At 36.8% G+C, this 57,410-nt stretch overlaps 5 protein-coding genes across 9 annotated transcripts; 2 read left to right on the forward strand and 3 right to left on the reverse strand.

The window, feature by feature from the left end:
• Positions 1-16,362: 16,362 nt before the first annotated feature.
• LOC131021637 (uncharacterized) lies at positions 16,363-21,777 on the reverse strand. Of its 3 annotated transcripts, none has more exons than XM_057950906.1 (3): positions 21,314-21,777; positions 21,150-21,234; positions 16,363-20,813 (listed from the first exon to the last, which is right to left on the reverse strand). In XM_057950906.1, exon 3 carries the CDS (start codon positions 18,094-18,096, stop codon positions 16,846-16,848), a length of 1,251 nt encoding a protein of 416 aa, XP_057806889.1. In that variant the 5' UTR covers positions 18,097-20,813; positions 21,150-21,234; positions 21,314-21,777; the 3' UTR covers positions 16,363-16,845. The 3 variants fall into 3 exon arrangements, with proteins under 3 accessions (XP_057806889.1, XP_057806885.1, XP_057806878.1); XM_057950902.1 differs by having other exon boundaries at positions 16,363-18,961; positions 19,079-21,234; XM_057950895.1 differs by having other exon boundaries at positions 16,363-21,234.
• On the reverse strand, positions 20,730-21,417 carry LOC131006785 (uncharacterized). The gene is made up of 2 exons (XM_057933923.1): positions 21,314-21,417; positions 20,730-21,234 (listed from the first exon to the last, which is right to left on the reverse strand). Exons 1-2 carry the CDS (start codon positions 21,415-21,417, stop codon positions 20,730-20,732), a joined length of 609 nt encoding a protein of 202 aa, XP_057789906.1.
• A 3,500-nt stretch (positions 21,778-25,277) lies between the features above and the next one.
• Positions 25,278-25,601, forward strand: LOC131006793 (glycine-rich cell wall structural protein 1.8-like). Its single transcript, XM_057933934.1, has one exon. It carries the CDS (start codon positions 25,278-25,280, stop codon positions 25,599-25,601), a length of 324 nt encoding a protein of 107 aa, XP_057789917.1.
• A 4,074-nt stretch (positions 25,602-29,675) lies between these two features.
• Positions 29,676-30,143, forward strand: LOC131006800 (secreted RxLR effector protein 161-like). Its single transcript, XM_057933944.1, has one exon. The coding sequence runs from the start codon at positions 29,676-29,678 to the stop codon at positions 30,141-30,143; it is 468 nt and encodes a 155-aa protein (XP_057789927.1).
• Positions 30,144-37,965: 7,822 nt separating this feature from the next.
• Positions 37,966-43,363, reverse strand: LOC131021662 (proline--tRNA ligase, cytoplasmic-like). 3 transcript variants are annotated; one of them, XM_057950914.1, is made up of 13 exons: positions 43,166-43,363; positions 42,817-42,925; positions 42,655-42,740; positions 42,232-42,324; positions 41,985-42,101; positions 41,532-41,719; positions 41,170-41,236; positions 40,408-40,530; positions 40,146-40,298; positions 38,936-39,220; positions 38,547-38,765; positions 38,375-38,468; positions 37,966-38,273 (listed from the first exon to the last, which is right to left on the reverse strand). In XM_057950914.1, exons 2-13 carry the CDS (start codon positions 42,902-42,904, stop codon positions 38,209-38,211), a joined length of 1,578 nt encoding a protein of 525 aa, XP_057806897.1. In that variant the 5' UTR covers positions 42,905-42,925; positions 43,166-43,363; the 3' UTR covers positions 37,966-38,208. The 3 variants fall into 3 exon arrangements, with proteins under 3 accessions (XP_057806897.1, XP_057806905.1, XP_057806913.1); XM_057950922.1 differs by having other exon boundaries at positions 42,847-42,925; positions 43,166-43,323; XM_057950930.1 differs by lacking the exon at positions 43,166-43,363 and having other exon boundaries at positions 42,830-42,891.
• Positions 43,364-57,410: the final 14,047 nt, after the last annotated feature.

Genomic DNA, 57,410 nt, shown 5'->3' on the forward strand with positions numbered 1-57,410 from the left:
CCCGTACCCATGCATGCTCTACGTGTGTGGCCAGGCGAGCCACATAGACCACAGGTTTTTGGTGCTCGTTTTCCCAAACTACTTGATGCATCCGCTGTAGTAGTCCTCTGAGTCGGCCACTCACCAGCTGAAGGAATTCTAGATTCTCTTGGTCGACCAGCTTGTCGCCGAGAAAGGTTTGGCAAAACAATATCAGTTGCAACTTCAAACGGAATTTCCCAATGCTCTAAGGGAGGCAAGTGATTTACTGAACCGGAGTATGTTTGAACCAGTGAACTCCGCAGGTAGTAAGCTTCCACGTAATCTTCCACTGGCTCTTTCGCCTCACTGCGAAAAGAATGATTATATTTAGTAGGCATCTAATTACTGTAATTTTATAATAAAATAGATTTAGCATACGTAATGGCTGCGATCGCATGAGAACACGGCATGCCGTCCAGGTCGAATTCATTGCATTCACAGCTCTTCGCTTGAAGGTCAACCATGAAGCGACGATCACCAGCACGAACCCTGTATTTTCTCTCGGAGGTCCTCTTCGCAGTGTAACGACGACTCTTTGAGATCTCCGCACTTATCTTCTGTGTTGCCTCTGGAGTAAGAAGATCATCGCTCTCTTCCGCAGACGCAAGTCTGTCATTGAACCACTGCTCCAGAACCATCCTGATTGCCTCCAGCATGGAGCATATAGGAAGGCGTCTGGCCCACAACAAACGGGCATTCAAAGCCTCGACAGCATTAGATGTAAGAAAACTATAACGGGTCACCGAACTTTGTGATCGTGCCCACTTCTCAGGGCCTACGCGCATCAACTTTCCGTACGCCGCCGGCTTCAATTGAGCCATAGCCGACATTGCACGTGAAAATTCTGAGTCCTCGTAGGCGTATGCAGCCTGGAGGAAATGCTCAACAACAGCTTGCCCGTAGCCCTTAATTTTGTTCTGCAAGTGGTAGTAGCAAAGACCGTGAGTAGCATTTGGTAACTCGCTCTTCACAGCATTAGCAATGGAGACATGCGCATCAGAGACAACTAGTAAGTTGTCGGGCTGACCAAAAGTTTGTCTCACATTTAACAAGAACCACTTCTATGACTCATCATTCTCGATCGGCCCGACACCAAATGCCAACGGAAAAACTTGCATGTTTGCGTCTTTTGTCACGGCGACGAACAAAATACCATTGTTCTTCCCCTTCAAGTGTGTGTCGTCGACCACAATCACTGGTCGAAGTGAAAAGTAGAAAGGTGAGATGGAAGCCGCAAGAGCAAGAAACAGATGTTTGAACCGGTTGTTTTCGTCTACTTCCAAATCCATCACGGTGCCTGGATTCGCTTGACTTAGGGCATACAAATATTTGGGCAGAAGAAGGAACGAATCATCAATTCGACCGTATATCTTCTCTAAGCTGAGATTTCTTGCACGCAACGCGACATCATATTTGATTCTGACGTCAAATTCACGTAACAACTCCGCCATAATAGATTTCGGCTTAATGACCTCTCCGTCATCGCGTATTCTTTTTTCCAAATAAGCTGCAACCAGATTCGAATGTGCCTTTATTCGTTTCAAACTGCCCAATTCCCCTTGGCAAGAGTGCTCTTTAAACTTATGCACTCCCCACATCCCTCCGCCATGACAAGATGCACACACATCGAACTTGCACTTATCAGAGTGCTTGCACTTGTAATAGAGGCGTCCCTGATCTGAGCGTTCAACTTTTGTCTCAGCCCCTTGCTTCATATTCCAGAAGCCAACAGCAAGGACCAATTCTTCTTTACTATTGTAAAAAGAGTTCTTCCCCAAATCAGCAACTCTGGACAGGTCACTCTCGCGAGCAACGAGCGAAGTCGTGGCGTCCACTGGAATCAACGGAACTATCCAATTAGATAGATCACCGGTCGAGTCCGTCGGATTTCTGTGACGGGTTCTACTTTGTCGGATCCAACCTGCTCGCTCGGTCGCCGTGAACTCTATCAGATCATCGTCTAATAAATCCTCAGAGGCGGCAGAATCTGTGCCCGACTCGTTCGTTGGATCGTATTCTTCGTCTTCTTCATCAGAATCGTCATTAAGTTTTTCGGCTTCGTCTTCAGGTTGTACGGCTTCATCCGTCCGCACCTGGTTGAATCTCCCGCATATTTCATTCAGATTCCATGCGGATTCGTCCAACGGTTGCCCATCCCATGAAAAGTATTGTGTTGGAGGCGCGCTTTCGCGACCATGATACGACGTCTCATACTGACTAGATTGTGCTTCATCATCTCCGTATCCCGAAGCCTGGGCAAAATTAAAAGTAGGGATGTACGCTTCTTCGATCGGGTCGTTGTTGTGCTCAACGTACACCATGGGATATTCGGCAGTTTCCAACAAGCCTTGCACATCATCGTCGTCAGTCAAGCCACATTTCGTCTCCCTTCCAAATCGATTGGTCGCCAAATAATACAATTGATAGTTCGGGCTCAACGAATGCGTTGTCATTACATTGTTGATGCTGTATATCAGGCTCGCAACTGTTTCATTTAAGAGGGGAAGGACCTCCGTAGCCCCGCCAACATAGTATATACCATCGACGACTCTGTTGTATCTCACATATATGTATCTCACGAATTCCATCTATAAAACCACATAAAATATAGTATTAAAATACGCTTAAAAAGTTCAAAACATCACAATAAGCACGAAAAATGAAGTATCCGCCAGAATATTGTTATCCGTCACCAGTAGCCGCTGACCTTGTGGGGTCGGCGGCTATTGTCGTCGTCTAATGAAATTCTGGCGGATACTTCATTTTTTTTGTTCAAAACATTCAATTATATTAGAAACAGGTTTAATATTTCCTTAACATGCTTTTAAATTTCAGATAATAAATAAATTCATTAAAATAACGTAAAACATGCTCTCAACGTTAAAACCAACATACGATTAAACATGCAAACTATAATTTATACAAACAATACAGGAGAATCACCTTTTCGGGCTGAAATTCAATACAAATTGCCTGCTCTCGCACAAAACCACTCAAATCTTTAGGGTATATATTCTTAAATTTCTTTTCTGAAATTCAGGGTGAGTATTTCAATTTGTGTTTTGGTCATTCACAAATGCAGCCTTATAAGGACTAAACTTGATTCCTTAGAACAAGTTCACGTGAAGTGTAGTGTTCATTCAATACGGCTTCAATCTATTATTGCATGCCACCTCACGCATGCATAAAATTAGCATTAATGCCCCACTACAACCAAAATTTTTGCAGAGTCACCTTCTCAGTATGTACTTTAAATTTTTTACTAAAAAATTAACAAAAAAAAACAACAAATACAAAAGAGGAATGCGTATGTTATATTGAAACATTCATAACAAGCCGAAAAATTAAAAATTATACATATTTTGACACAAAACAATATTTTCTGCCTAACAGACTCAATACCCGCCAGAAAATCGTTCAACGGAGCCAGTAGCCGCCATATCTTTTTGTACGCGGCTACTGATGGCGAAAAACAATTTTATGGCGGGTACTTTACTTTTTGGCTATACAATATTATTTCATTTCCGAATATATGAATTTCCAAATAATTGGTATATAATTTCTTATTATTTTATGTGCAAGTCTATTATTTTATGTGCAATCAAATCATGCATAAAGTGAGTGTTATTACCCCCACTATAATCCAAATTTTGGCAGATTCACTATCTCTCATATTTCTCATCCATGTGTACTTCTTGTACTGTAAATATTTCACTATCTCTCATATTTCCCCTTGTAAAATTAAATAAAAATCTAAAAATAACGGTGCATATGTAACAATAAAAATTCAAGAAGGATAAAAATTCACAATCATGTTAATTATGAACTATTTTTTTTTGAAGCGAATAACACAAGTACCCGCCAGTAATTCGTAGCCGCCGGTCACAAAAGTGAGCGGCTACTGCGGCCGGATACGAATTACTGACGGGTACGTGGTTCATTGGTTTCAAAAAAAAAATTGGCTTAAGAATTGACATAATCGTGATTTTTTTGGCCTTCGTATTAATGTTTGTAACACACAAACGTCCCCTAATTTATTCAAAATTTTCAAATATATTTAATCTTATAATGCATGAAAGTGACGTGAGTTGACATTGATTGTGTCTTTCTCACATTTTAACTACCCATCTTACACAACTCTTACACAAATTTCCATCATCATCAACTTTTACACAAAAAATCAAGCAAGTCATCACCATCAAGTACACTTTTCGGTCTTTGACTTATTGGGTGGGTATTTTTGTAAGACGTTTTATCAATGTGGGTAGATTCCCCTATTAACACTAATTTTAATTAGTTAAATTAATTTTAATTTTACAATCTAATTAATAATTTGTTGGAGTTTGATTAATTTTAAATTAAAGTTTGATTAATTATAAAGCATGATTAATTTTAAGTATGAATTTGTTAGAGATTTATTTATGTTAAATAATTTTGTTAAATGAAGTATGATTAATTGAATTTTAAGTATGCTAGTATGTGTTTATCATGAAATGGAATTTTAAGCATGATGATATTAAGCATGCTAGTATGTGATTATTTATCATGAATTTTAAGCATGATTAATTTCAAGTATGATTAATTGAATTTTAAGTATGCTAGTATGTGATTATTTATCATGAATTTTAAGCATGATTAATTTCAAGTATGATTACATGAATTTTAAGTATGCTAGTATTTTGTTAATTGATAGTATTATATATTGTGGGATAGATTTAATCAATTTCTTAAGGATCTTCTCCCTTTGGGATAGAAATTGATTATTTCTTAAGGATCTTCTCCCAACAAATGATTGTTTTAAATTTTATTACTTTATTTTTTATTTCTTTATATGTATTGTGTTATTGCTTCGACATTGGGGGGCCGGGTAGACCTAGTATAGGCTTAGTAAATTAGGACCACTATGGTCACTATAGCTGCTGGTAGAGTCGAGCACTTGGTAGTTAGGATAGTGGGGTTATGCTGTCGAAATTTCGTTTGATTCAAGTAATTTATGATATTTTATTTATTTTTTTCAATTAGAATTTGCAAGAATGAGTGATAATCGCATATGGATGTATGCGAGATACAATGATCGTTCTGCATTTGAAACGGGGCTGGAGAGTTTCCTTGATTATGCGATAAATCAAACGGCGTATACAGGTGGGGTAGGTAACATTAGGTGCCCGTGTAAGAAGTGTAACAATGAAGCCTTTTTATCTGTACCTACAGTCAGAAAACATGTTACTAGGCGTGGATTTATCCACAATTACACAACTTGGGTTTATCACGGGGAAGCACCGATGTGTATGGCGACAGAACATGCTGGACCTAGTAATTACCAAGTAATGGATGAGGATGATGGGTCATATAATAACTACGAAAGGATGATGCATGATCATGCTGGATCTAGTAATTATCAAGATGTGTCAAATCTGGAGGAGCCACCCAATCCTGATGCTCAACAGATTTACGACATGTTGAACGCGGCCGATAATCCATTGTACCCAGGCTGTGACACTTACTCACAGTTATTCTGGATGACTCAATTCATGAGCATAAAGGCTGAAAGTCATATGTCAGAGAGAACTTACAATCAGTTGTCTTCGATGTTTCAAAATGCTTTACCGAAGGATAACAACTGTCCAGAAGACTTCTATAGTACGAAGAGAAATCTGCGCGGTTTGGGTTTGCCCGTGGAAAAGATCGATTGTTGTGTTAATAATTATATGTTGTATTGGGGGGAAACTAGTGAGCTACATAGTTGTATGTTATGTGACCAATCACGATATAAGGAGAATTTGCGTGCATCTGGAAGTCGTCGAAAGAAACAGGTGCCCGCCAAACAGATGCACTACTTTCCTTTGACGCCCCGACTGCAGAGGTTGTTTGCATCTGCAGCAACAGCCGAGAATATGCGTTGGCATGCGACTTCAACAGACGATGGGGTTATGCGCCACCCGGCAGACTCTCCAGCTTGTAAACACTTGAATTCAGTTTATCCTGAATTTGCTCAAGAGACCAGAAATGTGAGATTAGGTCTATCTACAGATGGTTTTGCCCCCTTTGCACAATCAGGATGTCAATATTCTTCTTGGCCGGTCATTGTCACACCATATAACTTGCCTCCATGGTTGTGCATGAAAGAACAATTCATGTTCCTCACAGTTCTCGTACCTGGGCCATCTAATCCAAAGATGAAGTTGGACGTATTCTTGCAGCCACTGATACAAGAGTTGAAATATTTGTGGGACGTAGGTGCGAACACTTATGACGTATCTGTGAAGCAAAATTTTCACATGCGGACAACTCTTATTTTGGACTATGTTGTCTGGGTGGGGTACAGCTGGGAGATTGGCATGTCCACATTATATGGAGAATACAGAAGCTGTCACAGCCCAAAACCGTTTAGTTCCTTTGCAAATTTTATTTGAAAAATATTATAGTTTCAAGTTATTAATATATATATATATTAGTCGAGTTTGTGATAAATCTAATCGCGTCCCTAGTTAGATGAATAAATTTTAGATTATTACTTTATAAAAGTTTTAGGCTCAAAGATTGGGCTATGAACAAGTACATGCATGAATTCTTTGTTATTGGGCTTTTATTTCTTTATAGATTAATTTCTTTTGGGCCATATTTATTTGGTTGGGCTCGAATAATATATAAGCCCATTACATTTTATGATATGATCGAAAATTTCTCTTAATTTTATAGAATTTCAGTATCATTTTCAGCCACAAATTTTGATTCTTCCGGTTTAAGTTTCCTCCTCAGCCATTCAATTTTCTTTCTCAATCTTGTGAAATACAAAATCTTTCTATTAATTTTAGACTCCACCGCCTCATTTTAGCTTATTAAGCTCCTTCACTTTCTGAAAGCAAATCGAAACCCCAGCTACTGATTTCTTGTCTGTTCTCTTCACTCGAGTGGTAAAATTTAAATTTATGTGCAAAGATTATGTAAATTCTATTCCAGTATTTCTTTCAATTCTTGCCAAAACCAGCCGTTCTTCAAATCCAAAACATGCATACACATCATCAAATCTATTATCTATTTTTCATAAGAAATCAAATAGAATAAATATTATAATTACATGGAAAAGGAAATAGATAGAGGAAAAGGGGGGAAATCGAGTGTATGACTGCTTGACAGCCGGAGAGGTGAAGGGGGAGCTGGCTAGTAGGCGTCGCCGGGCGCTGCCGCGCCACGGCGGTCGGCGAAGATGGGCGGAGAGGCGGCGACAGCGGTTGGGCGACACCAGATCTAGAAAAGGGGAGGCGGCGGCTGGGCTGTGCTGCTGTCAACGCGGAGGCGGCGATGGTGGCAGCTGCCGTCGACCAGAAGAGGGAGAGATGAGAGGAGTGGTAGGCACTGACAAGGCGGCGGGAGTCACCGGGGAAGGGAGATGGTCGCGGCAAGGCGCGGCGAGGAGAAGGGCAGAGGGGGCGAGAGATGAGGAAGAGGGAGAGGGAGAGATGAGGGAGAGAGATTAAGGAGAGGACAGGGGGAGGCAGAGTCGCCGGCCTCCGGCGGCGGCGTGTCGTCTGGTGGCGGCGGCAGGAGGCCGAGAAGGGAGAGGGGTGAGGGGAGAGCGGCTGAGAGAGAGGGAGTGAGGAGGCTGCGTGAGTTTGTGAAGTGAGGTGTGTGTGTGAGGGTTTTAATTTAGAGTGAAGGGAAGAGTGGGCTTGGGTTGGGCCTAGGTTGATCTATTAATAAACTCATACACATATTTAAGTGTTTTGAGTCCAAATTTTATATATCATTTGGACTTCATATTTTAATTTTCATTATTAAGTAGAACTTGATTTTATTAAATCCCAACTCAAATTTTAATAAGAGCATGCATTTTATTATTTGATTCATTAGACCAACTATTTCCAAATGATTTTATGAAAATAAATTCTTAAGATTTAAACTACTATTATTATTATTTTAAAGTTCAATTAGGTCCTTATATTTTATTATTTGAATTTATCTGACTAGGTGCGGCGCGACTAGGACGTGAACTTTAAATTCCTGCAGTTAAATTTCAAGTTGAAGTTCAAGTTCAAAATTCAGGTGTGGGATTTATTTCAGTACATGCTGTGGTTAATCTTTGTCCATTTTAATATTATGTGTTTACCATATGTGAGTTGCATTAAATTATATCGCTAGGGGCCCGTTGAATGGGTCCAGGATGGAAAGATCCTTGGTATGCCACAATGCGATATTATGTTAAAGTTATGGTTGCAACCAGTCGCCAGGGGCCGGCTAAATCGGTCCAGGACGGAAAGGTCCTTGGTATGCCACCGTGCGACTTTCAGTTACGAATGTATTGATCATATGTGATTCTCATTTTATTAACGTGGACAATGATTGCATGTTCCCACACTAAGTGTACCCTGTATGCTCATCCCATACTTAACATTTTCAGGTTTTAAAGGCCGGAGGCGCGTGGAAGGTCGAATGGCGAGTCAAATGTTTTTAATTTAGCTATAGTTAAAATGTTATTTTGAGTAAAGTATGTTTAAATAAAAATTTATTTCACTATTTTCTCATTAAATATTTATTTATATTCATAGTTTTTCCGCGTGCGTTTTCATTTAAAATTAAAATGGATTTGGGTGTCACAGAAGCTTTCACTCTAACGAAGAGTGGAAAACAATCGTGGTTTGACAATCATCGGAAGTTCTTACCTCGTAACCGTGTGTTTAGAAGAAATAGAACATCATTCTTGAAGAATAAGACTTGCAATGTGTATGCACCAGAACAGAGATCGGGGACAGAAATCTTGAATCAAATAGAGCAGTTGGGCTTCGTGAAGGTTACAGAAGACTTTGATGGGAGAAACGCTCTGATTTATGCTTAATTGTTCTAATTTTGGGGGTTTACATGCGCATATTTTAAGTTAAATCTTCTGGAAATTGGTGCGTTTTATGGTTTGTTTTATGCTTTGCAGGAGATTTAGGTCTTACAGATGGAAGAGTGCGATTTTGGAGATTTTGGGGGTAAGAATGGTGTTTTTAGGCACACTTTGTTATGCATAGCTGAACTTCTCTATAAAGGCCCGTGCCAGAGTAGAGAAGCCCGCTTCAGAGTAGAGGAGTGCGCTCCAGAAGTCGTCAGCGAAATCCGCTCAAGCCAGAGAAATGAGAAAGCCAGAACGGAGAGCCAGAGCAGCGAAATGAGAAAAACGCCAGAGGAATCGAGGCGAGCGCGGAAACGCCAGAGGAATCGAAGCGAGCGAGGAAGCGCCAGAGAAATCACTTCGCTACTGGAAACATAAGTGTCAGAGGAATCGCTATGCCAGAGAAATCACCATTTCTCTGGAGTCAGAGAAATCACCATTTCTCTGGAGTCAGCGAAATCAAGAAGCCAGTGTAGCCAAGTCATCACCAGAGGAGTCAAGAGTCAGAGCAGAGGAGATAGAAGTCCATTACAGCGGAATCGAGAAGCCAGAGCGGAAACCATTCCGCTGGCGACCCATTCCGCTGGCGATAGCCAGAGCGGAAGCCATTCCGCTGGCGAGAGCCCCGAATTCAGCCAGGGAGGAGATTATTTCCGGGGCGCGCGTCACAGCTGGAGAGTTGCCTTATTTTGCACGATTCTATTGCCTTTAGAGTTCTGCTTTGCATGGCAACTTTCATGGTGATCCAGAAGGATTTGAAGTCTATAAATAGGGCCATACTTTTCATTGTAAAATATCAATCCCTTGCCCTAGTTTTAGACGCCATCTTTGCGATCTGTTGGCATCCGAAGCTTAGGATTTACTTGCTTTCATAGTTTTTCATAGTTTCGAGTTTACATTGTTTTAAGTTAGATTTCAATTCAGTTTTTAGTTTATCCTTGGATTGTGATTGAGTGACACAATTGCACGTTCAAGGATTTTACGGTATTTCGTATTTCAATTCAATTTATTTTCGTTTAATCATGCTCATGTTTTTCATTCATGTTTATGCTTTCGTTTTAATTATGCAATTTAAATTATGCACTTTAGTTTACGCCTAGATTAGAAGTCTTTAAATTTACAAGTATTTAATTTCATAAGTAGGTTTAATTTAAGTTCTTTAAAATCTTGCATAGGGTTTAATAGTTCAATTCGCCTAGTTTAATTTTAAGTTCGGTTTTTACTTAAGTTTTTAATTCCAAGTTTTAGTTTAATAATCAAACTCTTTACTGCTTTCTTTTATTGCTTTTTCCTACGATACTACTAAAAGCCCTTAATGACTTTCCTTGTGAGATCGACTTGAGTTAGCTTACACGTTACAATAGATCTCGTACTTTTGCGAGTCAATCTAGAGTAGTGTTTAGGTTGAGTCACGCTCAACTCGCAAAACATCAAAATATAGGGTGGAAGAAGAAAAGCATATTTTGGGATCTTCCCTATTGGAAGGATCTTTTGATTCGACATAATTTGGATGTCATGCGCATTGAAAAAAATGTGTTTGATAATGTGTTCAATACTGTCCTCAATGTGAAGGTGAAGACGAAAGATACAGAAAAGTATGGAAATAAATTCAAAATACAATTATCATGATAAAATACTAATGTTGTATATAAATTATATTGATTAAAAAAATTATATAATAATAATAATAATAAATTAATAAATAAATACTTTTGCGACATAAAAATAAAGACAAAAACGAGTTCGATCCGTAATTAACAGCATCTCATCGATACCATCTCGATATATTATAAGGTTATGAATATATATATGATTTTGTATATTGAATTAGACTTTAAATGAATTAATAGGTACTATATATATCAATAATACGAGTGTTCTGTACTGGTGACCATTCGAAATGAACTTCAAAGTTAAGCGTGCTTGACTTAGAGCACAACTAAGATGGGTGACCGACTGGGAAGTTCGCCTAACTTATAAATAAATAAATAAATAAATAATACTCCCTGTAGGCACACGAAATTTATAGGATATAAAAGAATATTGTAATTTTATATCTTTGTTTATTTTGGAATCTTATGAAATCCAAGATTAAATATGATACATTATTAATAAAGATCTTACCATATTTCAAAGATAGAGATCAATTTATTTGGCAGCAAGTCAAATCTAATATTGATATATATCAATATTCAAGAGCCAATAGGATCGTGCCATGTCAGCCCTAAGCCCATAATCATGTGGGCTCTGGCCCAAAGCTTGACTCTTCCTACAACTATAAATAGGGGTCCTCATATCAGTTTTAAACACACACAAATCATTTGAGAGCTCAAGCATTGAAGGAGTAATTCACTACAACGAAGTCATCTCCAACAATCAAGGCATTCTTTGTGGAAGCAACCCAAAAGCTCAAGTCAAATCCAACGCTCGATCCAGAAATAAGGCGTAGGCCCTCTGCATCAACGTTATAAAGCCCAAAGCTCAAGGTTCAAGGCGTTCTACAAGGAAGTCAACACGTTCTTCATCAAATTCATCAAAGTCAACATTTAATTCAGAAATAAGGTGGAAGTCCTCTGGATTGACGTCATCAAATACAAATTCAAGTTCAAGTCATCAAATCAAATCCAATGAGATCAAGAAGGCGAACTTCCCTCCAAAGATTTCAAGAAACATATCAAATTCAAATTCAAGTTCAAGTCATCAAATACAAATCCAAGGAGATCAAGAAGGCGTACTTCCCTCCAAAGATTTCAAGTAACATTTGAAGAGGATAATCAGATGATCAAGTGGAGATTCGCAACCCGCAACAAATTCATCTCAATCCATATATTTTGGATTTGTACACATTTTTTGTATTTCATTAAATTGAATACAATAAAATTTGTGTTTACAAATTTTGGCACGCCCGGTGGGACATCTCTACCTCTCATCTCTCATTTTCACCAACAGCAACTCAAGCAAATTCAAATGGAGAACAAAGCTTCAAGTGCTGCCCTAAACATCACTTTGGAGAACATTGGTGTTATCACTCGAGGCAAAGCTATGCAATTGGAGGAGATTTTCAAGCCTGCTTCAGCAATGGAAGAGCATTCAACCGCGAGCTACTATCTTGAAGCTCCTGTCATGGTGACAAACGCTTCTACTTTGGAGGAACAAGTTGCTAGCATAGCTAAGCTTCTTGAAAGCATGAACAAGCGTACATTGGAGCAAGACGCCAAGATCTCAAAGCTCATCTTAGAGAAATGAGAAGGAAGTCGAGTGAATGACGAAAAAGATGAAAAAAGCGATGATTCAGAGTCATTCGAGAAACACCATGAAGAAAAGACGCCTCCTAAGAACATCGAAGTCTCTGCCGATGGCTTCATTCACATCAATCAACTCAAAGACTTCATCATGGGAACGATCAAAGACAAGTTCGAAGGGACCTCGAAATCAGCATGGACGTATAGCAAGCCATATACTACAAGGATTGACTCCTTGAAGATGCCAATAGGCTACCAGCCTCCAAAGTTTCAACAATTTGATGGCAAAGGCAATCCAAAGCAACATGTGGCTCACTTTATGGAGACATGCGATGATGCGGGAACATATGGAGATTACTTGATGAAGCAATTTGTTCGTTCCTCTTGAAAGACAATGCATTTGATTGGTATGTCAACTTGGAGCCAAATTCCATCGATAGTTGGGGGCAAATGCAAAAGGAGTTCCTCAATCGCTTCTATAGCACTTGAAGAACAGTGAGCATAGTTGAGCTTACAAACTCAAAACAATGGAAAGAAGAGTCAGTCATCGACTACATCAACCGATGGAGGGACTTGAGCTTAAATTGTAAAGATCAACTATCTGAAGCTTCAGCAATCGAGATGTGCATTCAAGGCATGCATTGGAGCCTTCAATACATCTTAAAAGGAATTCGACCAAATACATTTGAAGAGTTGACTACTAGAGCTCATGACATGGAGTTAAGCATGATCGCAAATAAAGTTGATGATCTATACATGCAAATGTCAGACGACTTTCAAGAAAACGAAGAAGCAAGTTATGGGGGCAAATCTCTTGAAGAAATCCCAAATGAAGATGATGAAGAAATCCCAAGTGAAGATGATGAAGAAACTTCAAATGTAAGCACAAGCCAATCTTCAAGTTGAAATTCATAAAGTTAAATGCTCCATGGTAAGAGCCTAAACTATCAATTATGCTCCTTGAGAAGAGCCTAAACTATCAACGAAGCCCCCAAACATGAGCAAAAGGATCATTCAAGTTGAATACTCCTTGAGACGAGTATAAAATGTCTACAAATTCAAATTCAAGTGAAGACTCCTTGACACGAGTATAAAATATCAACAAATTCAAATTCAAGTGAAGACTCCTTGACACGAGTATAAAATGTCTACAAATTCAAGTTAAAGTGAAGACTCCTTGACACGAGTATAAAATGTCAACAAACTCAAATTCAAGTTGAAGACTCCTTGACATGAGTATAAAATGTCTACAAATTCAAATTCAAGTTGCATACTCCTTGACACGAGTATAAAATGTCTACAAATTCAAGTTAAAGTGAAGACTCCTTGACACGAGTATAAAATGTCAACAAACTCAAATTCAAGTTGAAGACTCCTTAACATGAGTATAAAATGTCTACAAATTTAAATTCAAGTTGCATACTCCTTGACACGAGTATAAAATGTCTACAAATTCAAATTCAAGTAAAGACTCCTTGACACGAGTATAAAATATCTACAAATTCAAGTGAAGACTCCTTAACACGAGTATAAAATGTCTACAAATTCAAGTTGAAGAATCCTTGATACGAGCATAAACTATCGTAATTCAAATTGAAAAACTCTTGAATATGAGTATAAACTATTCACAAATTTGAATCCAAGAACTCCTTGATATGAGTATAAACTATCTAATAATTCAAAACTGTCGAGACTCGTTCATTTTCACGACAAGTCGTCCATGAACAAGTCTCGAGGGGGCATTTGTAGGCACACAAAATTTATAGGATATAAAAGAATATTTTAATTTTATATCTTTGTTTATTTTGGAATCTTATGAAATCCAAGATTAAATATGATACATTATTAATAAAGATCTTACCATATTTCAAAGATAGAGATCAATTTCTTTGGCAGCAAGTCAAATCTAATATTGATATATATCAATATTCAAGAGCCAATAGGATCGTGCCACGTCAGCCCTAAGCCCATAATCATGTGGGCTCTGGCCCAAAGCTTGACTCTTCCTACAACTATAAATAGGGGTCCTCATATCAGTTCTAAACACACACAAATCATTTGAGAGCTCAAGCATTGAAAGAGTAATTCACTACAACGAAGTCATCTCCAACAATCAAGGCATTCTTTGTGGAAGCAACCCAAAAGCTCAAGTCAAATCCAACGCTCGATCCAGAAATAAGGCGTAGGCCCTCTGCATCAACGTTATAAAGCCCAAAGCTCAAGGTTCAAGGCGTTCTACAAGGAAGTCAACACGTTCTTCATCAAATTCATCAAAGTCAACATTTAATTCAGAAATAAGGTGGAAGTCCTCTGGATTGACGTCGTCAAATACAAATTCAAGTTCAAGTCATCAAATCAAATCTAAGGAGATCAAGAAGGCGAACTTCCCTCCAAAGATTTCAAGAAACATATCAAATTCAAATTCAAGTTCAAGTCATCAAATACAAATCCAAGGAGATCAAGAAGGCGTACTTCCCTCCAAAGATTTCAAGTAACATTTGAAGAGGATAATCAGAGGATCAAGTGGAGATTCTCAACCCACCCGCAACAAATTCATCTCAATCCATATATTTTGGATTTGTACATATTTTTTGTATTTCATTAAATTGAATACAATAAAATTTGTGTTTACAAATTTTGGCACGCCCAGTGGGACATCTCTACCTCTCATCTCTCATCTTCACCAACAGCAACTCAAGCAAATTCAAATGGAGAACAAAGCTTCAAGTGATAACACCAATGTTCTCCAAAGTGATGTTTAGGGCAGCACTTGAAGCTTTGTTCTCCATTTGAATTTGCTTGAGTTGCTATTGGTGAAGATGAGAGATGAGAGATGAGAGGTAGAGATGTCCCACTGGGCGTGCCAAAATTTGTAAACACAAATTTTATTGTATTCAATTTAATGAAATACAAAAAATGTGTACAAATCTAAAATATATGGATTGAGATGAATTTGTTGCGGGTTGCGAATCTCCACTTGATCCTCTGATTATCCTCTTCAAATGTTACTTGAAATCTTTGGAGGGAAGTACGCCTTCTTGATCTCCTTGGATTTGTATTTGATGACTTGAACTTGAATTTGAATTTGATATGTTTCTTGAAATCTTTGGAGGGAAGTTCGCCTTCTTGATCTCCTTGGATTTGATTTGATGACTTGAACTTGAATTTGTATTTGATGACGTCAATCCAGAGGACTTCCACCTTATTTCTGAATTAAATGTTGACTTTGATGAATTTGATGAAGAACGTGTTGACTTCCTTGTAGAACGCCTTGAACCTTGAGCTTTGGAGTTTATAACGTTGATGCAGAGGGCCTACGCCTTATTTCTGGATCGAGCATTGGATTTGACTTGAGCTTTTGGGTTGCTTCCACAAAGAATGCCTTGATTGTTGGAGATGACTTCGTTGTAGTGAAGTACTCCTTCAATGCTTGAGCTCTCAAATGATTTGTGTGTGTTTAGAACTGATATGAGGACCCCTATTTATAGTTGTAGAAAGAGTCAAGCATTGGGCCAGAGCCCACATGATTATGGGCTTAGGGCTGACGTGGCAGGATCCTATTGGCTCTTGAATATTGATATATATCAATATTAGATTTGACTTGCTGCCAAAGAAATTGATCTCTATCTTTGAAATATGGTAAGATCTTTATTAATAATGTATCATATTTAATCTTGGATTTCATAAGATTCCAAAATAAACAAAGATATAAAATTAAAATATTCTTTTATAGCCTATAAATTTCGTGCCTACAAATGCCCCCTCGAGACTTGTTCATGGACGACTTGTCGTGAAAATGAACGAGTCTCGACAGTTTTGAATTATTAGATAGTTTATACTCATATCAAGGAGTTCTTGGATTCAAATTTGTGAATAGTTTATACTCATATTCAAGAGTTTTTCAATTTGAATTACGATAATTTATGCTCGTATCAAGGATTCTTCAACTTGAATTTGTAGACATTTTATACTCGTGTCAAGGAGTCTTCACTTGAATTTGTAGATATTTTATACTCGTGTCAAGGAGTCTTCACTTGAATTTTAATTTGTAGACATTTTATACTCGTGTCAAGGAGTATGCAACTTGAATTTGAATTTGTAGACATTTTATACTCATGTCAAGGAGTATTCAACTTGAATTTGAGTTTGTTGACATTTTATACTCGTGTCAAGGAGTCTTCACTTTAACTTGAATTTGTAGACATTTTATACTCGTGTCAAGGAGTATGCAACTTGAATTTGAATTTGTAGACATTTTATACTCATGTCAAGGAGTCTTCAACTTGAATTTGAGTTTGTTGACATTTTATACTCGTGTCAAGGAGTCTTCACTTTAACTTGAATTTGTAGACATTTTATACTCGTGTCAAGGAGTTTTCACTTGAATTTGAATTTGTTGACATTTTATACTCGTGTCAAGGAGTCTTCACTTGAATTTGAATTTGTAGACATTTTATACTCGTGTCAAGGAGTATTCAACTTGAATGATCCTTTTGCTCATGTTTGGGGGCTTCATTGATAGTTTAGGCTCTTCTCAAGGAGCATAATTGATAGTTTAGGCTCTTACCAAGGAGCATTTTGACTTTATGAATTTCAACTTGAAGATTGACTTGTGCTTACATTTGAAGTTTCTTCATCATCTTCAGTTGGGATTTCTTCATCATCTTCATTTGGGATTTCTTCAAGAGATTTGCCCCTATAACTTGCTTCTTAGTTTTCTTGATAGTCGTCTGACATTTGCATGTGTAGATCATCAACTTTATTTGCGATCATGCTTAACTCCATGTCACGAGCTCTAGTAGTCAACTCTTCAAATGTATTTGGTCGAATTCCTTTTAAGATGTATTGAAGGCTCCAATGCATGCCTTGAATGCACATCTCGATTGCTGAAGCTTCAGATAGTTGATCTTTACAATTTAAGCTCAAGTCCCTCCATCGGTTGATGTAGTCGATGACTGACTCTTCTTTCCATTGTTTTGAGTTTGTAAGCTCAACTATGCTCACTGTTCTTCGAGTGCTATAGAAGCGATTGAGGAACTCCTTTTGCATTTGCCCCCAACTATCGATGGAATTTGGCTCCAAGTTGACATACCAATCAAATGCATTGTCTTTCAAGGAACGAACAAATTGCTTCACCAAGTAATCTCCATATGTTCCCGCATCATTACATGTCTCCATAAAGTGAGCCACATGTTGCTTTGGATTGCCTTTGCCATCAAATTGTTGAAACTTTGGAGGCTGGTAGCCTATTGGCATCTTCAAGGAGTCAATCCTTGTAGTATATGGCTTGCTATACGTCCATGCTGATTTCGAGGTCCCTTCGAACTTGTCTTTGACCGTTCCCATGATGAAGTCTTTGAGTTGATTGATGTGAATGAAGCCATCGGCAGAGACTTCGATGTTCTTAGGAGGCGTCTTTTCTTCATGGTGTTTCTCGAATGACTCTGAATCATCGCTTTTTTCATCTTTTTCGTCATTCACTCGACTTCCTTCTCCTTTCTCTAAGATGAGCTTTGAGATCTTGGCGTCTTGCTCCAATGTACGCTTGTTCATGCTTTCAAGAAGCTTAGCTATGCTAGCAACTTGTTCCTCCAAAGTAGAAGCGTTTGTCACCATGACAGGAGCTTCAAGATAGTAGCTCGCGGTTGAATGCTCTTCCATTGCTGAAGCAGGCTTGAAAATCTCCTCCAATTGCATAGCTTTGCCTCGAGTGATAACACCAATGTTCTCCAAAGTGATGTTTAGGGCAGCACTTGAAGCTTTGTTCTCCATTTGAATTTGCTTGAGTTGCTGTTGGTGAAAATGAGAGATGAGAGGTAGAGATGTCCCACCGGGCGTGCCAAAATTTGTAAACACAAATTTTATTGTATTCAATTTAATGAAATACAAAAAATGTGTACAAATCCAAAATATATGGATTGAGATGAATTTGTTGCGGGTTGCGAATCTCCACTTGATCATCTGATTATCCTCTTCAAATGTTACTTGAAATCTTTGGAGGGAAGTACGCCTTCTTGATCTCCTTGGATTTGTATTTGATGACTTGAACTTGAATTTGAATTTGATATGTTTCTTGAAATCTTTGGAGAGAAGTTCACCTTCTTGATCTCCTTGGATTTGATTTGATGACTTGAACTTGAATTTGTATTTGATGACGTCAATCCAGAGGACTTCCACCTTATTTCTGAATTAAATGTTGACTTTGATGAATTTGATGAAGAACGTATTGACTTCCTTGTAGAACGCCTTGAACCTTGAGCTTTGGGCTTTATAACGTTGATGCAGAGGGCCTACGCCTTATTTCTGGATCGAGCGTTGGATTTGACTTGAGCTTTTGGGTTGCTTCCACAAAGAATGCCTTGATTGTTGGAGATGACTTCGTTGTAGTGAATTACTCCTTCAATGCTTAAGCTCTCAAATGATTTGTGTGTGTTTAGAACTGATATGAGGACCCCTATTTATAGTTGTAGGAAGAGTCAAGCTTTGGGCCAGAGCCCACATGATTATGGGCTTAGGGCTGACGTGGCATGATCCTATTGGCTCTTGAATATTGATATATATCAATATTAGATTTGACTTGCTGCCAAAGAAATTGATCTCTATCTTTGAAATATGGTAAGATCTTTATTAATAATGTATCATATTTAATCTTGGATTTCATAAGATTCCAAAATAAACAAAGATATAAAATTAAAATATTCTTTTATATCTTATAAATTTCGTGTGCCTACAGTAATAATTAATTAATTAATTAAATTACAAAAAAAATTACCGGCGGCATTATGCCTAGTGTTGCCAAGGGCCGACCGGAACCGGCGGTTCGACCCTGAACCGGCCCGCCGGTCAACGGTCAGGGCCGAACCGCCAGTTATCCGGGCCGGTTAAGGTTCATAGGGTTGTCAACCCTGAACCGCCGGTCCGGCCCTGAACCGCCGGGCCCGACCAATTTTTTTTTTTTTTAATTTTATATTCAAATCCTAATAATTTTAACTAAATGTAGTTTCACTATTTATAGTGTACTACACATGGTAGAAAATCCTACATTTTTCAATGTGGGATAATGTAACTTCACTATTTATAGTGTACCACACATGGTAGAGAATCCTACATTTTTCAATGTGGGATAATGTAGCTTCACTATCTATAATGTACTACGCATTATAAAGAATCCTACATTTTTCAATGTGGGATCACTCAACCTAACTTATAAATATATAACTTATATTCATGTAATAACTTATAACTTCTAAATATATAACTTATAAATATGTAACTTATAACTTATAAGGTCTAGGGATCAATTAGTTAGTATTAGTTAGTTTACTTATTCAATTTTAAAGATTATGTAATTTGTATCCTTGTAATATTCTTTTGGTACGTGGAATAAATTCAATAAAGATATCTATTTTTATGAATTCATTTGAATTTTTGGTTCTCAATGTGTTAATTATTTTTCCTTTATTTTATTTCAATTCAATTCTCATGTAATATATTATAACTTATAACTTATAAATATATAACTTATAATTTATAAATATATAACTTATAACTTAGAAATATACCTGGCACCATCAATTGACATATGTATGCCTTTGATAACGTGCCTTAGTTATATACTTATATCAAACATTTGAAAACATATATTTTTTGTAATAGAGAGTCAATTGATTAATTTTATGTTACTTTTCATCGTTGATTCTTGACTCCCTTTTATGAACACTCTATAGAAAAATTAATTAATCATTAATTGAGGGCCTAAAAAAATATTAATTGATTTTGATTACTAATATTTTTTTGAGGGCCTAAAAAAATATTAAAATTATCCCACATTGAAAAATGTAGGATTCTCTACAATGTGTAGTACACTATAAATAGGAAGCTACATTAAGTTGAAATTATCCCACATTGAAAAATGTAGGATTCTCTACAATGTGTAGTACACTATAAATAGTATAGTGAAGCTACATTAAGTTGAAATTATCCCACATTGAAAAATGTAGGATTCTCTACAATGTGCAGTACACTATAAATAGTATAGTGAAGCTACATTAAGTTGAAATTATCCCACATTCAAAAATGTAGGATTCTCTACAATGTGTAGTACACTATAAATAGAGAACCTACATTTGATTAAAATTAAAATATTATTTAAGTTGAGTAATTTCAAAAATTTTCAAAAAAAAAAAAAACAGAAGAAGAGGAGAAGCCCGAGAACCGCCGGTTTTGGGCTCGGAACCGCCGGTTTTGGGCCCGGCCCGGAACCGCCGGTTCAGGGTCCAAAAACCGGCCCTTCAAATTTTAGGCGGGCCGGTTCAGGTTCACGAATTTTTCGAACCTGAACCGCCGGTTCGGGCCCCGAACCGGCGGTTCCTGAACCGGCGGCAGCCCTAATTATGCCGCCGGCAATTAGCGGCGGCATTTTACCGCCGGTAAGGAGAATAATCTCCGGTGATATTCACCGCCGCCGTCCGGTGAATATTACCGGCGGCAAAGTCATCGCCGGTAATTACCGGCGGCATATTGCCGCCGGTAATTTGCCGGTATATCTCCACCGTTCGCCGAGGAAATATAACGGTGGGACCTACCGCCGTTAATTACCGGCGGCGTGTTTTGCCGCCGGTAATTGTGTTACCGACGAGAAAATTACCGGCGGTGGCTGTTCCAGCGATGGAGGGCTCCTCGTCGTAGATTCGAGATTCCTCCATTCGGTATCTGACGTGGTAGATCTCTCTTTTGAGAACCAGCTCCTCCACCTCAAATCTCGTTTCTAAGGTCATGTTGGGTACTTGGGCGTTCAGACAGTCTGTCTTTCCGTGGATGCGCAAAGGCACGATGAAGTTGTTGTTGCCTGCGTTCCGAAGCGCAATGGTGTTGTCGTCAATTTTGACAGGCCAAAACAAGGTGTCAGCGTGGGTGTCGTTGTTGTCGGCCCATATCCAATTGGGACTGCGTCTCCAGAACCTATCGAAATGAAGGGAGTTTATGCGGACATGTCCGTCCAGCATGGTGTGCACCTCGAACCCCGTTTCCTGGGCGTTGGGGTCGTCCGCATACAGCTGCTGGTACGGAAAATTCTGGACCGTCAAGCCTCTCACATACCTGCAAGCAAGCAATTTTAATTAAGGTAAGGCCGATGATGATGATGATTAGAAGAATGGAGGGAAGAAATAGTAGGTACCTGCCATCGTGTCCCTTGAAAGCGACATGCCTGGAAGTGAGGAGTGCCTCCAGTGCCACCTTGGAGGAGAAAATGAATTGGGGGAATGCCGTGACCCACGACATCAATGCGGCGGTTGGTTGAGGGCGAGGTTGGTGGAGCCGGGCGTGATTATGGGCTGGAAGAGCGTGTTGGACAAATCTTCCTCAGGCTGGTCGGCGACTGCGATGATTTGCATGGCGTTGTTGGTGTGGACGAAGCGGAAGTGAACGTAGCGGGAGTCGCTTTTGGCCTGCTCTACTTGGATCTGCGCCAGTGGGCTGAAAATGTTGACTTCGGTGGCGCCTGTGAAGTTCCAGCCCCTTGAAGTGCGACACGTACCGCTGTTGGACGCTTGCCCTCACCACGATGAAATTTGGAAGCTCCGCCGCCATTGCTGCTACTACTGCTGTTTTTTTCTTAAGCAGATGCTGTTACACTTCTCTTCTTCTCCGCTCTCTCATTTATAGATCATCATAAACCAAACACAAAAAAAAAAAAAAAAAAAAAACTATTTTCCTACCGACGCATGCAATTATTGTGGGCCACCAAAGTCACGGTTTTGGCACGTGGATATGGATATCATAAAAACAACAAAAAAAGATCTATTATTCAACAAAGAAATTAGAGAAAGCTTACAATTATGGAAAACTAGCATGTAATAAGTAGTACTCGTCCAGTTTTGATGAGTATTGGTGAATCCAGTGGTATAATAGGATTACAATTGTACCCAAAAAAATATACTAGTATATGTAAATATCATAAAATTAATTATTTTTATTTTTTTATTACTAAGAAAAAGTTACTTCATTTTTTTAAAATCATAATACCTCTACATATATATATATATATATATATATAGGATTAGGTTCAAGTGAAAATTCTGTCTTTCGGTGAAAACTAAATCCTATGAACAAACACATAAAATACGTGAATAAGAAATAATCAAGTTGCGAACAATTGTAATACATAAAATACATGAACAAGAGATGGTTGAATCTTGTATATATATTATATTTAATTGTTCACGATTTAACTATCTCTTGTTCACGTATTTTATGTGTTTGTTCATAAGATTTAGTTTTCACCTGATCCTTTACCTCTCTCTCTATATATATATATATATGGTTGGGTTCTCATAGAACCATTGCTTAACCTAATACGTAGGACCAAATCTTGACCACACATTTGGGACATGTGGCGCATCAAAATTGTGACACGTGGCAAGGAGCTTCCAAGACATTCTAAAGCAAAATCTGCAGAGGGGTAAAATCGAAATATATATTTTTCGAAATTAAAAATAAAAAAAACTATATATTTTCTTTAGATTTTCTCAAAACATACATATTTTAGATGCATAAAATTTCACACAAAAATGCATTTCATTTTACAAATTCTAGTATTTTCGCCACCCACCCCACACCACCACCCTCTAAAAACTGACATGTTTTACATGCATATAATTTCACACAAAAATGCATAACTTTGAACAGAAAAATACACTCACCAAGCCAAAAAAAGATTATTTATTTTATTTTTTCACAAACTTGATTTTTTTGACCGCTGACCCATCCCCCACCAGCCCCCAAGCCAAAATTTTTAATTTTTTTTATGTTTTAGATTTGTGAAAAAAATTAGATTTGTAAGGGAAGGGTGGGGTGGGGTGGGCAGCGGTCAAAAAAACAAATTTGTGAAAAATAAATGGCTTAAGGGGGTGGGGGTGGGGGAGGGGCTGGTGGGGGGCAGCGGTAAAAAAATTGTGAAAAAAATAAAAAATAATCTTTTTTTGGCTTGGGGGTGGGGGTTGGGGATGGTGCAGCGTGGGGTGGCAAAAATACTAGATTTGTCAAAATGAAATGCATTTTTTGTATAATTTAATGCATTTTTATGTAAAACTTTATGCATTTTTAATATGATTTTATATGCATGTGAAACATGTCTATTTATTTTTTTTTGGGGGGGGGGGGGGGGGGGGGTGGGGTGGCAAAAATACTACTCCCTCCGTCCGCCAAAAGTATTCCACTTTGGCTGGGCACGGAGTTTAATAAAATTGGAGATGATGTTGATGTAGTGGAGAAATGGTTCCACCACTTTATGAGATGTTTGGTTGAGATTGAATTTGGGGTGAGTTTTTTTGTAAATAAAAAGTGTTTGTAAGGATAAAATATAAATGTGGATGGTGGGACCATGACTTAAAAAGGAAAGTGGAATACTTTTTGCGGACGCCAAATATAGTAATTGTGGAATACTTTTAGCGGACGGAGGGAGTACTAAATTTGTAAAAATAAAATGCATTATTCTGTTCAAAGGTATGTATTTTTTGTGTCAAGCTTTGTGCATTTTTATGTGATATTATATGCATGTAAAATATGTCTATTTTTAGAAAATCTAATTTTTTTTTATTTTTTTATTTTTAATTCCGAAAGATATATTCCAATTTTACTCCTCTGCAGATTTTGCCTTGAAATGCCTTGAAAGCTCTTTGCCACGTGTCACAATCTTGATGCGCCACATGTCCCAAATGTGTGGTCAACATTGGGTCTTACTGTGACACCCAAATCCAATTTAATTTTAAATGAAAACGCATGCGGAAAAATCATGACTATAAATTAATATTTAATGTGAAAATAAAGAAATAAATATCTTATTTTAAAATACTTTACTCAACATAACATCTTTAAGTAAAACTAAATACAAAATATTTGACTCGCCATTCGACCTTCCACGTGCCTCCGACCTTTAAAACCTGAAAATTTTAAATATGGGATGAGCATACAAAGTACACTCAGTGTGGGAACATGCAATAATTGTCCACGTTAATAAAATGGTAACACATATGATCATAACATTTCATAACATTTGCTCGCACGGTGGCATACCAAGGACCTTTCCATCCTGGACTCATTCAACGGGCCCCTGGCAATAATTAAATGGTTGCAACCTTAACTTTTACATTTGAAAATGTGCTTGTCCATCAACATAAAAATTGAAATTTCGACAAACAATATTGAATTGGGAAAACCCTAATAATTTGTATCATAATACCGATTGATTTAATTTTAGTTTATATTTTTTTGTGAAACGCGAATCAATCGTCTTATTGTAGATTTGTTTATACCTTTGAAAGCGCGGAAACATGTATATACAAACTCTTTTTGTTCGTAGGTCACAAACTCCAATAGGGAAACTTTAGTTAATTTGATTTTAAAATATGGTTAATGCCGTGAAAAACCATGAACTTTGGTGCGATTTTCAAATTTTCCATAAACTATTTTTTTTATCAAATTTTCCATGAACTTAAACACTCGAACAATTTTCCCATGATTTTCAAAAATCCCCAAATTGAATGTTGACATGGAATTTTTAAGTGACCTGAAAAGTGACATGGCGTCACCGGCGGTGAATCAAAACGACGTCGTTTAGTTAGGAGTAAAACGACGTCGTTTTGAATCCAAACCCCTCTCTCTCTCTCTCAGGTGGTGGCCGAGCTCGCCGGAGTGCAGATTTTTGCCGGAGTCTAAATGAAGCAAACTCTCCAGAGTCCAAACGAAGCAACCGAGTGCAGATTTTCGCTGGAGGGGCGGGTCTGGTGTGGTGGTGGGGGAAGGCAGCGGAGGGGCGGGCAGATGGCTGCGCCGCCGTTACAGCTTCTTCTCCAACGAAGCAAACTCGCCGCCGCTTCTCGACGCAATGATACTCCCATCTCTCGATCTCTCTCTTTTCTCAATTTCTCAATTCAGGAAAACACTCACACAATTTCTCAATGACAGAATTCGTGAAGTTATACATCCATCTCTCGATCTCTCTTCTCAATTTCTCAATTTAGGAGCACACCCATACAATAAATCCCTAATTTGGGAGAAGAGGATGGTAGATCCGATTTTTGAGGGGAGGGCAGCGGCGAATCTGGTGTGGTAGTGGGGGAAGGCAGTGGAAGGGCGGGCAGATGGCTGCACTGCCGTTAATGGTGGTGGAGGAGGGCAGCGGAGGGGGCGGCAGATCCGAGAGGTGGTTGGGGGAAGGCAACGGAGAGAGCGGCAGATCTGAGAGGTGGTTGGGGGAAGATGAAGGCGGTGGATCTGGTGTGGTGGTGGGGGAAGGTACGGCGGATCTGGTGATAGTGGTGGGGAAGGGCGATGAAGAGAGAGGTGTGGTGGTGGGGGAAGGCAGCGGAGGGGGCGGCAGATCTAAGAGCTGGTTGGGGGAAGGGCGATGGAGAAAGAGGTGTGGTGGTGGAGAAGGGCGGCGGGGCGGCGGCAGAGCTGACTAAGCCTTGCCAGAGTGCAGAGCTGCCGACTCTGCTCTGCCGACTCTGCTCTATCGACTCTGCTCTGCCAACTCAGCTCTGCCGACTCAGCTCTGGAGTGAAATATCAGCTCTGGCAATGCTACATCAGCTCGGTATTACCACGTAGGCGCCATGTTAGCTCGGTATTGCCACGTAGGTGCCAGCTAAGACCGGACCTTCACCGGAGGTAAAAATCGTGGAAAAATTGTTCAAGTGTTTAAGTTCATGAAAAATTTAATAAAAAAAATAGTTCATGGAAAGTTTAGAAATCGCACCAAAGTTCATGGTTTTTCATGGCATTAACCCTTTAAAATATTAGTGATTGCTATTCAAACTCATGATATTCCACTATAAACTTATGAATTTTACTAGTAAACGTTTTCTTGTAAATTTCTTTACTTCTTTGAGCGAGCGCAGACATATATATACATAATTGTACATTAATTAAATGTGATTGAATGTAGTAATAAAATATAAATTATTAAATTAAACTAAAATAGTATTTGTTAAAGTTTTTTTTACTGAATTTTCTTTATGAGGTTTTAGCAAAGCCGGTTCCTTAACCTGCTTTGTATGTGTTTCAAGGATTTTCTTTAGATTTTTCTTTTTTTTCTTTACTAAAATTTTCATTTAATACTCTCTCTGTCTCACTATAAGTGAGACTCTTTCTATTTTAGGTGTCCCATCATAAGTGAGATTATTTTTTTTTTTATGTAAAAGTTTTACTCTTTAAATATCTTTTCACTTTTTCATCTACATATAAAATATATATTTTTTTAATTCTCGTGCCTCAAAAAAGAGTTTCACTTGTAATGGAGCTAGTGGAGTAATAAATTAAACTAAAATACAAGAACAGGGCTAGACTGCCAAATCGAGGTTTTTGGGTCAAAGTAAGAATTTAGGTGCTGACATTTCAGTTAATAGGCCCACCAAATCTAGCTAATTTAAAGTTCCGCGCGAATTTGTGTTCCTAGTTTGCATCTTAATTAGTTGGCCACTTGAAATAGTGCAGTCACAAGGATGGTAAACGAATCAAATATTTTTATTCGATTCGGTATTTAATTTAAAATTATGATAATCATATTTAAAAAATATTAGATTTGAATTTTAATATAAATATTTGATTTGATTCGATTAATATTCAAATATAAATATAAAATTATGATATTCGATTCGATTCGATACTTAATTAAATATTTAAATATTATATATATGTGTGTGTGGTGTGGATGGACTAAAATAAATTATGAACTATTTTTCATCCTTAAATTGTAAAAGTTACCGTGGATTCATCACTTTATTGAATGAATTTAATTTTACGCAAATATTTAATTATATATATATGTATATATAAGAATTATAATATTATAAAAGAAATATAATAAAATAATTATGGTATTATATAATATTTGACAGTTTTGAAAATGAAAAATACAAATAATCATACTCCCTCCGTCCCATTACAAATGTTCCATTGCTTTTGGGCACAGAGATTAAGAAATGTATAGAAAGTAGAAAAAGTGGGTTGATGAAAATTGTTTAAAGTATAGGGAGAGAATATATTGCCAAAAAATGAATGAGACATTTGTAATGGCACGAGACATTTGTAATGGGACCGAGGGAGTAATATACATGCATTAAAGTCATTCTTCACAATTAAAAAAGTAAAACTTCATAATTTAAAAAATTGAAATTTTAAATTGAAGTCATTCTTCCACCACAAGTTTCGCATCTTAATTATGATTGTAAACTAATTAAATAATTTGTATTTGTTTCAATATTCGAATTTTGATATTCGTATTTGATAAATATTTGATTCGAAATATAAATATTCGATTTGATTTGATTTGATTTGATTCGTTTAGTATTCAAATATGAATGCAAAATCATGATATTCGAGATTATTCAATTCGTTAGCAACCTTAGTATTCAGTCTGTCGTAGCAAAATTGAGCGCATGGCAACCATTTCAATATTTCGGTTTGATAAGAAATGAACAAAACAAATAATGTTTCGTAGAATGACTCCAACTCTTTAATTACCGCTCTTTCATTATCCGCAAATTAAGCCATCCCCGCCGTTTTGAGTATTAAGAGAGATGTAATTTAAAAACTTAAAGTTAAAGAGTGAAATCAAGAAGGTGTCAGTTTCTTGCTTCGTGATGGATATTGGTTGAAGATTTAGAGGAATCACATTGCATGAGCACTTGGATGACATTTCATAGTTATTTAACATTTATTACTTTTCCGTCATTTTCCGTTATATGCTACAAACTCCTGTCTATAAATAATAAAATTTAGGATTCAAACTTCACCGCTTTCTCTCTCTCTCAAATTAAAAAAAAATAAAAAAAATATAAATACTAGACTCATTTATTCAAGCATCAGCGTCAACCAAAGATGGGAAACGAATCCTCTTCAGCCAAAGATAACAATCGTCAATCTAGTTATCCTTCATATAGATCGACGGTTGGTTTTCCTTGATAGTTTGATCTTCAGCTGAGTTTTAGCAGTCTTCGATTTCTTCAGTAAACTGCATTTCAGCTAAGAATATTAATTATCTTTCAGTTGTGTTTTGGTCATCATCGGAGTTTACTGTTGCAATATAAATATTAGTAAAATTGATTTATAAATGCAAAGATATTTTGTAAGGAAAATCAAGAAAGAAAAAGAAAACAAAAGAAAATGTGAGAATTAGAAATAGAGAAATAATAGGAAGAGAAAATGTACTCGTGGCCTTTCCTCAAGCGGGTCAAATGCTTCAAAAAAAATTCGCCAAAAAAGGTCAAAGTAGTAGTCAAACACAATTTTTCGAATTAGAAGAATACCTTATGGAGTCAAATGGAGGGGAATTGCTTAATGCATGACCAAATGACGTGGACGTGTTGAATTTGTGGTCAATTAAGTAAGGCCAATACCCTATCCTTGCAATCATGGCGAAAGAGATCTTTTTCGTCCCGGCATCAACTATAGCGGTCGAGCAAGCTTTTAACGAAACGGAATACATGCTCTATGAACGAAGATCCCAAATGACACCGCATAATCTTGAAGCTCAACTATTGCTCAAAGATCATACATTAGCCGAAACAAGAGAGCAAGAAAATAAATGGGATGATTTGTTCGTAGAGTACCCCGTATCCACGACCGAATGCGACACCACCGATGCGAGCGAGTCATCTCAATGCACCGAAGGCGAAGACTTTGACGATGACTTCGACTTCGACATGTAGAAGACTTCATGATTATGTGGTGTCACCAAAGATAAGACGAATGTAAGAAAACTACGTGGACTTTGATTCCTTCGGGATACGTAGACAACTTAATTATAACTTAAATGTTATAATTAAGCTCAAGTCCTATTTCCATTATTTTTTTTCCCCTAAATTACAAGTTGTAAATTAAGAGTTGTAATTTTATTTTAGCATCCAAAAATTGTAATTTGTAAATTTTATTTATAAGAGTTGTAAAGGTGCAACTTTGTAACTTAAATTGTATTTGTAAGAGTTGCAATTTTTAAGTTCAATATTCAAATAAAGTAATTATGCAATTTATATTTTGTTGTGCCTTTTATTTTATTAAAGCATATTTCATATAATTAAAGCATATTTCATTTAAATACATAAAACATTACAAAAAAAAGTAAAAAACAGACGGTTTTCACGATTCGAATCGGAACCGAAACCGCTAGTTCACGATTTGAAACCGGAACCTTCAAGGTTTAAAGTCAGTTCGGTTCCGGTTCCCGTTTTCAGAACCGTGGAACGGGCAGTTCGGGTTCGGTTCGAACCGGGGACCGGACCGTGGCCATGTCTAAGCATGCCGTTTACATCAAAATTAAAGTAAAAGATATTTTAATTGTTTGCTTGTATGTGGATGATCTCATCTTCATAGGAAATAATCCAAGTATGTTCAAGGAATTCAGAAGACCATGACAAAGGAATTCGAGATGACATACATTGGGTTGATGGCATACTACCTCGGTGTGGAAGTCAAACAACTCAAAGATGGAATCTTCATCACACAAGAAGGCTATGTCAAGGAAATTTCTAGAAGTTCATGATGGAGGACTGTAAAGCAATCAACACACCGGTGGAATGCAGGATTAAGCTATCCAAGAACGATGGAGGAGAAAAAGTTTACCTGAAGCTATACAAGAGCTTGTTTGGAAGCTTGCGATACTTAACTTGCACAAGGCCAGACATAGTTTATGCCACATGGCTCGTAAGTCACTATATGGAGGTTCCAACCATTATGCATATTAAGGCAACAAAGAGAATTCTTCGATGTCTCAAAGGTACGATCAACTATGGCCTGCTCTATTCAAGTCTTGATCAATATAAGCTTGTCGGATACAGTGATAGCGATTGGGCTGGAGATAATGATGACCACAAGAGTACAAGTGGATTCGTGTTCTTCATGGTAGATACGTTCATCTGGATGTCAAAAAAACAACCAATAATCACGTTGTCAACATGTGAAGCTGAATATGTGGCTGCCACATCTAGTGTTTGCATGCAATTTGGCTAAGAAGTTTATTGGAAGAGCTTGGATGGCCACAGGAAAAGCCAACTACGTTATGCGTGGATAACAAGTCACCAATTGCACTAGCAAAGAATCCAATATTTAATAATCGAAGCAAACATAATGACACTCGCTTCTATTACATTAGAGAATGCATCGCAAAGATATTTTGTAAGGAAAACTCTAGAATCAAGAAAAAAAAAACAAAAACAAAAACAAAAGAAATTGTGAGAAAGTTCTAGAAGTAGAGAAATAATGGGAAGAGAAAATGTAGAAAGTTCTAGTATTTAAAATTAGGCCACAAATTAAAGTTGGTTATGAAGAATCACAGACTTAGTTAGATATATATATATATATATATATAGGGGTGGGCTACCGTGAGAGCACATCTTAAAATAAGAAATAAGAGCAATTTTTAATGTATGAATTTTATGTAGAACACGTATGAATTCGATGTATAAAGGTATGAATTGCGAAAAATAAATTTTTGCTACCTTTGGGATTCGAACTCAGGACCATAAATCCATCCAACAGGAATACGAATCAACCGTAGATCTTGATGATCTAATGGCTGAAAATGATTCTTATTTTATATCTTAACAAATGCTCTTATTTCCGCCCTTATATATATATATATATAGGGAGAGGTTCAAGAAAGAACCATAAATAAAAGAAGACCGGAGAACCATTTTCAGCCATTCGATCATCAAGATCTACGGTGGATGCATCATCTTGTTGGATGAATGCAGATCCTGGGTTCGAATCCTGAAGGGAGCATTTTTTTTAATTTTTTTAGTGCATTAATTTTAACAGCGAATGCATTAATTTTTACAGTGAATGCATTAGATTTGATGGTTCTCCCGTTCTCACAAATAATGTAGTTCTCTCTAGAACCACACCCTATATATATATATATATATATATATATATATATATATATATATATGCTAAGGTTCAATGAAAAAGGCCTAAATGTAAGAAAGAAGAGAGAAGTAATCTCATCCGTTGATCTTATCTAATCTAACCGACATGATTTATTCACGCCATGTTCAACGGATTTTTTCGTTGAACATATGCGGGGTCGAAATCCAGAACCCCCAAAAATATTGTATATGTTCATGAATGTTCAACGAAAAAATCCGTTGAACATGGCGTGAATAAATCATGTTCGCTAGATTAGATAAGATCAACGGATGAGATTACTTCTCTCTTCTTTATTACATTTAGGTCTTTTTCATTGAACCTAACCCTATATATATATATATATGTGTGTGTGTGTGTATGTATTGTATTATTTCAAGTAGCGAGTGAAAAAAAAAAGTTGCTCATCATCAAAACATATCTCCCTACACTACACACACGTCCACTTAAATTCAAATCCTCCCAAATCTATATTCTTCCACATTTAATATTTTTATTTTTTGCAATTTACCTGGCACCCGAAATTGCTATCATGGCAATGTCGTCCGCAAAGCTTATAAATTAAAGGGTTATTTGCCATGAAATACATCAACTCTCAGTGAATTCTGATTTTTTCTACGACTTTTCAAAAGAAAACACACCATTTTCACAATTTGTTTGATTTTTTTCGTAGACTAAAACATCGTCATTATGTTGTAATTTGAGCTGGAATTGTTAATTAGGGTAGAAATTGAGTTTGCAGCGTACAAATTAGGGTTCTTTGTCAGCCACTAATTTTGGTAGGATTCTTTGTTCACTACTTCGATTGAAGGTGTTTTTGTTGCGATTGTAGAGTTGTCATGACTAGTTCCTCACGCTCAACCTCGAGCTTGCTCTCTTATCCTGAAATGTAGCTACTTTGTGGCCATGGGATCCCTGCGAATCCTCGCTTTGATTCAAACGTCACACACCAAGAAAACCCCCGGAGCGTAGATTTTATATATGTTCACGTGCAGTTGTAAGACTTTGTTTTATTTTCTCTGTTTATGCGCGAATGAGAGAAATTAGGAGGAAATGATAAATTATAAGAAAATTAGGGCTTGTTTTGAAATCAGTGAGTAAAAAACGACGTCGTTTTATTACCAAACGATAATATTTTTTTTTATGAAATACACAAGTAAATAAAGAAATTTAAAGACCGCACAACGGTAGACTCGAACCCAGGACCTCAGGCCTTGGGCATTAACCACCTATCGCTAGGCCAACACACGTATACAATATTTTATTTTTAATTTTAAACGACGTCGTTTTTACTATCTAAGTCAGCATTAGTAAGCCACGTCATTCACAAGTAAGCAAAAATTTAACCAGAGGAGTTCGCTGTGGGATAAATCAGAATAAATAAAAAATTTATGTATTTTACGCTAACATTTGAAAGACATGGTATGGTCAAAACTAAAGTCACCAAAAGTTCATGGATTTTGGCGCTATTTGTTACTCCCTCCGTCCCATTAATAAAGACATAGGTCTTTTGGGCACGGAGATTAAGATGAGGTAGTTTAAGGAATTAAGTGTTGTGGTGTGTATTTGATTAGGGCCTTAACTCTCAACTCTCTCTCTCTCATTTCTCGGACTACCACTGCCCACCACCACCGACCACCACCGCCGCCGCCGCCGCCGCCGCCCACCCCCACCACCACCGATTCCCTATGCTATGCTGCCGAAAATGGAGCCCAGAAAATCAAACTAGAAATTGCAAATTTTCCAAAAAAATTAGCACAAAAAACTGATTCAAAATTAGCATCAAATTGCAAATGAAAACCATTCTCATTCCAAAACAAAAATTGGCAGAAAGAGGAAGAACCATTTCAAAACAACACAACCAAAAAAACCAGAAATTGCGAACCATTTCAAAAATTGGCAGAAAGAGGAAGAACCATTTCATGAAACAACACAACAAAAAAAACCAGAAATTTCGAATCCATGAAAATCGAACGACGCCTCCGCCGCCTCACCGCTACGGCCGCCGGAGAAGGAGAAGAGAGGGGGATGGGCGGCGGTTTCAGACGCGCACGCATCTCGAGTGACGCCTCTGCCGCCTCAGAACCAGATCTGCGACTCTCTTCCTCTCTCAAATCGAACCTAGAAATTGAGGGTGGTGGTTTGGCGGATCTGGGTTTTTGAAAGGAGACCAGAGCCGCGTGGTGGTGGCTGTTCGGTCGGAGAAGGCGGCAGAGGTCGAGAGAGAGATGAGCGAGAGAGACGAGGGAGAACCGAGAGGGGAAGAGAGAGAAGTCGGACAGAGAGAGATGCGAGGGGAAGAAGAAAGGCGGTCGCGGCGCGGCCCCAGAGCCGCCGTCGGCTGGAGAAGGAGAAGTAGGCGGCGGCGGAGAAGGAGAAGAGAGGGGGAGGGGTGCCGCGCTGTTCGGCGGGGCTAGGGCTAGGTCTCGGCCCTCTGCCCCCGTCAGTGGTCGGAGAGGCGAGGGGTGCTCGGCGGTGGTCGGAGGCTCGCCGGAGAAGCTGGATTGAGAGAGAGAGAGACGAGAGAGTGAGAGAGGCGGAGAGGCGGATTGAGAGAGAGAGAGAGAGAGACGAGAGAGTGAGAGAGGCGGTGAGAGAGTGCAATTAATTAGTGTATCTTATGCCCTAATTATTTCCTTTTTTGGAAGTGAGTCTTTATTATTGGGACACCCCAATAAGGAAAGTGGGTCTTCAATAATGGGACGGAGGGAGTATTTATTAAATTATTTTTATTTGTGACTACTGTAGAAAAAGAAGGAACACTAATCAGACATTATGATGAACAATTGGAGGACTTTAGTTAGTGGAACAAAGTGTTTAATTCGTCTTAACTAGTACACTCTCCCGTGCGATGCACGGACTATGATTACACTATAACATTAATATAACTAAATTAATAGCCGTCATTTAATATAATAATTTTGGCTTGTAACATTCCAAATCGTATATTATTATAAATTCTAATTTTAAGATATAGAACTTAATATTTTATTTACAAATTCATATTAAAATTAATACAAATTTCCTCCTCCCTTAATTGCATTAAAAATTATTGTAATTTAAATAATTATAATTAAAAATCATGTAAACTTTTTTAAAAGGAAAAAAATGACATATGCTTATGTTTGTCACCAATAAATGAAAATAGAGTACGATATTCAACATTATAGATAAATGAGAGCGAACAAAAATTAATTTTAATATTTTAATCGATCATCACATAATAATCTCAAATTTAACTTTTATAATTTTTATATCAAATTAAAGATCTTTTCACAATCTTTAATTTAACATCCATTTTGAGCACTATTTTTATAATAGAAATTAATGATTTTTTTAAAAAGAATTAAAAAAAAAAGATATAAAATTTGGAGGAAAAGTTTATGAGGAGAGAGAAAAATTGGAGGTAAACAAACTCCACTTTTATATTATATATAGATTTTTGTCTTATTATAATATATTTACTTGAAAATGTGTCAAATGGAATATTAGTATATAATAGCACCCCTTATAAAAATAATTTACGGTTGTGGCCACAACAATGAACGGTTAATCATGGGTACGTAGTAGCAGCCCTATAATTAAGGAATGATATTAACAAATAATTTTATTAATATAGTTATTTGAATGTTTCATAAATTATGACTATAATTTCTTCATAATTTACAAAATTGCCATCTCCAAATCAATTTGAAATCAATTTCAAATTGAAAACTCCCTTTTAAATATAGTATAGATTATCACTAACTCATTTGGGCCAATTGAGTATAGCAAATAAACGCGACAAAGGGAAAATGTAAACGTCCATCCAACTCATTTGGGCAAGGCATTATGACGAACAATTGACAGGCTTTAGATAGTGGAACAAAGTGCTCAATCCGTCTTAATCATCACTAACTCATTTGGACCAATTGAGTATAGCAAATATATGTGACAGAGGGAAAATGTAAACGTCCATCCAACTCATTTGGGCCAAGGCATAATGGCGAATAGTTGGCAATAGAGATCTCCGAGCCTGAATCGCTGGGTCACGGTTCACCGAGAAGGTGAACCGTAATTGGCCCGTAAAGAGGTAGAGAAGGGTCGATTGCGGGCCTTGAACTGGCGGTTTCGGGCCAAGCCAAAAATCGTCGATTACATTATTTAATATATTACATACAACAAAGTTATTTAAAAAAAATATAAAGAAATATAATAATGACACATTAACATCCAAAATGTAATAAAATCCATATTTTTTTTAAATTTAAAATAAAATAAAATTACAATTTACATGTACTAATAAATTATAATTTCAAATTATAAAATTGAACAAGTAAACTAAACTTACTAAACAATTTTACTAGTACTACACTATCAAATTTCAATTTAAAAAAATATTAAAAAAGCGGAAAATTGTCAATTTTGGACGGTTAACCGTCGGCTTCCGACCCAGCGATTAACCGCCGGTTTTCAGTTCTATATTTTTGGGCCTGGAACCGGACCGAGTGTTTCACGGTTCTGATTTTAGTTTTGATCCGTGATCAACGGTTCAGGACCCGGATCATTGACCATGGGCCGGGTCTAGACCAGTTCACCCGGTTCCGACTAACCTTGAACGTCACTAGTTGGCGGGTTTTAGTTAGTGAAACAAAGTGTTCAATCCATCTTAATAATCACTAACTCATTTGGGCCTAATTGAGTATAACAAATAAACATGGGGTGATTCTATTTGTAGCCCCCATATTACTCAATATAGCCTCTCATATAAAATAATAATAAAAAAATTTATAAATTTACAATTTTACCCTATTCTTTTTAAATCAATACCAACAAGCAACAACATTTAGATTCAATGCACTAAGAATCTAAAAATCTAACAAGGAATCTATCTATTTGGTGAACCACTTCATCACAGAAAACGGAGCCTTTATCAGTCCTAGCCCTAATTCTACGATCACCGTCACACACAAGCAACAGCCGCAACACGGGACACAAGCAGCTCAGAAAAAATTCAAAAGTTGGTCCTCTGTATTAGCCGTTGTTGTTGGTCGACAGCACCGACAACGGCTCTGCTCGCCGAAAATCGAGGGAATAAGCGGTGGCAAACTTGGGGATCTAAGTATTCAAAGAGAGATGAGGGACATGAGTCAAAGAACGAGAGACGAGGAGTCTCTGGGCGACGGCAGCAGCCCTGCCGCTGCTGTTTGCCGGAAACTTGAAAGGGGCGGTGACAGTGGATTTAAGAAGAAGGACAGGGCGGTGTTTCTTTGGGTACGTGCGTGTTCTGGGTCGAGAGAGAAAGAGAGTGTTAAAGGGAGAAAATGAGAGACGTCGATGGTGGTGGTGGTGGTGGTTGATTTGGGGGCTATACACGAATTGATGTAGTAGTATTTAGTTCAAAGGGGAGTATAATTTAAAGGATAAAATTGTAAATTTATAATTATTTATTATTATTATTTTATATAAGAGGCTACAGTGAATAAAATGGGGGCTGTGAATAGAATTACCCATAAACATGATTGGGAAAATGTATACGTCCATCCAACTCATTTAATTTGGGCCAAGGCATTCTGACGAACAACTGCCAGACTTTAATTATGGAACAAAGTGCTAAGTCCTTCTCAATCATTCCTTACTTGTTTGGGCCAATAATTCTCTGCAATCAATATGTACAACTACAATGTGACAAGGCTGACAGGCACAATTCATAAATTTCAGTAATATTTAGGAATATTATATCTAATATTATAAATATTAAAAAAACTTTACAGAAAATGTTAAATAATTTAATGATATTTGAATTTCTCAAAAGAATTATTTGATAAAACCGCAAAAGATAAAATAAAAGAGATTTCATAATAATGAAATGCATTTTTTATATTCAAAGTTATATATTTTTGTGTGAAACTTTATGTATTTTTGTGTGAAATTATTATATGCATGTAATATGTCTGTTTTGAAATTCTAAACATTTCTTAACATATAAATTCTTAACTAACTAAAATGTACGAATTCTAAGTAGAACACCTATGAATTCTCTGTGTAAATGTTTGAATTGCGAAAAACAATTTTTTTGTTACATTTGAGATTTGAACTCACTACCATGAATTCATCCAACAAGGTGATGAATCAACCGTCGATCTTGATAATCTAAGGGCTAAAAATGATTCTTATTTCGTGAGAAATGAGAATAATGAATAAGTCGATATATAGTGTTGAATAAGGCAATATAAAGTGTTGAATAACAATATTCCGTTAATTAATAAAAAAAATTGTTTCCTCCAGGATTCGAACCAGGTAAAATTTTGGCCCCTCTAAATAAATATCAGCCATAAGATTTGAAAATCTAACATTCCAAATCCATTCTCATTTCTCACCACATTGTTCATTCTCATTGAAACCTGTACTTATAGTAGAAATAAATATATAAAAATAAAATGCACGAAAAAAAAAAAGAATAAAACATCATTTAAAACAAAAGAAATGTAATATTCTTACAAAAGTGGAAATAAATATAAAAAATAAAATAAATAAAATACAGGGAAAACATATATATTAAAAAAAACACTATCATTTTTTATCTATTTGATCAATAATTATTATCGTAAAAAAAATTAGTTTTTGAAACATTACATTTTTTTCAGGTTGATTATTACTTTTCATTATAACAATAATCATTTTTAAATATTGCGCCCAGCTCGACCCGATTGTACAAAAGACCAACTCTTTTCTATAAAGATGGACATTCTAAATTAGAAGTTATAAATATGGGCAATTTTGCCCGCAACGCCTTTTTTCATGAAATATGAAACTTTTTACTAATACAGTAGAGATTTACTAGATGACAATCTAAGAAAAAAAATGTTCAAACGACTTTAAGCAAATCTTCATAGATAAAGGCGAAAAAACCAAACATGAGCAAACATTGAAACAGTAAAATATCACCAAAAATAATTAAAATCTAGAATTTAATCAATCCATACAATGAGCCAAGTTTTCTCAAAGCATCTTTTTTCAGCAAAAAGATCCGGAAACAAAAATAAATATAAAAAACAAACAAAAACTACATGCTATATTCGAAAGTGTTCCAAGTCACCTAAAAGCCAAATTGCCTTATCATTGTTGACAATGACAGCCAGTTTGAAGATGAGATACATTATAGATGGAATCAGTAACTTCTTCCCCAGTAGGTCCACTTTTTAGCATGCTTACCGGATGCGAAGCACAAGGTACCTGCATAAGCATAATACAATATTATAAGAACAAGTTTGAATGTGCTGACTATGTATGAGAATAATAGCACTTTATCTTATGAGAATTGTATGAGATAGTACCTTCAGGGAGTGCAGGCTGTTCGAATGGAGAACATAGAGACTTGGCCGCACCCATTTCTCCCTTGGTGCGCGTCTTCACATCCTTCTCCACCTCCTGAGGCGAGAACAACAGTTAACGAATATCGTATGGAAGTAGTAACTGTATTGGGCCGTTGAAAGTAAAGTAACATACCTCCTCATCGCACCATGGGGCCAGAATCATCTTTTTCTGGGAAAGTGCTTCCGCAAATTCTTCCCAGGTATATACAGTGTGGATGCAGGTATCTCGTTTTTGCTTAGCAGCATCAAAGAGACTTTGTTGGATATTATCGAGCATCACTCTAACTTGCTCGACCAAATCAGCCATGGGAATATCATTTTTAGATGAATTATCACGTCGGACAGCACGGACCTGGCAAAATGAGAAATCCACAAGTAGGAATGAATAAATGAAGGTGGATTACAAACAGCAGTCAACAGTGGTGTCTGGCTTATATTTAGCCTGAATGATTAGGAGGCTAGCAGCTGGGATAAAGCAACAATACAGACACAAAACGAGAGTAAGATGTGGTCTTTTCATACCTGATTGTTTGCTAAGTCCTTTGGTCCTATTTCGATTCTTAGAGGAACACCTTTCATTTCCCAATGAGAATACTTCCATCCAGGTGAATAATTATCTCTGTAATCAGCCTCAGCGCGAATTCCTGCTTCATTCAAGGATTTTACAGTGGATGCACATGCATCAAAGATCCCCTGAGTGTCTGCATCCTTGTAGGGCACAGGGACTACAATTACTTGGAGAGATGCTACTTTAGGAGGCAGTACCAAGCCTTTATCATCCCCGTGAACCATTATCATCACCCCTATCTGTGCCATAAATTCATCACAAAGAAATGGGTGTAAGGGACAAGAAAATGGCAATGAAAACCCAAATCAAGTATGCAGTAAGAAACTTGAATATGCAAAAAATCAGTTTAAGAATACAAAGTGTAGAAACTCAAAACTCAAATCTAAAATTTCCTCCACCCCATATTTCATTGTCAAACTCTTATTTTTCATGTCAGATAGTACTTTCTTGAGGACTTTATGATAACATAAATGACAATGCATTTTATTCACAATCAAATGAATAGTATTCTAATCTCTCCCCCCTCCCCCTAAAGAATATTACTCCCTCCATCCACAAAACATCTCCCTAAGGAGGGTGGACACGAGTTTTAAGAAAATCAAGTTGTGTATTTGGTGAGTGGAGAAGGAGTCCCACAAATTAGACAAAGTGGTGATAGTTAATGGAGTTATTTCTAAATATGGTGGGTCCATTAGTGGCAATATGTGTAAATAGTGGGAATTGTAAGGGTGATAATTAGTGGGGTTATTTCCAAAAATGGAATAGGAAGATGTTTCGTGGACGGGGGACTAGGGGAGTAATATATATGTAAATAACATAGAGTCTCAGTTTCAGACTTAAATTCTATATAAGCTCTTTAGGAGAAAATACATGCAGAAGCAAAATGGAGAGCAATTTCTACAATTGTTCCTGTACACATGCCAGAGGAAATGTTGCCTCAAGTGGCAAAAGGTCACCATTATTGTTTATATGCTTTAGCAAATAGCAACATATGATGAACCATATCAAAGAGGCAAGACAGAAGACGTTAGACTTGTGTATTTGTGCATAGAACTCACTATGACAAGAACATAACAACGGAAAGTTGCACGCTGGACCAAGATATAGATAACACAAAAGACCTCTGTATAGCACTTGCTATTATAAGAAAACCACAAATCATACCGTTCTCGTAGTGTAAGCCCAGGAATTCTGCCAGACCATAGCCCTTTCTCCTTTCTCATTCTCAAAATTAATCTCAAACATTTTTGCAAAATTTTGACCCAAACAGTGTGAAGTTGCCCCTTGCACACCACGACCAGTATTTGGGACAAATGCCTGTCATGAAAGGAAGCCACCACTCAGATTAGTAGGTAAGTCTCCTTCAAGGATAATTTGAAACTGAATATTATGGAAGACTAATATCCAATAACAACATTATAATGACCTCAACAGTAGTGGTATAAAGTCCACCAGCAAACTTCTCATGCTCACTTTTCTTGCCCTTAATAACTGGAACAGCCAAGAACTCTTCATATATACGTCTATAAAGTTCCAAAATGTCAAGCACCTGAACAATAGACAACCAAAGAAGAGCTATATCATGACAAGAATCCAAATCTCTTTGCCCAAAAGGCAGAATTCAATGAAGACAGATCAAGTAAAAAAGGAATATAGAACTCTTTCTCATTATTCAATTTGTATAGATGAACTATAAAGTATGCGTAATGGAAAAGATCCCAATGGGATATAATTTAGAGTGAAAAGAAACATGAATCCTCTCTTTGTTCCCATTATTTCCATCTGCACCATAATTGAAAATGTTGTCCGACTCCCATGTGATTCACAAGAGAGAAAACTTAAAACACCAGAAAGTGCACGACGCTTAAGAATCAGTTATTAGAACAAACATCACAGAGCAATGGGCTGGGAGACTTCATGGATCAAATAAGAATCACTATATTCACCTTACTTCATAGCATACAAATAGCACTAGATGACACGGTCACACGAGAAATGTATTTCCACAACCTATTAAAACATTATGCCAGAGGCAATATAAGTAAGACATCATAGCTCGCACTTAATAAAAATATAGATTCATATGGTCCCTGGATTCTGTATACTATTTCCAAGTACTTGCTCAAAGGTGTGCCTGTTGCATTCATCAGTACTTTTGGTACAAAGCATCCATCAAGCCATAAATTACCTCAGCATCTGCTTCCTCCTTTGTTGCAAAAGCAGTATGTCCTTCCTGCCAAAGAAATTCGCGGCTCCTACAAAATCACAAGCTATCGTAAATATTCTGATCATGAATAAGGAAACTTTCAACAAAATTCTATGTTTTCTTTGTCCATCACAAGGTAGGAGCTGTGATAATTCATACAAAAATAACAGTATCCTACATATCATTAGCAGCTTATAGAAAACAGGTGAAAATCCAAAATGTGAGCAACAGAGGTAGAGTTTTAAATTTGAATAACCAGCTAAACCACTTTGTAGAGCTAGCATACCACTAGACCATCACAGAAGTTAAAAAAATAAAGCATCTAATTGTGTAAGATTAAGCACCGGATAAATGGTGTAGGATTGCTGAATTCCCATCTTACAACATTACACCACTGGTTAAGTCTCAAAGGTAAGTCACGGTGCCCCCTAATCCACTTGGAGAAATATGGGTACATGACTGTTTCACTAGTTGGACGGATAGCAATGGGCACTTCTAGCTCAGACTCTCCTGACTTAGTAACCCATGCAACCTGCAAACAATCAAAACATTAGATATAACTGAAACGGTGAAACCACAACACAAAAGAACTCGTGCACAAATTTTATTAATTATGTTGCAAACAACTAAGCTTAGTACCTAAACAAGAATGAGCAGTCTGTTAGTCATTGGTATAGGGCCAAAATAGATATTGTTCCCGTTGAACTGAGCAGTGCATGCATTTTCAACATACCAACATACAAGAAAAAGGTTCGGTGTCATGAAGAACAGAAGAACCAGAATCGAAGTAATCTTACCTCAGGAGCAAACCCCTCTATATGGTCCTTCTCCTTCTGTAGGACAGTTGATGAAACAAACAGAGGGAAGTAGCAGTTCTTAATATTCATTTTCTTGATTTCAGCATCAAAGAAGTTCTGCAGAGTTATATTAGAAAGAAAATTAGATATAGGATGTCATATTGAACATGAGAAAAATTAAATGAATATCAAGTCGGGTAGGGTACTAAATAAACCCATCACTCAAGATATATCCTGTAAGACTTACATGCATAATCTCCCAAATCGACATTGCCCATGGTCGCAGAATGTAACAGCCTGATATGTCATAGTATTCAATCATTTCCCCATTAACAACAACCTGCACACAACTCAAAGCAACAGAAATGAAGATCACTTTAGCGTCCAAATCTCCAATCTGTGACACGAACATGAATGACCAAATCATATGTACAAGAAATGTCACACTACTAGTGCACAAATATCATAACAGAAATAATCAAATATAACATACAATTTCTGCCACAAAAATTATCCTTCATCTCCATTAAACTATTTCCCATATGTAAGAGAACCAAACGTTTGGTGTTTCATATTCGAACCAACATCCAAAATCCCAAAGTGCATAAACACAAATCCAAAGTACATCAACACAAATACGCTAATCTAAAATGTCGGAGTGTGCTCGTACCTCAGAGTACCATTCTCCGAAGTTCTCATCCTTCTTATAAGAGAGACCCAATCCAGTCTCTTTCTTCACTTCCTTCTTCTTCCCCTCTGCAGAAATCACTCACAATTTCAGAACAAAACCAAATTAAACCGCATTTGAACAGAGTAGCTACAGAGTACACACTGGAGCCAGAGACATTTGCGTCTTTAGAACCTTTCGCCTCTTTAGAACCTTTCGCCTCTTTAGAACTCTTCGCATCCTTACCGGCCATGACAAAAGACCTTCAAAGCTCCTAATCATACAATACAAACGGAAACTAATTCAATTTTTGGAATATATGTTTAATTGTGTCACCATTCAGAATCCACTACGTCAAGTGGAAACATCAATTGAAATCCATCAAAAAAACGCAAGCATTGCACAAGTCAAATTCCAAGCCGCGTAAAATGCAACTACAAAGCAGCAAATGAATCGAGAGAAAAAGGAAGACATAAAATAAAATCGGCAAAATATGATTGGATAAAATACGTACAAATCGTGCTCTCTGAACAACGGCGGAAGCGCCGCCGCGAGCAGTGAAGAGGAGGAGGCGATGGAGAGAATTAGAGGTTTAGGCTTTCAATCCTTATTCTTCAAAAGTCAAAAGAGAAGTGTCCCCTATTTTTATTTAGCTCTGTCTACCTATTTACTACTTTAACCTCGCAGAAGCAACTACGAATTTGCAACCCGTGCTGTGCACCATTTTGATTTTTGAGTCCATAGTGTTTATTTTTTTAAGGCATTTTAAATTTTCATTCTTATTTAAATGTGACTTAAGCAATATTTTCTTTCCTTCATAAAAAATAATTATTATTCTTTTATTATTTTGAACATTTATAAAAATTAATTTTTTTTTTTTTAATTTTATATCACGTGATGAATCATTTCTCAATTCACAATATACATAAACTTGTTAGAAGGGTATTTATATTTGTTTAATAAAATTTCAGTATGCACAAATACACGTTATATCGTAATATTTTTTGATAAATTTAAGCATGAAATGATATATAAATAATTTTGGATATGGTATACCGACTTTCGATACGGTATACCGCACTATCGATACGCTCTGAAGCACCAGTACGTTTTTCACCCAAGCGTCCGAGTATTAATACCTTAAAAATACCAATACGAAAAAATACGCCGAAAATACGTATTTAATACGTTTTTTTTTCGTCTTTTTTGTTTAACTTACTTTTAGGGTTGGGAAATACGTATTTAATACACGTTTTAGAGACGTTTTTTGACCCAAAAATACGTTTGACCATATTTTTTTAAAAAAAAAGAAAGAGAAAACCCTAACCTGCGTACGAATTAGACAGACGTAAACCTTCACCCTCACTCTCATTTCTCTCGCTCCAATTCCTTCACCCACCCTGCGCAAGAAGACAAGGCAGCGCCGTTCTCCGCCACCGGTCTGGACCGCGGCCGCCGCCGCCTTCTGGACTGCTGTCGTGACAGCGACTGTTGTGGACCGCCGCGCCGCCGCTTCTCTAGGACCAATTCGTGGTATGTTTAGAATTGCTCAGATTATCCAATTCGTGGTATTTTTTGGGGATTGAATCTTTGATTTGTGTGAGGTTGGGTGAGTGGGTTAATAAATAATTGATTGTTTATTGGTATTGGGGTATATTGGCGGTGGGTTTGATATTGGGCTGGGTGACAGATGGATTAATTAGGCTAATTTTGTGTAGATTATTTATTGGGTGACAGAGAGTTTAATTAGAATTAAGTAGTTATTTGCTCTATTTGGTTATGAATGAGTTTCTATGATATATATATATATATATATATATATACTAATATTATTTATAAAAAAATTAAAAAAACTAAAACGTATTTTTAACGTATTCGTATTGTGATTTTTGAGATATTGATGTATTTTCGTACTCGTCTCGTATCGTATTCGTACCGGTGCTTCCTAGTCGATACGACATGAGAAAAGTTTGTACCAAAATTTTTGGTATGCCGATCTCGGTATATCGTAAGATTCGATACGACAACGGTATGAAAATTCTCATACCGCAATTTATGATACAGTATATGATATGACGAAAAAAAATCGACACACCGTATCGGTCCGTCCCTAGAAGCAACCCCAATAAAATGAGGATTCAAGTCGCCACATACGAAAATGATGATGAACTATTATTGATTCATTTTATTTTATTTTTATTTTTTTAAAAGGCACCCTGTAACTTAGGACTTTACAAACCATGGATCAAATTTGAATTTCAAAACCTTCCATTGTTCCAATAATAATAAAATCGACGCATGATATTAACCCTAACATAAACAAAAGCAACGAAGAGAAACAACTGCTCGACTATATAAGACCATAAATCCGAGCCTCTGAAAATTTCATCTGCTGCAACAAAATTAAAGCCAACTTATTTTTCTGCAAATCGAAATTCGAAGCGACCACGTTTTTTATTACAGCTGCATCATCATCAATGTATATTAGCAATTCAAAAACACAAATTAAGTAGAAACATCAAAATCAATTCCCGGCAGTGGAAGCAGCAATTCGTTCAAGCCTGTGTAGTACTAGTAGCCTCTTTCATCTTCTTCGCTATGGCGAAAACAGCGCCAATAACCGCCACCACCGCTCCCGAAATCAAAAGCGTAACTTTCAGTTTATCCGCGCCGGCGCCGGCGCCGCCCTTTCCGCTCTCCTCCGCTTCTTCCTTCAACCATAACAAAAGATTAAACTAATTTTCAACCTAATTAAAAGAATTTTAAAAGGAACGAACCTTGAGCGGTTCCGGGTCGGGTTGGAGCAGATCGGATCCGACCATTTCTCCGTCGGCGAGAAGCTCTTCTGCGTGAGTGAAGCCTTCATCAGTTGCCATTTTGGGGGGAGTGAGAAGCTTCCGAATTTGGTGCAAGTGAATTTTAGAAATTTTCAAGGAAGGAGTGGGGAGAAATTGAGAGGCTATAAGGGGATAACAATTCGAGCGCTACACGTTAGCTTTGAGTGTCACATGTCACCGCGTCAAGGTTGCCACACATATCCTGTCTGAAAACGAGCTTTATGTTCTTATTTGGCGCTCACTCTTTTCGATTCATGCAAACACAAAAGATATCTTTTTTTATTATTATTTGTCGGTGCTAATCAAGTGATTTAATTAGTAGAGTAGATGATCTCGTAAATCGTAATTTGAAGAATGAAGAATGCGGATTTTAATCTAAAGTAAATGGATGAGTACTATTTCGGAGATTACGTAGTTTAGTCCATTAATCTACTCCTTCCACTTTAATAGCTTCAATTCTTTTAAACATAGAGATTAAAAAATTTATTTATTTTTTAAAAAATAATGTAATCCACACCAATTAATATATTTTTTTAACTTAAAATAAAAAACAAGTCTAATTTAATTAGTGGAACGTCTAAAAAAACAAATCTATTAAAATAGGACGAACATAGTATATTAAATATGTTTGGTTGGGTTGGACCCAATCCACTGAGCCAATGTTGTTAAAAATACTAATATTAACGAAGTGATTTAATTGGTAGAGTGAGCATTCTCCGCAATTTAAAGATTATTGATTTGAACCGAAGTAAATTCATGAATACTAATTTGAAGATTACACGGTTTAGTTAATTGCGTTTTTAATTTCTCAAAAATGAAAAAAGAAAAATTGCGTTTTTAAAAAATATTAGCATTTGCCTCCCATACACGGGAAAACATTTTTAATTTTTAGATTTATATAAAATTAATACTAATTCAATTATTATTATAATAAAAAATTAATTTTAATTGAATATATTTGAATTGAATATTGAAAAAATAAAAAAGAATTCACAATTATAAAATTTGATATTATGAAAAACAAAAACAAAAAATAAAAATAAAATACTAATTAAAAAGAATTAAAAATATTTTTATTCAAAAAAGATAAGAGAGGAGAGAGAAATTTATAAAACTTTACTAATATTTAAACAAATTTAATTTTTACATTTTAAATAAAATATTTTCATAAAATATATCATATTAAAGCTCTTATCGTGATCTTTACTTTGATATGCATATTAAATATTTTATAATTAATCGAATCTCACAATTTTGGAAAGAAATGTAACAACAAATAAGAAGTTAAAGAAAGTAAAAATAAAAGGAAAAATATATAGTTTAAACATAAACATTCAAGTTTATTATATTTACAAAATTGTCACTCAATTTTAAAATTGATTTCGAATTAGAAACTCCCTTTTTGATATAGTATAGATAGATTTGGTTGGATCAGACTTGGGTTCACTTGGCCTATGAGTAAAATTAGGTGTATTACGTTTTTTGGAGCAACAATTTTACTAGCTTGGTTTGGTTAAAAAGTTATTTTATTTACAAAAAAGAGTTGGATAGAGCTATCTGGTTTTTGAGCAAAATTGTCATTTCGACCTGATTATATTGGCTCGAATTATTTTTGTGGATTAAAAAAAATCTATATTCCAACTGATATCATCTTTGATATATCTATTATAGTTAGACAATTAGTACCATGAATACTTTTAGAATATTTTTACTTTTGATTATTGATAAGATATACCCTAATATGATTCAATTTTTTTATTCTATTTTTAGGATTTATCCAATATCACATTTTTAACAGGATATGAATCAAGTAAAATTAACTCAAATCTCGTTGTTGGGCCGGGCCCATAGGAATAAGACAAAATTGTGGACCATGCGGAAAATTAATCAGAACTAAGAATATCATGGCCCAATTCCGAGCTAAAGTATGGCTAGTTTGGGTTGCCCCCTAAAACGTATGCATGATTGCTCGGTAGAACATGCCTCAAATTTGTGGCTCAATCCAAACCAAAATGGAACCACATAAATTTTGATAATTTTAGGCATAATTGTGAATTTATTGGTAGAATAAAAGCATAAGATACCGCGAGTTTGAAGTTGGTATTTAATTAATAACTAGCATTTGCACCCCGTGCAATGCACGGAAAACGTTTTTATATTTTTATATATATAAATTGATACCAGCTCAATTATCATATTTATAAATATAAGAAAAAAAATTAATTTTCACTTAATATATTTGAGTTGAATATTCAAAAAATAAAAAAATAAAGAAAAATTCACAATAATAAAAATTGATATTGTGAAAAGGCATAAATAATAAGTAAAAAGAATAAAATAGAAAAAAATTGATTTATTCAAAAAAAGAGGAGAGATGAGAGAGAATTTTTAAAAATCATTAATCTTTAAATAAATATAACTCTCCGTTTTAAATCAAATATTTACATAAAATATATCAAATTAATGCTCTTATCATGATATTTAATTTGATATATTTTATAAATAATTTTAATTTCACAATTTTAGAAAGAAATAATATTAAAAAATAAGAACACAAAGAAAAAATTATATTGTACAAATAAAACTTCAATTTTTTATAACTACAAAATTGCCACTTATTAATTTTGAAATCAATTTGAAATTGAAAATTATCTTCTTAATATATTATAAATTATTATATAAATATAAATTTATAAATTATTTATAACCAATGCCTTATAAATTGTGTATATATACACATATAATTCATTATGGAATTATAAACGTGGGTTATGCAATTTTTCTTTTTAAACGTGGGGTGTGCATTTTTTTTTAATTATGGGTTATGCAATTTTAATTGAGTTAGTTACTTAATTTTTGAATATATACAATAAGTCATTATTTTTGTAAGAAATCACAAAATTGCCATTGAAATTGATTTGAAATCAATTTCTAATTGAAAAATGCTGTTTTAATATAGTATAGATTATCTATAGCATGTGCATTATTTAGAGTATCAATTTGAATTTATAATTTGTTAATATGGATATACATATATAATCAAATAAAAGGCCATTCAAATTTAGTTTTAAGAATTGCTCGTTAGTTTTTATAATATATTAGTGGATTTATTTGAATTTTTTGAATGAGTTAATGTGTAAGTGAGATAGTGGGGTGAGTGGGATATAATTTATTTGTAACCTTCATGTTGAATATATTTTCAAAATTGCCATTCAAATCAATTTGAAATTGATTTGAAATCAATTTCTAATTGAAAACTGCTGTTTTAATATAGTATAGATATATAATTATCCTCGAGATTCCTTTTTATATGATCCACTTCACATTCTGTTAATTATTGGACTTTTGGCCATTATGATAAGGTCATTGTCTGCTCCAATTTTGTCTTGTTTGATTTTACTTATCACAAAATATTCATGGCACCGAGAATTAAGAGCATCCACATATCAAGAGTTCCCTTAAGGGCTTTAAAATAATTTATCTCACTCAAAAGTTCCTTCTTTATGTTGGGAGCTTCTAGATAGTTTTTTTAAAGATTTTATTTCGAGTTTTTACAAAATAAATGCATTTTAAAATTAAAATAAATATTAAATTTTAAAGACTAGTTAATTTGGTATTAAATTCCACATCAACAAGTGTACGTTTCTCTAGAATATGTAGCGCACTGTAACAAGAAAAACTACATTAACTTGCTTTCGTATTTAATCCCACATTAAAAAATGTATGTCTATATGCAATGTGTAGTGCACTATAAAAACAGAATCCTCATTAAGTTGATTTTGTATTGAATCCCACATTAAAAAGTATATATCTTTCTACAATGTGTAGTACACTACAAGACTACGTTCTATTTGATGAAAAATGGTAGAAACCATATATTTTCACTATTTTCGTATGTTGTGTAGGAATGATACTTTTCCCCAAGCAGGATGGAAAAAAATCTAGGCAGCTCATTTTTCATCTTTTCGCTTCAATTCATGACATGGGGGCTTGATGTGATAGTATTTTCCTTGGAATATGTGATAAACTATATTTCTCACCTTAAAGAACGTGAGATAAAAAAAAGATGGGGATGACAATATTTTCCCATCTTTTTTACTCTTTTTTTCATGATAAATTTACAACAAAAAAGAACGCACCCTAAAAGAAGAAACTACATTAAGTTTGAATTTGTATTGAATCACACCTAAAAGAGAAGCTATATTAAGTTTGATTTGTATTGAATCACGCATCAAAGAGTGTAGATTTCTCTGCAATATGTAATACACTATAAAAAGTGAAACTATATTTAATTAAAATTAAAATTATAAAATTAAAAAAAATAATGGCATATAGAATCCGATGCGGAGACAACGGCCGACACTAGGCCTGGGAATCGGGTCGGGTTCGGGTACCCTACTCGAAAAAATTGGGTACCCGAACCCGAAAATCACCAAAACCCTATACCCGATCCCGAACCCGAAAAAGAAATCGGGTACCCTAATACCCGACTCGGGTACCCGAGTCGGGTATTCGGGTACCCTAATTACCCGGTCAAAATTGTCCCTAATTACACAATAACAATGAAATCTGGAAATCTGGTAATCGAAGAAGAAATGACAATGAATTCTAACAAGTCTCTCTAACCATATTGACATCAATGACAAGGAAATCTGGAAAATTAATTCGAAATCTGTATATGAAAAAAAAAAAGCGCTCCTGTCGACGCTGTCGTCGGAGCTCGGGGGCTGCACCTGCACGGGTGCTGCGGCGGCGAATGGCGGGGCGACCACTGACTGGGGCCACGGGTGAGGGTCGCGGTGGCCGGTGGGAGTTGCGGCCTCGTCGGAGTTTGGGACTGGGGAGGCTGGGACGACTGGCGAGGGGCGCCGCCTCCCACGCCGGGCTGGGCCGCTGGGATGACTGGCGCCGACGCCGGGCTGGCGAGGGGCGACGACAAGTGGGGCGGCCGGCCAGGGCTGGACTCTGGAGTGAGAGCCGAGATTGGGAGGGATGAATTGATTGGGAGGGATGAATTGATTTGGGAATTGGGAGGAAATCGAGGGATGAATTGATTTGGGATGAATTGATTAGGGCCGGCGGGCTGTGGGAGTTTGGGAATTAAATAGTTTAAAATTTATTAATAAAAAAATCGGGTAATTCGGGTATACCCGATACCCAATTTTTTCACAGCCTAAATAAATACCCGACCCCGATTTTTTCGGGTATAGGGTACCCGATACCCGATTTTTTCGGGTCGGGTATCGGGTACCCGATTACCCGATCCCGAAATTCCCAGTCCTAGCCGACACTCGAGCCTTGGGGCGCGACATCGCTGTCTAGCGCTAAGCAGTAGGACTTGAGGCGCAAATAAGAGGCCCGATACGGGTGCAGGTGCTCTAATCTACTTCCTCCGTCCACCAATTCATGTCCTACTTTCCTTTTTGGTCCGTCTACCAATTCATGTCCTGCCCATTTTTAGTAGTTATTTATACATTTTTTAATTGGTGGGTCCCAATAAACAATACATTTTTCCTCCACTCAACTAATAAACAATACACTTTGTGGGTCATTTTCTTCACTCAACTAATAAACAATACACTTTTTCTTAAAACCCGTGTTTCCTCCCCTAGGTCATGAATTAGTGGACGAAGGGAGTACAATACTAGTGGATGATGCCATTGACATGTATAAAAAGAGTAGTATGATTGATTAAAGATTTATTTATCTCATATATTTATTTGGGTGAATACATAGAAATGCCCACTTTTCTTAAGTAGACATGAAAAATGCCCACCTTTATAAAACTATATGTTTTTCGTCCAAATTGTCATTCCTACCCTTATGTTATTTCCACTCTTAATATTACTATGTCCAAAATTGCTACTGTCACTCTCAAAATTGTTATGGACGTAGGAATTTCTCTTTACTTCATTTTATACATTAATCTGCGCTTCAAAAATGGTATCAGAGCGGGTTTTTATTCAGAAAGTATATTATATTTTGTTTGTTGAGTAATTAATCCTATGAGGGAGGAGACTCCAAGGAAAATCATGGATCCGAACAATTGTCCAAGATGTAATACATACAAGGTTATTCTCTAAAATTTGGAGGAAAAGAGAGATAGTCTACGTGACAATCTCTATTGGCGCAAGTGATACCTTGAGGGACATGTTCATCAAGAAGAAATGAGGAGAATATTCGTGAAATCATCACGAGTATTGAGTTCTGTCAAAAATACATCCTGGAGATTGTCGAGTTTCAGTCGACAATAAGATGAATTCAAGCCAACATCCATCCACCGCATAACTGATGGAGCTGAAGAACAAAATAGTAGTTGCCTTATTGGGTTTCCAAATAATCAAGTCGGACTCTTCCGTCAACATAGAGTTATGCGGTAGAATACTATGGCAATAAGCTATATGATCTACTTGGGAGATAAGCAAGATATCAGGAAAGCAAGAGGAAATCATAACCCTCTTGCGAGATATCAAGAAAAAAGTGGAGGAGATAGATAGGCGAAAACCACGTTCTTGAAAAATCCAAAAAAATACGTGGTCTAAAGACCCTACCTATCCCATACCGATTGACGCAACAAATAAGAAGTTGCAACAGGAGAAGACAATTTGATTCTTGAAAAGGAAAGATCATGAATAACCTGGATAGAATCGGATTGGAAGATCTATAAGAGTTAGTTGAATTATTTACTAACTTAAACATGATAGGTCTGAAGATGAATCAAGGAGGCTTTGAGCCCAAAGTCAAAATCCCACCACAAGGGGATCTACCGGTTATGCCAAATAGAACATGCATATATGGTCCATTAGAGCATGAGGAAGCAACAAGCTGCTTCAAAAAAAGAAGAAGGCCGAAACCAAGGATGCAGGATACACCTATTAGGAAGATCACACTGGAACCAATCTATCCATATAGGTTAGTTCCCAATCTCGATGAAGCAAGTTTCAAAGATTGGGAGTTGCTTATTGATAAATGGGCATCTACAATGAAGATTGTAGTTGCGACTATAGACTACGATAAAAAATGAATTTATCAAAGTCTTCGAGGCAAGTTTTGCTGGAATGACAAAAAGGTTCTGGAAAAACACCATTGTCCAAGAGAAGAACGCGTTGTTTGCCAAATAATCTTCTTTGGAGATTCTAGAAAGGGCAACAAAAGTTATAAAGATACTGTTGGGAATTAAAAGATATATCAGTTCTCCTTGTTTTGATGATACCAAAACTCTTAGAAGTTTCTTTCTAGACAAGGATTTTATTGGATTTAAGTGTTTTAGTCCATTCTAGTAGCTAGACTGAAGACGAAGATTGAAGACTAAAGCGAAGACTGATGTTTAGAACTCAACTGATAGCTGAGTCAACTGAAGGACGTATACTGAAGTCTAAGTGTTTGGAAAACACTTGAGAACTCCACATCAGCTGAAGCATTTATTATAACTGGAGTTAAGTATCAGATGGATTCCTCTAATTGATTGTTCCTATACAGACTGATACTCAACAATTAGAATGTTTCAGTCAATTCTATCATAACCACATGGAGTTCAAGCAACTGATTTCCAGTACAAGCTGCAATTAATGCAAAAGATAGATCATTAAATGCCGAATCATCCTTCAAGGTACAGAGTTTCTTTTTCCGTATTGCCACTCCCTGTAACACCATCTCCTAGTCCTGCAAAGACCATACCTCTTTCAGCTAAAGGAGATACAAAGACTGAGGACCTAAGCAGGAATTCAAATTTGTCTCACAACGGCAGAAAATGCATAAGGGTCGCCGCCAATGGTTCTGTTCTCCAGACGCTGCCTATAAATAGAGCTCAAGGTTCAACCTCATTCTTCACCGATTCAAACACACAAGCTGAAACTCTGCCAAACTTGCAACTCAGCCTCTACACCACTTTCAAAAGTTTGAATCGAATAAGAGAATACCTAAAGCTCAAATCAGTTTACTGATTACAAACATTCTCTTATTTTCTTAGGCAATCTCATTGTAAATCCTTAGCCTAAGTTTCAATTACTGAGAGCATGTTCTCAGTAATCTAGTTGGTATTTCGAACCCTTTTTTAAAGAGCGAAAATCCAACGCAGAGAGTTGGTATTGAAAAGTGTTCTTTTCAATCTAAGGTTTGCTGTGCACCCGTAAGCACAGGCTAGTTATTGTCAGCTTGATCAACTGATCGTGGACGTAGGAACGTATTTTCGAACCATGTAAAAATCATTTGTTGTGTATTGCTTTTAGTTTTTCAATTCGTTACTTGTGCACAAGCCATTTTCAACTGAAACTGATAATCTAAAGGATTAAACTTTAAAAACTAACAACTTGACGCACTAAAGGCTTTTTCAGTTAATTTTACTTCCGCTCAAGTGTAATCAGTCCAATTGATAAATCTTAGGATAATCAGTAGGATTACTTACACTTCTCTTATTTTTTATAACTGATAAGACTGAACCCTATCTGAACTGAAGTGAGTTGACCAGTTTCACTCACTGAAGTTATCTTAAATGATTCATCATCAGTCGCAGTATTGACCTTTGTTTTCAATTGATATTATTTCAACTCCACTGCATATCAGTTTTTAGTTAGAAAATGCTATCAGCTTTTAGTTTACAAAACAAAAAATTTAAAAAGCTACTAATGTATTTCCTCCCCCTCCATACACCAGTTCCGTAGCACCTTGAGACCCAACAAATAAACTTTATTGGAGTTGGATATTTTGAAGGTTCGAGAGATGAGAAGCGGAAGAAATACATTCAAACATTCTATAGCTTGAAACAGGTGGTATTGGAACAAAAAACTCCTAATGAATTCCTATACCTATATGCCCTATATACACATATGGGAATTATTGATGCAAAGATCTCAATGGAACTCTTATTTATGAAATTTTCAAGTCCATGGAGGGAGATGTTCATCAACGAATACAACTGTACAAGTCACTCGGAGAATATCCTATTGACAGTACAACAAGAATGATGTCCTATGTCCACAGAAAGCTATCAGATTGGTGCCAACAAGCGTCAATATGAGGAATCTCCAGAAATTGAGAAGAATCAACAAGGGTACTCCTTTAAATTATGAAAATATTGACCTACCAACAGAGATTGAAGGGGAGATATAATATCAAAGGAGGAAAAAGAAGAACATGTTCCATCCTTATGCTAGAGAACCAAGGGAGAAGTGAGGTTCTTGGAGGCCTAGAACCATGTGGTCCAAACAAAAGGCCCGATCTTATAAATTAGGCCAAAGAAGCGGACCATCAAGAAGTTGGTTTTCATCCCAGAGACGAACCTATGCGATAAAAACTTTCAGGCATACTTAAGCCATGCATGGTGAAGATGAAAAATCTTCATGAGGTAACTCAAGGGCCGTTTTTTCGCGCTATCAGAAATCCTCTGATAAAAGAAGGCATTACCATACATGGAGGAAAGTACCTTAACACAAGTCTTGAGACTATAGCCCTTAAGTCGGAAGCTCAAGGAAAACATGATGTTAAGGGGTTACACCTTGAATTATCATATCAACCCAGCACCTCGGGGGTAAAAGAGGAAGAGATCAACCTTAAGCCTATGATGACAAATCTAAGATCGATACTAGTATTATTGAAGTATCTCCTATCTGGCAGGTATACCAAACAAAATGGGAAAAACTTAACTCAATGAGAGGCATTAATCCGGGGACATTGCCGGGTTGATGTCGTGGAAAAATATCCCTGAGTATGGATTACCATCGACGCTAATCCACAGGAAGTCAATGAATTGTATGAATTTGAGGCACTTGCCTCACTGCTTCAGTTCCTACTATGGCACTAGCGTTCAACGAAATCAAGGGTCTACCCAAATGGATCTAGGAAACGGTCTATGACCCATGGTCAATGAACGAGTCCTTCAAAAGAAATGATGTTTTGAAATTATACTTCTTCAGTGCACCTCTTGAACCAGCAGGAGAAGAGAATCACGAAGCCTTTCACTTCATCAAGCTTCAGAGACCCGAAAATCAAGCTTTGAATCGGATCAAAGCACCAGAAAGTCAGTCCTCTATAATCACCACTTTCACGGAGGATCAAATCTCCACAAGGGTAGCATGGGGATTGGGGTTTGTCTCATAGAGATGGACAAAGTCAAGTCTAGGTTTAAGTTCTTCCAGAACTCAAACCTGGGTTCATTCATTTTGAATACTATGACAGGATGACGAGCCCATTTTTCGTGCTTTTTTTGTGTGTCGTTTAGGTCTAGATCGTGTTTTTTTTGTGTCTTTTGTGTTGGGAGGACACATTTTGGGTAAAAGGACAGGTGGACGGGATCTTGGGCAAAGCAGGCTGCATTCCGCAAAAGAGGCAAGGACTTGAGATCATTCATGGGCACAACAATCGTACTTCTTTTGCCCAGACCAAGTACCGTGCAGGATCAGTTGCGTTCCAGGCCAAAGCGGAAAAATCTAGCATTCAAGGGCAAAACGGAAAAAACTGGTGTTCAAGGGCAAAGCCCAAGTCAGAGATCGAGCAGAAACTTAGCAGAAATATGATGATGACTTTGGACATAACCTGGCGTACAAGGGCAAAGCGGTGCACCCATCAACATAAGGAAAGAAGAAGGCGGATATCTACTTACCATATATAGGAAGATCCGTGTAATTTACTTGCCAAAGTATCAAATGCATATCTGATTGGGCTAAGCACATTTGGAAAGAAATCTCAGCAATCTTGGTTGCGCCCAGAAACCATAGCCGCCGTGCCCAGAAACCCTAGCTGCTGCGCCCAGAAACCCTAGCTTGCATGGACCTGGCCCAAGGCCCACTACCATTCTCTATATAAGGATGCACACCTTTACGCCCAGAACATGAATTTCGAGGCTGAATATTTTTTTACTTTTTGTACACTTTACAATCATCACAATGTAATCACTAGAATAGTTTGGATAGCCATGGCTTCAGCCATGTCTTAGTTTAGTTTGTATTTTCCTTATTTTTTATTTGCTCTGCCCAAAGTTGGTTTTGGGCAGAGATCGCTTTTCGTTTTGACCTTCTTTCATTTATTCAAGTATGTTATTTTCTATATTTTCCTTTGCCTTTATTTACTTTATCATGTCTAGTTAATTTTTCCTTCCTGGTTTGGGTATAATCGAGTTATGCATAAGCATATGAAATTGTGAGGTTGTATCTGGGCAAAACAGCTGTGCATGTGTGTTCCCGAAGTATTTGGCCTGATTCAAATGCAACTTGGGCAAACCCAGCGCTTTATCAGGTCGGTACTGTTCTGGGAACGACCAAGTTACAAGCAGTATGTGGGCTCAAGTTAGGAGAAATCCGGTTCCACGCAGTGCGGCAAACGTGGGAGGTGGTAGTATGTCTTCGGACATGCTTGTGATCATTTGGGTCCGCCAAGCTAATGCGTTCTGGGCATACCCACACAACTCAAGCTTGATGTGGGGAATTCACCAGGGCAAAGGGAGGAGAGGAGTACACCTTCACCCAACATGAAGGGCGTTGATGAGGGCTGGGTAGGCTTGTCCACGTGACACCGTGACAATGGGGGCACAATCTACTGATCAACGGCACATAACCAATGATACATGGGCACAACGAATTTTCTTGAACCTATGAGCGATGACTTTGTCCAAACCTAACGAGATTGTGCCCAGACCAGATTATCTTTGCTTTTGATGTTTTTCTTTGTTTTATTTCAGTTTCTCCTTCCTGGGCATAGCCTTTTGTCCCCATCACTCTGACCATAGTGATTGATTGTGACTGTGACAAGAGAGAATAATACACCAACTCCTCGTGGGATCGACCTTGTACTTACCGCTAGCGGAACCTAGCTGTCGACATAGGAAAATTATAAATGTATTTGCGCAGAGAGTCCTCCACAACGAAAAAGCCTTTTTCTCTCCGTCACAAGAACAACGACAAAGTTCGCGGATGATCTTTCGAGGACAAA

The sequence above is a fragment of the Salvia miltiorrhiza genome, chromosome 1 (genome assembly GCF_028751815.1).
Source record: "Salvia miltiorrhiza cultivar Shanhuang (shh) chromosome 1, IMPLAD_Smil_shh, whole genome shotgun sequence".
Taxonomy (NCBI): Eukaryota; Viridiplantae; Streptophyta; class Magnoliopsida; order Lamiales; family Lamiaceae; genus Salvia; species Salvia miltiorrhiza.

Excerpts from the sequence above, each read along its gene's own strand:
- LOC131021637 (XM_057950906.1), bottom strand. The coding sequence starts at position 18,096 with ATGATCAAGTGGAGATTCGCAACCCGCAACAAATTCATCTCAATCCAT.
- LOC131006785 (XM_057933923.1), bottom strand. The coding sequence starts at position 21,417 with ATGTCGTGGGTCACGGCATTCCCCCAATTCATTTTCTCCTCCAAGGTG. Across the intron at positions 21,235-21,313 it reads TTCAAGGGACACGATGGCAG|GTATGTGAGAGGCTTGACGG; the intron begins GTACCTACTATT and ends GCTTGCTTGCAG.
- LOC131006793 (XM_057933934.1), top strand. The coding sequence starts at position 25,278 with ATGGCTGCACTGCCGTTAATGGTGGTGGAGGAGGGCAGCGGAGGGGGC.
- LOC131006800 (XM_057933944.1), top strand. The coding sequence starts at position 29,676 with ATGGAGGACTGTAAAGCAATCAACACACCGGTGGAATGCAGGATTAAG.
- LOC131021662 (XM_057950914.1), bottom strand. The coding sequence starts at position 42,904 with ATGGCCGGTAAGGATGCGAAGAGTTCTAAAGAGGCGAAAGGTTCTAAA. Across the intron at positions 38,766-38,935 it reads AGGACTTAGCAAACAATCAG|GTCCGTGCTGTCCGACGTGA; the intron begins GTATGAAAAGAC and ends TCATTTTGCCAG. Across the intron at positions 38,469-38,546 it reads CCCCATGGTGCGATGAGGAG|GAGGTGGAGAAGGATGTGAA; the intron begins GTATGTTACTTT and ends TTCTCGCCTCAG.